The following is a 60,948-nucleotide window of genomic DNA, read 5'->3' on the forward strand; positions in this document are numbered from 1 at the left end:
GGGGACAGAATAGTGAAAGGGATCCCAAGACAACAAAACTTTATTGATACATAATTGATGTAGAATAGCTTGTGTGTAGTTAAAGGATACAACTTGAAAAGTTTTTACACACACATGCACATCATCAATTGTGAATCTGTCAACATAATTGAGATAGTAAACATTTTTTTTTTACACCTTCTCAGGTTCCTTATGCCTCTTTGTAATCTTTCCCTGTGGTGATTCCCCAAGATCTCTCCTCCACCTCTCTTGTGCCTGTCTTCAGGCAACCACTATCTGCACACTATCATTATAAATTAGCTTACATTTTCCAAAGGTTTATATAAATGGAATAATTGTATACTCCTTTTAATGTCTGATTTCTTTCACTCAGCATAATTATTTTGAGAGTCATCTATGTAGTTGTGTGTATCGATGGTTCATCCCTTTTTTTTATTGATGAGTAGTATTCCATTGTATGGATGTAACAAAATTTGTTTGTCTTGTTGCCTGCTGATGAACACTTGTGTTGTTTCCAGTTTTGGGCTATTACAAATAAAGCTGGTAAGGACAGTTGTGTACATGCCTTGGTGGGGATGTATACTTTTCTTTTTCTTGGGTAAGTCCTGGAGTGGAATTACTGGATTCTATGTTAATTGTTATGTTTAACTTGTTAAGAAACTGCCAAACTCTATTCCAAGGTAGTTGTAGCATTTTACATTCCCATAAGTAGTATACGAGAGTTCTATTTCCTCCATATCCTTGCCAGCATTGGATATGTTCAGTTTTTAAAGTTTTAGCCATTCTAATATCTAATATCTAATATCTAATTGAGATTTTATTTTCAATTTTATAATTGAAAACATAATGATGTTGAGCACCTTCTCACGTGCTTATTTGACATCCCTATGTCTTCCTTGGTGAATTGTATAATCTTTTGCCATTTTTTAAAAGTTGTTTTTTCTTGCTATTTATTTTTTATAGTTTAAAAAGTATATTTGGATTCAAGTTCTTTATCAGATATGTACTTTGCAAATATTTCTCCCAGTCTGTGTCTTGTCTTTTCAATCTCTTAACAGTGGCTTTTAAAGAGTGAACATTTTTAATTTTAGTAAAATCTAATTTATCAATGTTTCTTTTATGGACCATTCTCCAGAGAATTACTTTTAGGCATTTTATAATGATTCTCGAAGAGTCAAGAAGGTGATGGCGTCTGACCTGGACTTTGAAGAATAAATAGTTTTGGGAAAGGCAGCCTCCTGTCAGCAGTCTTTCAGCATCCACTTAGCTCCATAAGATTGGCCCTCAGGCCTCACCAAGAGATAAAGAGCTCACACAGCCTTTGCTGGGCTTATTACCTTGGCTGGGAATATCTTTCCCTGTTTCAAGCGCAATATTCTCTCTGGTCAAGGTATGTGCATTACATGACACCTGGCCAACCCCATTGTTACGTCTGTCCTCTGAAAAGGAGGTAGGTTTCCTTCCACTGGAGCACAGAAGGGGTTTACATAGGCAAATTGTCCTGTGTGAGTTGCTGGGAGAAACCCACCGACCATGGGGACTGATGCCCACTATTGAGTCTGATCTTGTGCTGTCTCTTCTTTGTGTACACAAAGTGCTGTTCTGTCCAGTGCTTGACTGTGTTGTGTTTTCCTTGGCAACTCTGATACCAAGATGCATTAGGCAGAGGTGTTTAGAGTCCTCCCTTGAGACTGGTGACCAAAGCATGCTGTTCTGCTCCCTTGGGATTGACAACTGGTACGGGGTCCTCTGCTTGTCAGCTAGAACTACAAAGGTGAAAGGAAAGTCAGTGGTCAGGAGGTTAGACAGTGTAGGGCTCTTGGGGCAACAGCAGCACAGAGGTCTGTACGTGAGATGCTTAAAGTCAAAACTGGTACTAAAGATCTTTCTACAGTGCATCTTTTTTTTTTTTTTTTTAATCACACTCTATTTAAAACCTTCCATTGTCTTCCCATTTCCTGCAGGGTACATACCAGCACCCTCACTTATATTGGTCTTATATTGTTCAGAGTCATCTCTTGCCAATTTCCCCCAACCCACTGTTCTAACTCAAGATCCAGATGAACCAAATGCTATCTAATTTTCTGTGGGAGCCACACTTTCTCTAGACTATAAGACTTAGTACATACTGTTCCCTCTGCCTGGAACCCCCTCCTCCATTTCCCTCAACTCACCTTTCCTAGCTATTTCCAACAGCCTCTTAGGACTCAGTTCATTTTGAGTTTTCCTCAAACCAATTCTACGTATCCATAAAACATGTTGCTAAGTGGCCAGAGGGGAGGTGAGGAGGGTTTACAGAATTTTCAGAGCCTAGTGGAAAATAAAACATGGGGCCCTTTGTTCAAAAAGCAGGAGAAAAAGTGCCATTAAAGGTACTATAATATGTAGCTTTTTCTTTTCTTCCAAAGTCTCTTTCTTAACTTGTCTGTTTGCTATTTGTTATTTATATGCTATTTAATGTCATTCTAAGTAAAGAAAATTAAAATTTTAAATTAATAATTGACATAAATTTTGCCATTCGTTTCCATATTGAGCAAGGCCAGTTTTATCTAAGAACATTTACCTCACATGTAGGGTCACCAAAATCACAGAATTCATGATTCAGATATTGTACATGCAGATATATTTTGTACTTACCAGACAGTAGAAAATATGCACAAAACTAACTTAACACTTTGGGTTTTACTTCCTGATAAGCACTCATTCTACCAACAGTCCTACCTTCAGCTTACTGATAAATAAAGACTGGAATAAATAATAAGTAAGGCAAAGGACCTATGGGTTTCTGGGTATTTTCTCTACTTGTCTATTAGAATTTTCAGCATAAGTGGTTGACTAATACAGGGAAGTAACATGAACAAAAAAGTATAAGTGTTTTTTGGCCATACATGTGTTAGAATTCCATTATTTTCTTTCTGTGTTTGATGCATATTTTGTTTAGAATTTGCAAAAGTGTGGCCTCTTGGTGTTGTCAGCTCACCCTTTTCCTCTACTCACTCAGTTGTACAAATAACAATCTTGTCATGTACTCTTTTCGAGTCTCAATGAGCTCCCATGCATTGGCAGTCTGCTGGAATTACTATGTCACAGAGCATCACAAATGCTGTCCAGGAATGGGGTGGCAAGGAACAGTGAATATGCCTATTACATGTAGCTCCTTCTGCTCACACATGCTCTACTGTTCCATAGGCCTTCACTTATAAAACACAAGTTGAAGATAAAATTACCAAGACTTTAAAGTGGTGACAGTAGAGCATATAACCCTGTCCTTCTGAATTTGGGGCCCTGGGTGACTGCACAGGTTGCATGCCCATGAAGCTAGCCCTATTGCTAACACAGGTTATTAATCACTGTACCATAAATGCCTGCTATTGTAGTTGAGTTCTGGGAAATTGTATTAGGGTTCTGAAGAGAAACAGAATCAGTGTCTGTCAATGTATGTATGTATGTATGTATCTGTCATCTATCATCTGCTAGGGACCCAAGGAAGAGTTGATGTAACTTGGGTTTGAAGGCAGTCTGTAGGCAAAACTCCCTTTTTAGTCTTAAAGTCTTCAACTGATTGGATGAAGCCTTCCTGCATTATGGAGATAATCTACTTTACTCAACATGTACTGATTTAAATGGTAAACATATCCAAAAAATACCTTCATAGCAATATCTAGGCTGGTGTTTGACCAAAAACTGGGTACCGTAGCTTAGCCAAATTGACACATACAATTAATCACCACAGAAGTGGACTCTGGGAAGGATATCAGTGTGCAGGAGGTTTATTAAGGAGCTCGCTGGGATCAATACTTGTGGAAAGGAAGGGAAGGAAGCAGGATCAGTAAGAGGAAGAAGGTAAGCTGCAATGCAGTGTCAATGTCAGCCAGCCCTATGGGATGCTCTTCACAAGTGCCCTGTTTTGGAGCAAGGGGACTGTGCCTTTGTATACTAAGTTGATCAGTAATTGGGTGCAAACTCCTCAGGAAGTGGGCATGACCTTGGGCAAGGTGATTCTCTTCATCCAGGCATTCCCTCTAAGGGGCTAATGCTATTTCCTGCATCAGAGGGAATAAATCCTTTGACATGAAAGGGGGATCACAGTGTCACATCATAGCATCTACTACACTTAACTTCCCTTCCTATTTGTTGCCCTTGCAACAGACTAGATAGTCTTTGAGGATCAGGATTTCATTATATTTCCTCTCTATTTCTAACACATAGTCTATTGTCTGACACATAACAGGCACTCAACCACCTTTATTAAATGAACCAACAAAGATCTTGAGCAAAAAAATAATATCCTCTAACAAAAAGTAGATTCTAATAAAGAATAGGATGACTGTGAATGCTTTTACTGCTTTTCACAATTCCCACAGCTTTTTCGCATTTGGCTCATTTAAGCCTCACAACAACTTGGTGAGGTAGGAAATGACTGTTCTCATTTCTGGATGAAGAAGCCGAGGCTCAGAGAAACAAAATAGTTTGCCTAGAATCAGAGACTTGAATGACTTTTGCAAGATTTCCTTTGCTCCAGCGTAGAGTGATTGTATTATGCAGACTAGACACGTCCTTTCCTTCTTATCTCTGGAGACTGGGTCCTCATAGTCATGCTCTAAGGATAAGTGAATAATCAAATACCCCACCTCCCATTAGCTGCCCAAAGGATGTTACTGACTTGTGTTTCTAGTAACAGCATGAGTTAAGGAAGATTCACTCACAGTTTCTGGACCCCACTGTTAACTGCTGGGGTCAGTGGTGGTTTTAGGTGGCACCCGAGCATATCAAAGCTACTCCAGTGACCTCCGCAGGGATAGAACCAGTCATTTGTCCTTATTATATAATCATGCTCTAACTACCCAAGGTAACTGTCTATTGATAACACAGGGTCAAGCTTGAGACTATTAAGAGGAGAGGGATTTGTGGGAGCACTTCTTAAACAGTTTCTCCTTTCACTTTCATGGGGGCTGACCTTTAAAAAATCCTGCAGATCATGAGATGAAAATAAAAATAGCCCTCCTTGGCATTGAATTATTTTACTTCCCTTGACAAAGAGGTCATAGATTCCCCTTTTTGGATGGTTTCTTCTTTTTGATTAACTAGCCAAATCTGTTGAGGAAAGAGCATTCTACTCTTTGGAAGAAGAAAAATGGAAATGTTTAGGTAAAGGAAATGTTTGTTCTTTTTTTAAAGCTGCATTTTTAGGTGACTTCCATTTGATCTTACAGAACCCGTAAAGTATAGATCTGTGGGTTGGAATGATAGCAATAGAACTAAACCCTATTTTTTGAAAGCAAATAAGATGTACCAAATATGTCTTCTGGTGCTTGGGTGTCCTAATAACAAGGAAATTAAAACCAAAAGTCAAGGGCCCATGACTCAGTGCTCTTCAAGCCATCTGTGATGTAATGGGAAAACAGTAGACTCAAATGCAAGTGGATTTGGGTCCATCCTGTATTTACTAGCTCTGTAACTCTAAACGTCAGATCCTCAGCTCTAAAAGAGGAGTAAAAATACGTGCCTTACTGGACTGTTGCTCAGGGCAGATAAAATGCAAGTGACAGTTCTTTGCAAACAGTAAACTGATTTTTACTAAAGCACTTTACTAGTCATAATCTAAATAAAGGTGAAAGCAGACCTGTGAAGGCCTATGCTAATTGGAGTTATTGGGTATCAGGTTTAATAGTCACAGTGTGTTTAATCTAATCATGAGCAACATGACAGCCTAGTAGATTCTTATACCAATCATTTTGATTCTAGAAAGCTCTTTGATATTATTTGCATCCAAATAATTTTAGTGATAAAATTGTGTTTTTCAAATGGTAAGTCATATCCTATTAGTAGAGCCAAAATTAATTCACTCATTTTAAATGTATAGTTCTATGAATTTTGACAAATATAGACACTCATGTAACCGCCATTATAATCCTGATATAGAATATTTCCATTACCCCCCAAGATTCCCTTGTGCCTGTTTGTAGTAAGTGTTCCCCTTCATATGTATATATTTGTCATTAAGGACAAATTTTGGAGGATGCCTGGGTAGCTCAGCAGCTGAGCGTCTGCCTTCAGCTCAGGGCACGATCCCAGAGTTCCTGGTTGGAGTCCCACATCGGGCTCCCTGCAGGGAGTGTGCTTCTCCCTCTGCTTCTCCCTCTGCCTATGACTCTGCCTTCTCTCTGTGTCTCTCATGAATAAATAAATAAAATCTTAAAAAAAAACAAATTTCTCTTATATAGGATTCTATACAAATGGAATTATAAAAAGGTACTATTTGCATCTACTTTTGCTCAGTATAATCTGTGAGATTCATTGATATTGTGTGTATCAGTTGTTCCTTTTTATTGCTCAGTGGCTTTCCTTTCTTGAGATACATCATAATCTGTTTATCCATTCATTTGTTGAGAACTGGTGATGGTTATTTCCATTTTTGGGGTATTAGGAATAAAGTTGCTATGAATATACATGTACAAGTCTTTGTGACAAAATGTGTTTTTATTTCTCTTGGGTATATGCTATGAATTGCCCAATCTTTTGGTAAGTGTGTATTTAACTTCATAAAAATCTGCAAAACTGTTTTCCAAAGTATCTATACCATTTTCATCTTCATTAGCAACCTCATCATGAGTCCCAATAGTTCCACCTTCTCTGCAACATTTAGCACTGTCAGTCTTTTAAATTTTAGCCATGTTAGTGTTGTGTTAGTGCTATCTTATTGTGGATTTTATTTGCATTTCCCTTATACTATACAGTATCTTTTTTCTCAGATGAGCATCTTTTTATGAGTATCTTTTCATGTGCTTATTGGCCATTTGTATATCTTCTTTTTTTTTTTTCACTTGTATATCTTCTGTTGTACAATGTCTGTTCAAAAAATTTGCCCACTTTTTAATTAGGTTATTTGTCACTGATAGCTTTCAAAAATGAAACAATAAACATAATAGGAAATATCAAAGTACATTACATATAGTATGTTTTGTTTCATTAAACTTGTATTTCAGTATTTATACACACAACCACATGCATGTATGTATATGCAGATAATGCACATTATACATATATGCTGTATTGCAGTATTAAATACACCTATGATCACTTAATACCAGATTTCTTATTAAGTGATAGAAATATCCTCCTCTGTATCTTTGACGCATTGAAAGTTGCATTTTCTGTTACATGTAGCTGAAGGCATGTCTGTTCTGATTTATGTTTTTATAGTTCTTACCTGGAGCAAACTTTTTATGCTTCACTCCTTATATTATGCATAGATTTGGAGTTGTGTATTTGAAAAATATGCAGAAACTTGTAAATTTTGCTTGATTGCTACATGTGTGATTGCTAAAAAGTAGAAGTTGTCTCTAGCTATTGACATTGGGTTTTGTAAGCTTAGATGGAAAAGTCTAGCAGGAAAAAAGTGAATGTGCATGACATAAAAGACCTTTAGGGTAGAAATATAGTTAATTTTATGTACCTTTTCAAATTATATTTTGTGCTATTTAATTGATTTGTAATTAATTAATTTTCACTTTGGCAGTAGTCGTGATAATTTTCCAGAAGACTTTAGAGTTTATTAGCTATACCATGTTTGGTTTCAGAACTTTTTATCATTCAGGGATTTTCTCCTTTGACTGGTTACAGTGTTAAAATATTTGCAATATTTGCAAAAAAAAATTCTCCAACTGTTATTTTGAAAAGGAGTGAAGACCTTTCTGCTCGTTTTCAGTATATTCTTCATATCCAAAGTCCAAGGCTAAAACTATCCCATTCATGATTCTGAGTTGTCTGGGAGTGTACTGTTGCCTGAATGTTCCATAGCTGCTTAATAAGGCTGGGGGATGTTTTACTTTCCTGCACTAAGTGGTCAGCCAAAGGATTGTGTATACTTTATCCAGAGAGAGCAATTTCCTGACATGTTGCTTATATTTGCTGGGATAATGTAAATTTCAGTAACAGACTTGCAAATTTTAGACCTTTACCCAATAGAAGTTTACCTCTGTCTTACATAACAATTCAACCTGGCTACTTCAGGAAGTGGATGAATGGGAGCTGGCTCTGGGAGTCAGTCTATGCAGTCAGTGAAGGACCCAGACTAACAGAGGAGCCAGTCATCTTCAATACATTCCTTTCATGGTTGCCCTTGACATTTACATGCAGCCAGAGGAGAGTTAAGAGCAAGCATGGTACTATCTCGGAGGCTGGGTTTGGAAGTTGTACACATCACTTCTGCTCACACTCCATTGGCCAGAACTCGGTTGTATGGGCTTCCCTAATGCAGGGGAGGCCAGTGGCTACAGTCTGAATGTTGCATATGTTGAAATCCTAATCCCCAAGGTAATTGTATTAGGAGGCAGGTCTTTGGGACGTGATCAGTTAGGGCCCTCACAAATGAATTAGTGCCCTTCTGAAAGAGGCCCCAGGGAGTGCCCTTGCCCCTTCCACCACGTGAGGGCACAGCAAGAAAGCATAGATTTTGAACCAGGAACAGGGCTCTCACCAGACACCAACCCTGCTGGCACCTTGATCTTGGACTTTCCAGCCATTAGAATCCTGAGAAATAAATCTCTGTTGCTTATACACCTTCTAGTTTATGGTATTTTGTCATGGCGGCCTGAGTGGACCCTGGAACACTTAGTTTGGCTGTGTGCTCAGGGAAGAGAGGAAAATTTGAATTTGGATGCACACTTTCCAGTCTTGGTCTCTCTGTTCCTTTAGTTTCATCTTCCATGACTCCTCGCCGTGGAGATGGTGAAACACAGATGATAAAGATGAGCAAGGATATTTGCACATGGTGACTGGGTGGAGCCACAGCAGGACCCAGGGATCCTAATCATCCTCCTATTTTACAAACTATGTGAATGGCCTTTCTTCTCCCATCTCATCTCCCACTGGAGCCCAGCCACACTGGACTTTTAATTCCTCGGAGCTGCAAGCTCAGGCCTTCACACAAACATTTAGACCCAGGCCTGGATACTCCTCCTTCTCTATTACTAAGCTATATCCTGCTTACCTGTGGGGTGTCAGCCTTGGGATTCTCTCCTCACACAGACTCTCTTGTAACTCATAACCTAAATTTGGTACCTTTATTCAGCTGTTTCAGGGAATCCTCTTCTTTTTTCCCTTTATGGCAGTGCTTCTGAATGTGGAGTGGGAAGTGGGGGGGGGGTTACCCCTCCTCCTAGAGGACATTTGACAACTGTAGAGACATTTTTGGCTGTCACAACCTGAAGGGAGGGGTTGCTACTGGCATGTAGTGGGTGGAGGCCAGGGATGCTACCAAACATCCTGCAATGCACAGGATGGCTCACCAAACAAAGAATTATACATTTCTAAATGTCAGTAGTGCCAAGGTTGGGAAACTCTGCTCTACCATCCATCTATCACAACTTGTAAATATAATTCATTTGTGTGTTTGTTTAATGTCTATCTCCCTCACTAGATTGAAAGAGATGGTAACTTATTTATCACTGTACCCACAGGTTATAATACATAGCATGTTATGTAGAAAGTACTTATCATTTTTCATTCAGTGAATTAAATAATTCTAAATGTAATTCACTCACATATACCAAATTAGAATTTTTTTTTTTGATGTCTACTAAGACACTGCGAGGCAGTGGAAAACCAAGATGAATAAACTTAAGACCCAGATTCTCTCTCTAGGTAGCCATATTTATTGCATTTACTATGTCCCAGATATTGAACTCTATTTCTTATACAATTCTCTCATTTAGTCTTCACAAAAACCCTATGAGGTGGGTGTAATATTATTATTATTATTTTCCTATAAATAAAATTTAGAGAGGTTAATTGAGTAGCCTTTCATCATACAGCTATCAAGTGGAGGAGCCAGGATGCCTAGCTCTTTCCAAACTATATCACAGCGTTCATTGCTTTTGAGTTTGCTTTTGGCCAAGACTTGGCATTTTTTAAAAATTCAATAGCTGTTATTGGCACCAAAATGCAAAAATCTCTGACAGGTAAGATTTTTATTTAGGGATAGAATTTATTGTAACCATTTAAGAATGAGGAAAAAGAAGTTCAATAAAGACAATCGACTTGCTCAAGAACATATATAGTGAGTAGCTGAACAAAGAGAAGAGATAAGATGTTCACGTTTACCAGCCAAAGACCAGTAGCAACACACTATGGTTGGGTTCATTGGTATTTGTTTCAACAAGGGAGGGCACACATCATGGGGAACCACGGGGGCATTTCTGTAGGAGAAGTTTGTTATAAGATTGAGCTGGGAGATTTGGGTGCATGGCTTTATTCTGGATTAAGTGCTATTAGGAAATAGGACAATTCTATAATTGGGTATCTTAGCAACTTTTATTTAGGATGGCTGAGAAATGGAGCCAAGATAAAGCTGTAGTTGATAAGGAAGCAGCAGCTGCCCTTTTAAGCCACTAAGGAAGATATTTTTGTGGTTTGCACACTATTCTTCAGAGGTCTTTTTGTCCTTGACAAGAGTGATTTTTTTTTTAAAGTAGGCTCTATGCTCAGTATGGAGCTCAACATGGGGCTTGAACTCATGACCCTGAGATCAAGAACTGAGCTGAGATCTAGAGTTGGATGCCTAACCAAGTGAGCCACTCAGGTTCCCCAAGAGAGATCTTATCTGATATTAATGTTCTTTGAACTTGGTAGCTAGAGAATTCTAAGGTCTACCTCAGTGCCAGTCAGCTAACCTGTGACAACTGTTGGGGGCTGCTTTTTTTCTTTTTAAAATATCTTGATACATCTAATCCAGTATTGTCACTATAGTACACTACCCACCTATATGTATGCAGTTTTCTCAGTAGTCTGTCAGGGTTTCAGGTTTCAGGAAAGAAGGCAATACGATCAGGGTGGTGGTGCTATATTATGAGTTTGCCTCCAGTCTCGCTCCCAGGCTACCAATACCACATGTCCCCTCTTTCCCCTCAACACTCAATACTAAGTGCTGACTCTTTCCTATCAGAACCTACTCCCGTAGAAGATCAGAAACTGACATGCCTTGCATATAAATGATGGGTAACATTCCTAGGTACCCTTTGCTAGAACAAGATAACAAATTCCATCATTTCTAGAGGACTGTAGAATTTTCATTAGTTTATTTTTTGAAATCCTTTATTTTCATTAGTAAAGTAACATATTTGGTAAATGAGAATTAAACAGCATAGTAGACTTTTTTTCTTTTAAAAGCCACTCTTGGTCCCACTACCTAAAAAAAAATCCATTTTCAATATTTTTGAACATTTCTACCAGAATTTTCTCTATGCATAATCTTATGCGGGGTGTGTATGCGCGTGCATGTGTGTACGCGTTGTTTTGATTAGCCTCACTATATAATTTTTGTCCTATTCTTTTTATTAACATGTGAGTATTAGCATGTGAGTTGCAAACATGAGTTTTAATATTTAAAATGTCATGCCAAATTTATTTCATACTTTTATTTTGGGGCATTGGTTCTATTTTTTTAATTTTTTTTGTATTTTTTTAATATAATAAGTAATTCTGTGATAAACATCCTGGTGCAGAAGTCTTCTTGCATATCTATGTTTTTTCAGACTAAATTCCTATACTAGGTTTGGTAAATTGAAGGATATAAACATTGTAAAGACTATTAACATATACTATTAAATTTGGACAGTTATATTTTGAGAATAAAGGCCTCAGGCTAAAGAAGTGAAGATCTTCTAGTGGAATTCCAGGTATTGGCCAACCGGTTGGTGATATGAAACATTAGTTTTTCTGGAAAGCATGTCATTCTTTCTCTTCCATGTCCTAGGTTTTCTGAAAGTCTCTGAAAGGAACTTAGCAGACCCAGAGGGCAAGGGGACTTGCAGACCGAGGGTATTAGAGGAGAAACCAAACATTCATCCTTAACACAGTGGTCTTGCTTTAATTTAATCCCCTCAGAAGGATTGCTTTGAGCCACTTGCATGGTTGAGGGCTGCAGTATGATCCCAGTCTCGCGCCCGAGGCTGTTGAGGTGGAGACAATGACTGGTACTGGTTAGCATTTGCCCAAGATGAGTCATGGGAGAAGGAAGAGCACATTGGCATGGCAGGTCTAAGCTGCAATTGGCGTCAGGATCAAGGCTCCCCCTTCTCAGCTGCTTTTCATTCAAGACATCTTAATTCCCCCTTGTTCTCTGGGTGAGGCATTAACTACACAGCCTGAGGGAGCTGGTGAACTCTGGGTGCCACCAGGGCAGCATGCTAGCTGATTCTTTCTTTTCTGGGTGGCAATTCTCTCTCTTCCCTGACCTCGACTATTAAGAATCCTGAAGCACTTTCAAAAACCTGTTGTCGCTCAGAACAAGCTTTTGCATCTTAAATGAAAGGTACAAAGCAAAATGGGATGTGTCAGAAGGCCACTGGCAAGGGAGAAAGCTGGGAGGACCTGGCACTTCCTGGGGAGCTGGGACCACCAGGAGCCACAGGCTAGGTAGGTTATCAAGCAGAGAGGTGGAAGGATGCCTTCTGCCAAGACAGTAGGGAGTAAGTAACTGCTGTAGAATACTAATAGCTTCTTCTTCTTCTTTTTTTAAAAAGATTTATTTATTTATTCATGATAAACATGAGAGAGAGAGAGAGAGAGAGAGAGAGAGAGAGGCAGAAAGAGAAGCAGACTCCATGGTGGGAGCCTAACGCGGGACTCGATCCCGGGACTCCAGAATCGCGCTCTGGGCCGAAGGCAGGCGCTAAACCACTGAGCCACCCAGGGATCCCCCTAATAGCTTCTTAAACAGGATAAAATTCCCTTGGTAGAAGGAGTGCTATTGCTGTAATGTGCAAATTGGTTCTCGAATGTTATACTTCAAGTAAGAGAAGGAAGGAAGAAAACTAACATCTATTAAGCTTTTCTTAATTATCAGGACCCCACTTGACACTGATGTTGCACTTTCTCATTAGCCCCTGACCTGCCCTAGGACTTTGATGTGTAAATAATAATATTAAAGCCCATTTTATTGGGGTGCCTGAGTGTCTCAGTTGGTTAAGTGTCCAACTCTTGATTTCTACTCAGGTCATGATCTCAGGGTCATGAAATCGAGCCCTGTGTCAGACTCTCTGCTGGGTATGGAGCCTGCTTGGGATTCTCTCTCCCCTCCTACCTCCATCCCATTCCTGCGCATGTTCTCTCTCTCTCTAAAAAAAAAAAAAAGAAAAAAGAAAAGCTCACTTTTCACATCAGCAAATTGATGTCAAAGAAGTGGCTGCTTGCTGAGGTCATAGAGTTGGTAGGGATGGGAACTAGGATGCAGAGGCACAGCTGATGCCCCTGTAAAAGGAATAATTTACATAGAAATGCATGAAAAATGCCTTGAAAGAAACATTTAAGAAGTTCAATAATTAAGTTTGTTTTATTGAGTTGTAATTTACATACCTTAAAAATTCACTCATTGTATGGTGAATGCAACAGTGTTAGTAAATTTATGGAATTGTGCAACTAGCACCACAACCCAGTTGTTAAGTATTTTCATCTGAGTGTACTTTTCATGTGATGAAGTTCTGTCTGAAAATATGGGGAGAGAAAATACTGTAATTTCCATTGGTTGCCTAGGATATCTCTTTTAGATTCTAGAGGAGGGAAGAGGATGTTGATCCAGGGTGCAGGGGTCCATTACTGCTTCTTAGAGCAAACCAAAGAGGGTGTGAGATTTCCAGAAATGTGATTCTAAAACTCAGTGATGGCCCATATGACATTCCTTGATGGGCTATGAAATAAACTACATAGAGTCCCCCTGGCATTAGTCAGTAAACATGCAACATCAGCACTTTCAAGTTATTGGTCTGTTGTTTTAACATTCTACTTATATTCCATGTTGATCTTAAACACCGTAGGTTATTGAAACATTTGGCTATAGAAAGTTGAGATGATGGCTCAGTGTATATTGTCCTTTCTTTGCCTGTATCTGGTTTTGGCTTAGTCACCATGTCCTCCAGGCAGCTGTCTCTGACATTCCTTCTACCCTCCCCAAGTGGTTCCTATTCCCCCATAAAATCCTATAATTACTGCTACTACATTTTTTATCTCTCTCTGTGGTATTGTGCTTCCATCTCAATGTCTTCCTCATTAGATTCTAAGCTACCTGAGGTACAGGAATTTTTTCCTCTCCTTTTCAGTACTAAAGAATTCATGTGGATTCCATTTCCATTCTTGTTCACTTAGAGGATCGAAAAGATAAAATGGTACATCTTAGTTGAAATTTTTTTATAGGGGACTAGAGAAGATTGATTGCAAAGCATTAGGAATCATTACTGTCTAAAGGATAAAAATCGGTCAGAAAAGAATATAAACATCTGAGTTTTTAGTGTAGTTAATAGGACAGATGAAGTGGTGTGTTTCTGGGGTTTGAGGATGAGAATTGTTCAGAAAGACAGTTTTTAGTTATAAAAAAGTACTTAAGGGATGCCTGGGTGGCTTGTAGTTGCACGTCTGCCTTCGGCTCAGGGTGTGATCCTGGGATCGAGTCCTGCATCAGGCTCCCTGAATGGAGCCTGCTTCCCCCTCTGCCTTTGCCTCTGCCTCTCTCTGTGTGTGTTTCTCATGAATAAATAAATAAAATCTTTTTAAAAAGTACTTTAGAAAGCCATATGTATAGTATAGGGTTCCCTAAACTTCAGGAATATTTAAAAATTAATTATCTTTCCCAGCCTAGAAATCTTGAAATTTTCCTAGAAATGCTTAAAATGTGATAAGAGCTTTAAGCATGGGCCCTGAATTTTCATTTGATCTAATCTTGTGTAACTCCAGTTCTCACTTTTAAAAAATATTTAAAAATGCACAATATGTTTTTCTGAAAAATGACTTTCTTATGTGACATTTGTTGTATCCGTAGCAATCTGATTTTCTTTTGGTCACCATAGGACTGTATGTATTAACTAAATGAATGTCTGGAGCTTTATTTTAAATATGAACTTGGGTACTAAAAATTATTTAAGCTTTGATGTTCTTATTGTGATGTACTTCTTAATCTCCTTATACCCTTTATATGATATCCTCTTCAGCTGATTCATATTTAAACAACTGTTTGCACACCTCTACAAAATTCCTCACATTGTTGTTTTGTCTTCTGTTCTAGAACATATAGGTCACTTTTTGCTCCCCGGCAGCAAATGTAACTGCTTCTGATTTCTTTATTTGCTTGCTTATGTGCTTGTTTATTGGAGCAAGGGGGAGTCTGCAGTCTGATTGGTAATTAAGGAAGTTAATTAGCCACAATTATCTTTCCAAGGAACTGTGTCTCTTCCTGACTTGATATTTCCTGGAATTTCTTAACCTACTCTAGGGATAACTGGGAGGCCATAACAGAGCCACTGCTAGACAAGTTTCAACTATGATGGCAAAAGTAGAACACTGAGTCAGCATGGTGGCCAACGAGAGATGCTGTATTTTCCTTCTTCCACAGGACATGCCACTGTTCCCTTTTTCCTTTCTGTCTATGGCAAAGCAATTTATTTTATACTAAACTGGGGTGCAAGTTCAGATGTAACTGTAATAATTATTTGTACTGGCGATTTTTATCTCTTGGAAGCTGGGGATGGGACTAGGCTCCCACTGGATACCTGGTGTATCTTGGAACTCTTCAGGAGAGTCACAGAGGAGGAGTTGGGACTGAATGACACAATCCTGTGAGCCTCAGGGTTTCATCCAATTGATAATGGTGAATTCTTGACTGAAAGAGACAAACCATCACTATTAATCTCAGTGATTGTTGTCTCTTATCCCTTTTATAATGTTTCTCCTCACTTTACTTATTTGGATCTCAGGTACATAGAGTTAAGATTGACATTCTCAGTTTATGGCACACTATTGACACAGCGCCCTCTCTTGTTTTATTTTAATTTTCTCTTTTATGCCTTTTTAAAATGTTTTTTCAAAGATTTTATTATTTATTTATTTATTTATTTATTTATTTATTTATTTATTTATTTATGAGAGAGTGAGAAAGAGAGAGAGAGAACACAAGTAAGGGAGGGAGGAACATGGAAGGAGAGGGAGAAGCAGACTCCCCACTGAGTAGGGAGCCTGACGTGAGGATCCATCCCAGGACTCGGGAACATGACCTGAGCTGAAGGCAGATACTTAACCAATTGAGCCACCCCAGCACCCCATTTTCTCTTTCATGCCTTAGCCTCACTCCCACTCTTTATCTGTAGCTGGATACCTCCCTAGGTGCCCTCTCTCATGTATCAGATACATATCCTTGACTATGCATGGATTCTTAGAAAATATAGTTTGTGTATATGTTTTTTAAGTTGGCATATAGGGTTTTACACTACACCCTTTATTATGATTTTTTTTTTACTTAACACTAACTTTTGAGATTTAGTCCTGTTGTTTTGTCATGTTAGACATCTAGTTCATTACTTCTAACTCCCAGCAGTGTATTCCACACTTAGAGTCTACATTTTATGTCTCTGTTTCTCTAATGAATAAACCAAATTATCCAAATTTCTGCTTCCACAAACAGAATTCTGATGAACATCTTTTACTACTTTTTAACATCTTTAGGGAATACACCTCTCCTAAAGGAGGGGTATGTTGGGATTTCAAGGACACACACATTTATCTTCATTATCTACAACCAGACTTATTTCCAAAATGGCTGAACAGGCTCGGAATTCCAGTAGCACTACATGAAGCTTCCCTTTTCTGTACATTCTTGCCAATACTTGGTATCATTTGATTTTCTCATTAATGTACTGAGCAAAAAGTAGCATGTTATTTTTACTTGAATCTCTCTAATTATTAGTAATGGTGGCTTTTTGGATTTCTCTTTTTCTGATTTGTCTATTCATAAGTTCTTCTCCATATTTGTTTTTTATCAGTATTTTTATCTTTTCTATCAAACTTTTTGTATTTTGTGGAGAAAATGTATAATTGATGAGTCATGATAACTTATCCTATTTTAGTGTGCCCATATCTCTGCCTATCTTTTCATCTGCTGACCATGGCTTCCTACCAGCCCTTCTAATCAATGAGTTGATATAATGTCAGCTAAAATGGCCTCATATATCTGTTCATCTATATGGTCATATCCTAGTAAGCATAGCATTCCCATTATTCTTCCTATATGAGGTTAGAACACTGATGACACATCTCTGAGAACTGGGAATCTATCTCATAGGAATCCATCTGGTAATCATTGATCTAATTCCCTAAAAGGAATTAAAACAAAATCTTCCTAAAGCCTACAGTATTTTTTTCCTGGATTTAGGGATCCTTAGGGCTGACCATTTGACTAATTGATGAAGTGGTACTGTTATATAAAGGAAGGACCTTATAAATTCACACAGGATGTCTAGAAAGTAAGTGACACTGTTAGAATTAAAAGTATACAGCCTGCTTTGTTTTTCTTTTAAAAAGAATTTAAGAATATTTATTAAGAAGAGTCAGATGTGAATTCTGTTCTCATGTAAAGTCTAAATACCATTCCAATTCCCACCTTTGGAGGTAGCATCTTTCTTCCAATAATGCTGTACTTGTTAAAAAAAATACTTCCTATTTTATGGCTATAAAAATTACAAGTGATCATAACCTAGGTTAACCTTAGTTTAGAGCTAGGAATTCTGAACTATTCTTCAAGAGAGCTGAGTTGAGTTACAGCTTTAACATTCTTACCTATGTGCCATAATGTAAGATATTTAACATCTCTGAATCTCAGTTTTCTCAGGCAATAATGATTCTTTACTCACAGGATTGTCAAGGAAGGTAACTACACAAGACAACATAGGTGAAAGTCATAGCCCGGTGGCAGGCACACAATTAATACTTTCAAATATCACTTCCACTGGAATCTAAATTTGTTTAAAAATCATAATGAGCTCCATAGAGAGACCTTTTCTAGATTCTAAACTGTAGAGAGGCAGGATGCACATGAGTATCACAAAGTTTTGTTCTTGATGTTTACCTGTGTCTTGGTGAGACTCCCCAGTTGTCAACCTTTTTCTGTGATGGAGGCAAATCCATCCTGTTTCTCCTCAAAATATCTGGCAATAACATCTATCTGTGGAGGTACAACAGTACTAACTTTGGGTATTCATAGAGTGACCTGAGGGTTTCCAGAAAGCTCTCTGTTTCTGCCTGAAATAAGTCCATCCAGTGCAACATTCTCTGATGATGGCACCTATGCCTAATGGAAACTGAGAGGCCCAGCAAGGTTCCTAGGGACATATTTGTACCTTGCCTTTATTATCCTGATAAAGCAGTTGTGAGCTTTTGAAAAATACCTGTCAGTGATAGTTCTCTTACATCTAACTTCTTCTGTAGTCACATTCATCTTTTGGGTTCCAAGAACACAATGGAGTAGATCCAGATTCAAATTTGCATTCTCATTTTTGCTAGCCACATGACCTTGAGCAAGTCATTTCATCTCTTTGAGCCTACAAAAATGACTTTGCAGGGCTGTTATAAGGATTAAATGAGATAATGCATGGAATCTTAAGTACTTTGCCAGGCATATTGTAGGTTTTTAGTAAATTTTATTTCCTTTCTGATTTACTTATCCACAAGAAAAAATAGATTGCTCTGGAGTTGAAAACCATGTGTGCCAGTGTCTGATTCCAAATCAGGCATTCTTCTCAGGTTCCTATCAGGTACTCTAAAGTACATTCTTATTTTGACAGATGCTAGACTCTGGATTTGCAAAGATCATCCTGTGATGGTGTTGTGTATGCAAATCCAGCCTTTCCACAAGCCACAGAATATCAGGAAGATAGCATTTCTTCCAAAGACTATTGAAGCATTCTCTTTTGCCACCGTTGCTCAAGCTTTCAGGAGCACCTTTTAAAATTTTCAAATGAAAATACTTCAAGGGCTTGCTAAGACAGGACCTACTCTTTCTCACTGTAGCTTGAGAAAAATAACTGGAGGAGTGGACTGGTGAGAGGTTGAGTGACTCACTCACAGCCTTTGAGATGCTGACCTAAACTAGGGTTCTAATACCATGGGATCAAAGCACATAATTTTGAGGGAGGAGAATAAATAGTAATTGGGGGAGAGGAAAGTGCTAACCCTGTCATTAAGCATGATGTGAAAAAGTGGCCTACTTTGTCAGTAGTGAGGGGCCTCTTCTGCTCAATTTGCCTGCAGTCCACCTGTCAGGTCAGAGCATCTACAGCAAGAGCACAACTCAACAGTGAGGAGAAAGATGAGGCCTGTTTTAAGGAATATGGTATGCAAGATTTTGCTGGACAGCAGGTCTGTACTCACTCAGGACTGCAGAGGGCAGAAATTTGTAAATAGACCACAAAACCAGAAGCTTGGACACTCAGGAACTCTGAGGTCTCCTCTCAAATTTCCTTTGTATCTCTTACCAGACATCCTGCTTTCTTCTCCAGCTTTGACTGGGTGTTGCCCTTAGCCTACTCTAAAACTGTGAATTAGGTATGAATATCAGAAGCCAATAATAATAGTAGTAGTACTATTACTATTAATAAAAAATCTAGCACAAGCTATATTGTGTATGAGTAGGGCTTATGGTTTAAAGGAATCAGGAAGAATTGAACAAGTTACTTAAATCATGCTCTGACTGATGTAGTGGTTAGCTATTGCTGCATAACAAACAACTACAAACATCTCAGTTGTTTACAGTTAGCATTTACTTAGCTCATATGTCTGCTGGTTCATTGGGTATCTCTGTTTCAAGTTGTGGGTCTAGCTGGCTCAGATATGCTTCATGTGTTTTATTCTGTTCAGGATAAAGAGACAGAAACTACTGGAGAAAATTCTTCTTAAGGCAGAGAGACAAAGAGTACATGGAAATATATAAGGCCTTTAAATGCCTAGATGGAACTGGCACTCCTGCCCATTTGTGATTGGTTAAAGAAAGTCACATGATCAAGCCTAAAGGCAAGGGTTAGGGAAATGTACCTCATCAACAGAGGCAGGAGGAAATTTATTTTTTCAAAGGCTCCTAGCATGGTACTTAGATACAGGGAAGGGTGAAGGACTGAGGCCAGTAACCCCAGCCAGGAATTAACAGGGAGATCTGAACTTAGGAAAATTCTATTTTATTAAATGTAATTCCTACTTGTTTACTTTTCAAGTCACTTTGTTATTTGTGGTACTGGATTAATGAATAATGTTTCCCTCAAATGTACACATGCTAAGCACAATGGGATAAGAAATATCTTTGCATGTGTTATTTCTCTGTTCCAGTTAACAATCATGAAGATAAGCCAGGAACTGAAATTAAAGTGTGAAGTTCACAGAGGTTGTCTTTTTAAAATGTTTTGCTGAAGAATAAGCTATCTCCAAGAAGTGCATAAATCATGAGGATATAGCTTAAGAAGATTTTACAAACTGAACCCAGCGGTGTAATCAGTACCTAGATCAATTGACAAAATATAACCAGTGTCCTTGGAGTCCACATTATGCCATCTTCCAGTCATTATCTCTCAAGAGTAGCCACTGTCTTGACTTGTAATGCTATTGATGAAATTTAGAACTTTATATAAATGGATTGAGTCATGGACGAGATTCTGTCTTTTGAGTCTCCAGCCTCTCCTTTATGTGTCTCTTCATATGCCTTTCCAAGTCTTAAGAGCTTTTATTTATTTGTCTGTTTATATATTATCGAATTATAATTGGCATATAATATTATATTAGTTTCAGGTATACAACATGGTTATTCAAAATTTTTAATACATTGTGGAGTGATTAATTTGATAGGCATAGTTATCCTTGTCACAAGGGCCTCTAATTTCAGTTTCTTTTTTTTTATTTTATTTATTTATTCACAAGAGACACAGAGAGAGGCAGAGACACAGGCAGAGAGAGAAGCAAGCTCCATGCAGGGAGCCCAACGTGGGACTCGATCCCAGAACTACAGGATCACGCTCTGGGCAGAAGGCAGGTGCTAAACGATCTACCCAGGTGTCCTGGGCCTCTACTTTTCAAATCTTCCTGGTTAAGGGATTTTATAGTTCATTGGCATTTTAATTGAGAGACAGTAACACTGTGTGCTGGCATTGAAAGTTATTTTATCTCTGAATACTAGTGGAAGATTTATCTCCTGGTATAGATTTTGTGAGCAGTGGTGTGAAGGTGGATGCAGTGGTTCAGATTTTCTACGTTTTGACTCATTTTTCTACCTGCTTATTCTATTGTTGTCAAGAGAGGTGTGTTAAAAAATCTCCAGCTAGAATGGTGGATTTGTCTATCTCTCTTTAGTTCTGCCAATTTTTGTTTCACATACTTCGAACTTTTATTATTACATCTATATACATTTATAATTGTTGTGTCTTGGCTCCCTCGTCCCTAGGCCTGGCCATGGCGCTGCAGCTCTCCCGGGAGCAAGGCATCACCCTGCGCGGGAGCGCCGAAATCGTGGCCGAGTTTTTCTCATTTGGCATCAACAGCATTTTATATCAGCGTGGCATATATCCATCTGAAACCTTTACCAGAGTGCAGAAATACGGACTCACCTTGCTTGTAACAACTGATCCTGAGCTCATGAAATACCTAAATAATGTAGTGGAACAACTGAAAGATTGGTTATACAAGTGTTCAGTTCAGAAACTGGTGGTAGTCATCTCAAATATTGAAAGCGGTGAAGTCCTTGAAAGGTGGCAGTTTGATATTGAGTGCGACAAGACTGCAAAAGATGACAACACACCCAGAGAAAAGTCTCAGAAGGCTATCCAGGATGAGATCCGCTCCGTAATCCGACAGATCACAGCTACCGTGACGTTTCTGCCACTGTTGGAAGTCTCTTGTTCATTTGACCTACTGATTTATACAGACAAAGATTTGGTTGTACCTGAAAAATGGGAAGAGTCGGGACCACAGTTTATTACCAATTCTGAGGAAGTCCGTCTTCGTTCATTTACTACTACTATCCACAAAGTAAATAGCATGGTGGCCTATAAAATTCCCACGAATGACTGAGGATGAGATAAGGACAGTGATGTACTTGTAGTTCTCAGATGCGGTTTTCCTGAAACCAAGTCAACTATAGTTGATAAATTTTGTTTCACTGGTTAATTTTTAGACTGGGAAAACTTAACATTATACATCTATTGAACTGTGCATAATTGTTCCATTTTTTTGTTACCTGTATGACTTTATACAGGGTTGGCATAAATTATTGCATGTTGTTCAAAAGGGAACTAGCAGATCACATCAGCATTGTTGTCAATTCCTTGAAAGTGGTAACTGTAGATGGATAACTTTTGCCATAAAGCTAAATGCCTTCTTAAATCAGACCTTTTGGTCAAGTACTTTGACTCTGGAATATAGGCAGGGAGATATTAAATGTAAAATACAGTAAAAGAAGTCTGAATATTGAGAGTCTTTGTTTAGATTCTGAAATTATCTAATGATAATCTGCAAGTAATGAAAAATTGCTCATAATAGGTCTCTGCCATTTATTTTATTTGTATATTTTCCATATTGAAAACATTTCCAATTATTTGATTTTAATTTGTTGTAGAACTCGAACCTACAAAGCTATGTATATTGCCACTGTTTAAATTCCTGTGATACAGAACTCTTAAATTTTTTTTATGTTTTATAAAATCAAGCTTTAAATCATGGTGAAATAAAGTTAAATATGTATGTTTAAAAAAAAAATTGTTGTGTCTTCCAGATATTTTGATCCCTTTAGTACTCTTATTAAAGGATCTCTCTTTTTCTTCAACCCATTAAGCTATTTGAAAGAACTGAGATGCTTCAAAAGATATGGAGCTTATTGTCACAGTGGTGTATCCTTTCTGTGAGGCCACCACCCCTGACCAGAGAGGGAGTTTCTGTCATATGAACCTTTGTATAGGTCCAGATCCTGGAAGAAAAGAAATGACATACTTGTTTTTAAGTTTTTTTTTTTTAAAGATTTTATTTATTTATTCATGAGAGACACAGAAAGAGAGAGAGAGAGAGGCCGAGACACAGGCAGAGGGATAAGCAGGCTCCATGCAGGGAGCCCGATGTGGGACTCGACTCCAGGACTCCAGGATCATGCCTTGGGCCAAAGGCAGGCGCTAAACCTCTGAGCCACCCAGGGATCCCTTGTTTTTAAGTTTTAAGTGAAGAGAGTTTAAGTGACAAAGTAGGAACAGAGTTAAGGCCAGCAACAAAGGATAGGAAAACACCCTGAGATTGGCAACAGAGGGGAGCTGTCAACTCACCTTCGCTGACAGAGGGTAGCAGGGATGGTGTCCAGAGTCCATGAAAAATGGGAGGGATGGGAGAGGGACCACCTAGCAGGAGTGGTAGCCATGGTTAATGCTGTTGTGAGGTAGTAAGGGGCAGGGAAAGATCGCAGTGGGGAATAAATGTCCTCTGCCCACCCTCTTATGTCCTGCCAGCCCTTTACATTGGCCAAGTCCAACTGGAAGCCACAGAGAAAGGGAGTCTGGGTGCTGCAGATGGGGTTCAGCCTGCTGGGACTCAAGGAGGACAGAATAGGGTGAGAGGTGGAGACAGAGAGAACAAACAACAGGGTTCCTACAATGCTCCAGGATGGAGAGTGTAGAACATAGCATTTAGGAGCCTAGATTCTGGAGCCAAATTGCCTAGGTTCAGACCATGCCTCTGCCACTAAGCAGCTGTGTTACTACCGACGAGTATTCAATGCGTCTATTCCTCTTCTACAAAATGAGCATGAAAATAATATCTGCCTCATGGAGTTGTTTTGTGAGGATTAAATGACTGTATGTAAGTCACACAGACAAGTGCTGGCACATAGTGTTATGGAGGTGATGCTTTTATTTCTGTAGTCCAGTGGCCTAGAAATCTTGCTTTTTAAGCTCCTTGGTGTCTGTCTTTGTGGTGTTTCAATAACTTTGAAGTAAATAGAGGATAGGACAATTTGAGAGGATCCTGGTGTGTGGGTGGAAGAGAGACAACCTCAGCTCTGGAGGTCAGTGATTGGCAGGGCTATGGGGGTCCAGCCCGAAACAAGAGACAAGAGGCACTCTCCTTTGCTGAGAGAGGGTTCAAGTATGTGTTCTGTATTTTTCTGAGAGCATATGTAGATACAAATATGATGATGATACAAATATGGAACAGTTCCACAGGCTTTGCTGCTAAGTGTTAGAAAACCAACAAAATGAGGAGAAAGACTGAAAAAGTGGCTTGTTTGTAAACAAGTAGTGACCATCATTCATATATGTTAGTTATCATTTCAGTGTAGTTATCAAGCAGCATAAAATGAATACGATTAGCATTCCATGGGTTATTTTATAAGGGCTGGAAACAGCTCATCTTTGCATGACTTCTGAAGTCTGTTGTCCACATAGGATGACAATCAGTAGAAGCTTCAGTACAACAGCAATAGGTGTGTGTATCTATTATTACCTCCATTGCTAAGTGAGTGGGTCACTCACTAGAGTTCTGCTTCAGATTTCTCACTAAGTCAGTGTATGACGTTTCTCTCCACCCATATAGCTGAAGCATTTGAAGATCCTCGCAGGTTAGAGCCTTCTTCTCCTTACCGACGAATAAGCTTGGAGTTCCAAAGAATGATTATTGACAAAAGAAGGAGGGAGAGGACACTGGGTGCAGCACAGGGCTCAATAAATATTCATAGGGTGATAGATGGAGCAGCCCTGCAAGAGCCATGTCCACGATTTGCTGCCTTTAAAATGCCATTAGCCTTTTCTACTTATGTCAGAATGATGATGTATCGGTAAACATCTCTCCAGAATTTCCTTATCATTTTTACGTGCCTTCATCATCTTCCCAGTAAAGGGCTCACATGAACTGATATGGCTCATAAGTCCCAATATCCCTTAGAAAATTTCTTCTGTCAATTAGGAATACATTTAGTTGAAAATAAAAGAAAGGCCAACCGAGAGAAGTTTAAACAAGGGGTTTACTTTTCTTACTTGATAAAAAGCATAGAGGCTGGTGCAGCTTCTCAGTGATGCCCCTGGGGACTCGGGCTGTTTTCCAATTCTCCCTCTTTATTGGGTCAGGCTTTATCCTCGTATTTGCCAACTCATGGTCAGAGATGGCTCAGCAGCTTAGATCTCTAGGCCTCATGACTGCAGGAAGGGAAGTAAATGGTGGAGGAATATCTTTTTTTAACAAGGCTTAACTTTTTTATCCAGGGACTTTTCACATTGCCTTAGGGTCTTTTGCCCATATTTCATTGGTCAGACATATGCTATAGGACCACCCTTGTGTATAAAGGAGGTCAAGAAGTTATATATTCTTAAATGGCTATATTGCTACCCTGAACAAATCAGGCTAGTAAGGAAGAAGTATGTATGTGAGTGGGGTGCAGGGTGGAGGGGTGGGAGGTAGGAGGTAGGATGTGGGAGGAGGAGAAGTGGCCCTTGGGTAGACAATTTACAGTGTCTATGTCAGGAATTCATTTGTCATGTAGTTTTTCTAATAGGTTCTCCATTCTCATGCTTGACATATCTGGGAGGCCGCCTTGCTTTATACTCATACACACGTGAATAAGGCGGAGTTGATAACCCAGTGGTAGTTTTAGCAAGGAGTCCTGGAGGTAAGCTACACTCTCTGCTTCTCTTTTATCTATCTTAAGGAATAATAATCCCTAAGAACAAGATATTCATCCATTTTACAGTAAGTGTCTGACAGTAATTGAGCCGCATGTTGCATCTTCTTACAAGTGAAAATCACCCCTCCTGTTGTCGCTGTAGGAAACAATAAAGAGGATCACTGTACTGTGGCTGGGACTTACCCTGTGCCCTTAGAGTATCATTCCCGAGTTCTTTCCCCTTGTGGCCTAATAGCATACCACCCTTCTCACTGATCCACTAACCAGAGTGAGGCGACTGAAATGATGACATCGTAATATCATCCCCTTGCATTTGAAGAGCCTCTGCGTTCCAAAGCCTTTTCTGTGTACATCACTTTAGTTGGATTTTCACAATTACCTGGTCAGGTGTAGCAGTAGGAGGACAATTTTCAATTATTTTCTTTGTAGATAAGGAGACTCAATGAAAGGTGAAGATTTAGGTAGGGTCATCTAACCAAAATTCGCCCAACTTCTGACCCTAACCCACTAAATGAGAAAAGCCTCTTATAGAACCAGCTCCCACTTAATTTAAAAAGCCACAAATGCTTGCTGACATTTTTGGTGATTTGATGCTCATCTCCTACTTTATTATCTTCCCTATTTTTTTGATTCTGCACATCTTCTTAATTTGACCATATCCAGGACCGTTTTTATTTCTCTCCTTGATCTTGTGCCTGGGTTCTAACACAGTTGCCAGTTTGATGTGCCCTGACTCCTTGCCATAAACGAGCCCCACCCACCCATGGTGACTTACCCCAGGCCACTTTGGGTCACCTTTATGGGGAGCAAGTTATTCTGTCTCCTTTGTACCAACTTGCCCTCTTATCTTTGTGTCATCTTACAAACCACAATGTAATCCTGTTTGGAATAAAACCATACCCAGAATACTACTTCCCTCCTGACTTTTAATTATCTATAACAAAGACAAAACTTAGCAGGCTGTAATCCCCTCTTATGTTCAGCTCATTGCTGGTCCCAGGCAGCACTTCTCTAAAACTGTGTCAGCAAATCAGATTCGTTCTCCTGCTTTTGCTCGGCGGTCCCACCAATAGCTTTCTCCCCTTTCAGATCCACCTAGCAGTTCCTAAGATTTGCATGCTTTGGGTTCTTTATTCTCCATTCCTTTCTCATCTAGAAAACCTAGGTAGCCACTTGAATTCTGTTCTCCCACCCTTCACTGCCAGGGCCCTGGCTAATCAGAGATTTAGTTAATTTTTTCTGGCTACTTATTTTCTATCCCTGTCCTCTCTGCTCTTGTCACTGGCAACAACATTCCCAGTCCCTCATATCTAATTTTTAGTATCTCTTTTTTGCCTCTTTCAACAAAACTGCATTCTGATGAGGTGGGGAAACCCAGGAAGGGAACAATTCTAGATGACAGCAGGCACTCACTGTATTTGCATTCTTGATTCCATCTCTGGCTGCCAGCTGTCCCCATGATTTCCCTGTTGACTACAGCTTCCTTAACAGGAGACCCTATCCCCTATTTCTGGAAGAGGTGACTACTGGCATATCTCAGTTATTCTCCAGCTGATAAAAATGAATTATGAACAGGTGGCCAGCTTCCATGGCCCAAAGCCAGGAAGTAGAAAGGTTGAATTAAAAAAATTGGAATGCTTTTTCAGAATCTCAAAGTTAAAATCATCTCAGATTGCACATTGTGACTTGGAAGAGAAAAATGCAGTGCTATATCTAGTGGTTAATGTGAAGTAGAGCAAAAGAATCGGAGGTCCAATAAAATATGCACAAACGAAATTTGGGTAACCTCTGTGTAATTTGGAACAAATCATTTCACCTTTGTGAATCTTGCAATTGGGCTAGTTCTCAGTCTCTTCCCAGCTTTAAAATCCTACAAAAGGAGCAACTAAATGTTTCCATCTTTCTTTAGGGCATCAGCTGCACCTGCATATTATCCTTTAAGTTTTATTCTCAAAATGTATTTGTAAGTAGGAATCATGTTCCCAGGCCGGGCCCAGGGTCCCAGCTAGAGGCTATCCAGCGTGTGCCCTCTCTTTATGAAGAGTCTGCCTGTTTAGCGCCTTCCTCTTTTAAACACTAGGCCCATGTCCTCCCTTTCTGGGACTTGGGCTGGCACAGAGTGCTGGTTCTCAAATTTGAGTGTGCAATAGAATCACCTGGGAACCTGTGAAAGCAATAGATTATTGGACTCAGGTTTTGTTTGTTTGGTCAGAAGGTCTGGGGCGAGGACCGAGGATTTGCATTTGTAATGAGTCTGTAATGCTGATGATGAACCTTGGAGAATGAGCAGAGATTTGGCACACAGGCATGAGTTCAAATTCTGACCCTTGTCTTTTACTGTTCATGTGACGTTGGGCAAGTTAATTCATTAGTGGAAGCCTTGGTTTCCTCAGCTATAGCCAGGACAAAAATACTTGTATGTCCTATGGTTGCTGTGAGATTTAACTACTGCTGTCTACCAGTGTCTAACCAGTATGTTGCCAAAATTCATTTCCTATTCCTTGTTCTTTTCCACCTCCATTTGATATATTCCAGGAAAATAATTAAATCATGAGTTATCTTATAGATAGTGACCATAATCTCACAGCAGAATCGAAGGAAATTAACTCCTAACAGCCTCCTGGAAGGACATAATTTTAGTGAGTTTAATAAAAACCTTTCTGGACACTCAAGAAAGTATTTCATAGGAAACTTCCTATCTAAAACTCTCAAATACTTTTTAAAAAAGAATTTATTTATTTATTCATGAGAGACACACAGAGAGAGGCAGAGACATAGACAGAGGGGGAAGCAGGCTCCCTGTGGGGAACCCGATGTGGGGCTTGATCCCAGGATTCTGGGATCACGACCTGAGCCAAACGCTCAACCTCTGAGCCACCCAGACGTTCCCTCACTTTTAACTTTTAAATAAAAATGGCAGCACACGTGTGATGATAAAAGGAAACTGTTGCTCAGTCTCAGGATAAAGGCGACAAAAAGGAGAATAAGAACTGTGAAAAAAACAACCCAACAACCCTCGTGTCCTGTTTGCAGAGCAGCTGCTACAATGCCCTGAGCAGATTTCCACCAAGTGAGAATGTAGGCTCTTTGTTCCTGTATTTTGAAATTTTTAAAGTGGAAAATGAAGGTTTTTTAAAATCATTTTTTTTTAAGATTTTATTTATTTATTCATGAGAGAGACAGAGAGAGAGGCAGAGACACAGGCAGAGGGAGAAGCAGGCTCCATGCAGGGAGCCTGATGTGGGACTTGATCCCAGGACTCCAGGATCACACCCCGGGCTGAAGGCGGCGCTAAACCGCTGAGCCACCAGGGCTCCCCGGAAAATGAAGGCTTTTATGTGAAAATAATTTTTAATGTTAAATTAAAAAGTCAAATACCGTGCAAGGTATCACTGCGTATGTGAGGTATAATCTATTGGCTGGTCTGCCGCAGGCTGCCAGGCTTCTTTCTCCCTCTGCTTCAGGGCATCCTGGAAGTCCTCTGAAAAGGCAAGGCGGTTATAATCACTGTGGTTCAGGAGGTTGAGAAGCAAGCCCAGACTCAGAAGATGTGCATTTCAGACTTGGCTTTAATGGTTAGATCGCCTACAGTTACTCCTCAGGCTGGAAAGCAATGTTAAAAGTCTCCAATAAAAGGAAAACCATCTGGGTGAAATAAATTGATGCATCTTTTAGTATCTTGAGCTTGTATGGCTTTGCAATCTCTTGTGACAGGTATTGACATGGTATTCCTTCCCTTTTTAAAAAAATTATAAATAGAAAATATTTACAAATTACGAAGAATATCTTTCCATTGATTTGTGTCTTCTTCAGTTTCTTACAATGATGTATTATAATTTTTAGTGCATAGAACTTTCACTTCCTTGGTTAAATTTATTCTGGGAATTTTATTCTTTCAGGTGCAATTATAAATGGAATTATATATCAGTTTGTTTTTCTGATAGTTCATTGTTAGTGTATAGAAACACAACTGATTTTGTATATTGATTTTTGTATCCTGCAACTTTACCGAATTTGTTTATACTAACAGTTTTTAGTGATGTGTTTAGAATTTTCTATATAATATTATATCATCTGCAAATAGAGATCATATTACTTCCTTTCTGATTTGGAAGATTGTATGTTTTTCTTGTCTAATTGCTCTGGCTAGGAATTCCAGTACTATGTTGAATAATTGTGGCAAGAGTAGGCATCTTTGTCTCATTCCTGATCTTAGAGGAAAAGCTTTCAGCTTTTCACCATTGAATATGATGTTGACTGTGGGGTTGTCATTTATGGGCTGTATTATGTTGCTATATGTTCCCTGTATTCCCAGTTTGTTGAGAGTTTTTAACATGAAAGAACATCAAATGTTATCAAGAGTTTTTTTTTTTTTTTTTTGCATTTATTGAGATAAACACATGATATTTATCCTTTGTTTTGTTGATGTTGTTTATCACATTGACTTACAGCTGTTGAATTGTCCCTTGCATCACTGGAATAAATCTCATTTGATCATAATGTACAATCATTTTAGTGTACTATTGAATTTGGTTTGCTAATGTTTTGCTAAGGATTTTTGCATCTGTGTTCACCAAGAATATTGGCCTGTAATTTTCTTTTCTTGTAGTGTCATCTGGTTTTGATATTAAGGTAGTACTGGCCTCGTAAAATGAGTTTGGAAGTTTCCCTTCTCTTCTATTTTTGGAAGAGTTTGTGAAGGATTGGTATTAATTCTTTTTTAAATGTTTGGTGGAATTCACCATGAAGCCATCTGGTCCTGAACTTTTCTTTGTTGGGAGGTTTTCGATTACTTATTCAATCTACTTGCTAGTTATTCGTTTGCTCAGTTTTTCTATTTTTTCCTGATTCGGTCTTGGTAGGTTATATGTTTCCAGGATTTATCCATTTCCTCTAGGTTTCTGAATTGTTAATGTATTATTATTCATGGTCATCTCTTATGATCTTTTGCATTTGTATCAGTTGTAATGTCTTTTATTTCTAATTGTATTTGAGTCTTTTCCATTTTGTCTTGGTTAATCTAGCTATTTTGTTTATCTTTTATTTTTTAATTTTAATTTTTTTATTCTTTAAAGATTTCATTTATTTATTTGACATAGAGAATAAGAGAGAGCATAAACAGGGGGAGTGGCAGGCAGAGGGAGAGGGAGAAGCAGAGATCCTGGTGCAGGGCTCTGCCTTAGGACCCTGAGATCATGATCTGAGCCTAAGGCAGATGCTTAACTAGCTGAGCCACTTAGGTGCCCCTATTTTATTTATTTTTTTAAAAAGCTCTTATTTGGGGACACCGAGGTGGCTCAGTTGGTTAAGTATCTAACTCGGTTTCAACTCAAGTCGTGATCTTATGGGTCATGGGATGGAGCCAGGTGTGGGGCTCCACACTTTGCAGGAGTCTGCTTGAAGATTCGCTTCCTTTGCCACTCCCCCTACTGGTGTACACACACACACTCTCTTTCTCTAGCTAGAATGAATAGATAAATCTTTAAAAAAACTTTTTTAAAGCTCTTATTTTCTTTCTTTTTTTTTTTTTTAAATTTTTATTTATTTATGATAGTCACACAGAGAGAGAGAGAGGCAGAGACATAGGCAGAGGGAGAAGCAGGCTCCATGCACCGGGAGCCCGACGTGGGATTCGATCCCGGGTCTCCAGGATCGCGCCCTGGGCCAAAGGCAGGCGCCAAACCGCTGCGCCACCCAGGGATCCCTAAAGCTCTTATTTTCATTGATCTTTCCTATTGTCATTTTAGTCTCTATTTCATTTGTTTCACTTGGATCTTTGTTATTTATTTCCTTCTACTAACTTTGGGTTTAATTTGTTTTTGTTTTTCTAGTTCCTTGAAGAATAAAGTTAGGTTGATTATTTGAGATCTTTCTTTTTTTCTTAATGTAGGCATTTATTGCTATTGTCTCTTAGAACTGTTTTTATTGTATCTCATAAGTTTTGGTAAGTTGGGTTTCCATTTTATTTGTCTCAAAAATTTTTTTGATTTCTCGTTTGATTTCTTCTTTGACCCATTAGTTGTTGCTTAATCATCACCTATTTGTGAATTTTCAGGTTTTCTTCTTGTAATTGACTTCTAGTTTCATATCATTGTGGTCACAAAAGAAGCCTGATATGATTCTAATCTTCCTAAATTTATTAAAGCTGCTTTGCAGCCTAACGTATGATCCTCCCCAGAGAACATTGCATGTGTGCTTGCAAAGAATGTGTATTCTGTTATTTTTGGATGGAATGCTCTGTACGTGTCTGTTAGGTCCATTGTTCTAACATGTATGGCTTTTCTCTCTGGATGATTGGCCAACTTATCTTTGAAAAAGGTGCAAAATAAATTCAGTGGAGAAAGGTTGGTCATTTGAACAAATGGTGCCTAAGGCATTTGGAATTCATCCATGCTGTTGCATATTTCGGTAGTTATTTCTTTTGTATTACTGAGAATTATTTCATAGGGTGGATATGCCACATTTTATTTATCGATTTATCAGTTAAAGGAGATTTGGTTGTATTTGGTAATTATAATTGTTATATAAATAATCATGGGTAGGTTTGTGTGTGAACATAAGTTTTCGTTTCTCTTAGGTTAATACCTAGGAGTGGGATTGTTAGGTCATTTGGTAAGTGTATGCTTAACTTTGTAAGACACTGATAAACAGTTTTCCAAATGGTTGTAACTTACTGAGTTTCCATAAGCAATGTATGTGTCTTCCCATTGCTCAGTGTTGTCACTTACACTTGGTATTGCCATTATTTTTTATTTGCCCATTTTATTGTGTGTGAAGCAGTATTTCATTGTAGTTTTAATTTTCTACTTTCTAATGGTTAATAATTTTGACTTTTGATGTCTAATGATTTATTTGATATATGTTTATTTTCTTCAGTAAAGCCTGTCTGTTTTGGGGGGTGATTGTTTGCTTACTGAGTTTTGAGAATGGTTATTATATATTTGGAATACAAATCCTATATCAGACACCTAAGTTGCAAATATAGTTTTTGTAAGTGTGTGGCTTATCTTTTCATTTTCTTGATGTGTCTTTCAAAAGGCAGAACAGCATTATCTACAAAAGCCAAATTATGGAAATAGATCTAATATCCATTGATGAATGGATAAGGAAGATATGGTATATATTTACAATGGAATATTACTCAACCACAAAAAGAATGAAATCTTGTCATTTGCAACAACATGAATAGAGCTAGAGAGTGTTATGCTAAGTGAAATAAGTCAGTCAGAGGAAGACAAATACCATATGATTTCATTCATATATGTACTTTAAGAAACAAAACAAATGAGCAAATGAAAAAAAAAAAGAGAGGCAAACCAAGAAATAGACTCTTTTTTCTTTTCTTTTTTAAGAAATAGACTCTTGACTATAGAGAATAAATTAATGGTTAAGACTCTTGACTATAGAGAACAAATTAATGGTTACCAGAGGGGAAGGGGATAGAGGAGGGATGGGTGAAAAAGGTGATGGAGATTAAGGAGTGCACTTGTCCTATCATTACATATTGTATGTAAGTATTAAATCATTAAATTCTACACCTGAAACTAATGTTACGCTATATGTTAACTGATTGGAATTTGAATAAAAACTTTTAAAAAAGAGCAGACGTTATGAATTTTGATAAAGAGCAATTTATCATTTTTTTCCCTTACCAAATCTGCCTTTGGTGTTGTGTTCAAGAAATCTTCATGTTAATTCAATGTCACAAAATTTTTTCTTTAAAATTTTCTTCTAGATGTTTTGTAAGGTTAGGTTTTTACCTTTAGGTGTATTATCCATTTTGATTAATATTTGTATTATGTGTGAGCTATGGGTTAAGATCCTTTTTTTAGTTGAATGTCTAGTTGTTCCAATATCATTTACTGTTCAGTTCACTGATACCTTGTTTTATATATATATATATATATAGAGAGAGAGAGAGAGAGAGAGAGCCAGGGGTGGGGAGATGGGAGAGGGGCAGAGGAAGAAGGAGAGAAAGAATCCTAAGCAAGCTCCAAACCCAGTATGGAGCCTGACTTGGGGCTTGATCTCACAACACAGGTTAGATCTGAGTCAAAATCAATAGTCAGATGTTTAAACAACCGAGCCACCCAGGCACTCCTCTCTTCAGCTATACTAAACCAGTTTATTTTTAACACCCCAACTGAATTTTCATTTTTATTTATATTTTTTATTTCTAAAACTTCAATTTGTTAACTTTTAAATTCCAGTAGTTCTTTTTGATATAAAGGTCTTTTTTTGTCTTTAGTTTTATCTTTTATTTCTTTATTATTTTTTAAAGATTTTACTCATTTATTCATGAGATACAGAGAGAGAGGGAGAGAGAGGCAGAGACACGGGCAGAGGGAAAAGCAGGCTCCATGCAAGGAGCCCAACATGGGACTGGATCCTGGGACTCCAGGACAAGCCCCTGGCCGAAGGCAGGCACTAAACCACTGAGCAACCCAGGGATCCCCTCTTTTATTTCTTTAAACATTTCATTTGTGTTTTTATATTTTGTATCTGACAGTACAGTATATTTTCATGGTGATTCGTTTCCCTGTGTACTGGTGGTTCTGTACTGTGTGATCATATCTAACTGGCCTCCTTCTGTGAGATTGCTCAGAGATTCAAATGGAGTTGCTGTCATCAGATAGGACTTGTATGTGTTTCTACTGGGAGCATGTGGGGGTCCTGGTCTAGAGCACTTTTATTTCTTTTGAGAATGTAAGTTTAATTCAGAGGACTTAAGTTAGGTTCCCACCTTGCTCTCAGTTTAGTCCTCCTTTTCTAATGCTGACTTTGACATTTTCCCTCAAGGAAATACTGGTTTTGATCTTCCTCATTGCTCATCTTTCTGGTTATAGTTTTTTCACTTCTTCTCCCCCTCCTTCCACTGAACATGAGCTATTTGATGCTACTTTCTTGTGAGCTCAGCAATGTTTTGTAAAGATTGATTTTTGTTATTTATTCAGGATCTAGTTATATTTTAATGAATGTACTTTACAGAATATGTATTAGCCATATTACAGGAAGCAAAGATCTGTTTTATTCTTTTTTTAAAAAATACTGTGCCTGGCAATGGTCACATGAGTCACATCTGAATATTTTTGTTATAGTTAAGACAAATAATGTACTAATTCCAGTTCAAGAGCAGTTTTTCCTCCTGTTTTATATAGCCATCTTGTATTGACAGAGTGGGTGAGACACACCATCAGCCATTCATCTTCAGAAAGTCTGTAAGAAGAAACATCCTAGAAAACAAGCCAGTTGTAGAGTATTATTTGTTCTTTATGCTCTCTTAGGGTGGAGAACATTGACTTCTTTTTACTCAGTCATTTTAGGAAAAAGGAAAACATACTGTTAAGCGACCAACCTCATCAGCACATGCTGTCCCATAGCTAGAAACAATAATGACTTCCATGGTCATAGCTTCTATGAGAGGTGAATATGGATGTTGTCCGGAAAGCCTGGGCTCTGTTCTTTACTCTGGGAAAAATGGGTGGAGGGTTTCATATGTCTCCTGAACTTTGATCTTCTCCCTCTTTAACTATTATAGGTCTGCCCTATGTTAAGTAAGCCACAGAGGGCTATCAAGAACTGGATTCTGATGTGGATTCAGTGCAAAATTGTGAGGAAGTTGTAGTCAGGAGATATAGCTATATGACCTTTTCAGAGACTACTTTTCTCATAAGCATGGCTTCCCCCCCCCACCCCCCCAGTTTGCTTGCTTTTTTTCAAACCTGTTTTGTTTAACACAAACTTGATCTTTCCTTCCCCTTTCTCTATAAATCTAATTTCTGGGCAAAGAGAAAAGATAATTTGTTACATGCTTGTTGCAAGACTGGTTCAGGTTTTTCCTGGAACTAACACCATGAACAGACAGAAAGGTCCTGTGTTTTTAAGAAAGATAATAATTTTTAAAATGTATTCTAAGGGTACACTGTGACAGATTAAAATTGCTAGATAAATACAGATTGCCTCTATTTTTCTTTGCTAAATGTAGCAGCCCTCATCAGAAACCATGTTAGAGACTTTACAGAATTTTCCTTGACTAGTTATCACAATTCTACAAAGCAGGACAAACAATGGCCAAACTGGAGTTTGAATACAGTTGTATCTTGTTCTTGAGTCTAAACTGCTCTGCTTATTCAGATCACTGACTGTAGAAGTTCAAATCGTAAAGGCCAATGAGAATACATAGTGAAATTGATACTCACTTGTGCTGGGTTGACCTTTCCTTTTAGAAAGTAGGCAACTTGTCTCACCTAGGAATGAAGTCACTACCCAGAAATCAAAGGGGGACCTTAAGAGTGAGGGTGGGGGTGACTGGGTGATGGGCACTGAGGTGGGCACTTGACGGGATGAGCACTGGGTGTTATTCTATATGTTGGCAAATTGAACACCAATAAAAAATAAATTTATTAAAAAAAGAGTGAATTGTCAAAAGGCTTAACTCTCTAGAAAAGAGGTAAGAGTGAGAAAGATATTACTTTCTTTGATCTTTTTATTTTTATTCTCTGTTGTTTGAGCTAAACTGGGTTCTAAAACATAATTTTCATAAATGGCATAGTGGTAAACAGAAAGCTATTCCCTTCCACCCCCACAGCAAGCAAACCCTTCAACACCTATTTATGTAATGATCTCTGATTTTACTTTCAACAAAGGTTCTGTGATTTAATGGAATTACCTTTTTCTTTTTAAATACAAAAAAAGGAACTTTCTATTTTTCTTTAACTTTAAAAAAATATCAAAAGCTTATCCCAAATAAAATCATAGATATGGTCATATGATCATTGAAAGACTTCAGACAAGCCGTAGTTCACATTTGTGAACCAATCTGTGAGCAGTAGACATTTCCAAGAGGGAAAATCCAGTCCATAGGTCTGAAATGGTCTCTTAGTGGCCTTTCTGTTGGGCCCAGTATAGTGATAATACTGACTGTAAAGATGAAGTGAGGTCATACCATCATGCTCGTGACAAAGATATAAATGCAAATTAGAGCAGTGTTTCTAGGCTTTGGCTACTCATATCACCTATGAGTCTTTTGCAATATCAATTTTCTTCTGTTATTTACTTATTCCTTTTCTTTACATCAACTTGCTTTTAAAAATAAATTTAGCTTTATCCTAAGCAATAATATCCATGACATTGAGTTTGATAAGGCAATTATATATTTGTATCTGATAAACATTAAATCATAAACATAACTTAAAATTTGAAATATTTCTTTGTGAGCTACTTAAAGTCACCCAGTATACCCATGTACCTGTGGTGGTATGTTTACAATGCTTTGGGAAATACTGAGCAAAGGTCAACAAACTTCGGCCAGTTGTCTGTTGGTGAAAATAAGGTTTTATTAGAACATCGGTCCATTCAGTTTTGTATTGTCTATGGCTGCTTCTGTGCTACAATGACAGAGTTGAGTAGTTGCTACAGAGGCCGTATGTGTTGCAAAATGGAAAATACTTTGTATGTGTCCATTATAGAAAAGTTTGCCAAGCCCTGGCTTGAAGGAACACTTTCTATGGACTGCTCTCTAGTTTCCATCTATGGTCTAAGTCCCCTTCTCCCTAGAAGTATCTTTCATGAGAAGAGACTGTTCCACCTTCTGTGAGGACCAGACTAGAAAAAATTCACTTCTGCGTAGGCTGAACCCGAAGTGTCTAATGAAGGTCTATTGATAGATCTCCACCAAATGTCAATTTACTGCAGGAACTAGCTGTCTCATTATCTCCCAGCCAGCTGGACTGAACATTCCTGCACTTTTCTTCTCTCCAGTCTTCAAAATGGCAGTGACATAAGATGAGATTTAAAGCTTGAAAACTGACTTTGAATAAGAATTCAACGTTGATGTGGTTGTCACTTTTAGCTCTGATATCTATATTCCTGGCAAGTGTGGGCAGCTTCTGTTTGAGGTAAAGTTGAAAATTGTTAAGCAGAAAGTAATTTTCATCAGGTAAAGTAGGAAGAACAACTGTGAAGTTGTGTCTCCTTATATTACACTGCTTGATATATTTTTTTAAGATTTTATTTATTTGAGAGAGAGAGAGCATGAGTAGGGCGGGGGAGCAGAGGGAGAGGGAGAAGCGGATGACTCTCCACTGAACAGGGAACCCCCCCAAAAAAGGTGCTTGATCTGAGGACTCCCAAGATTACGACCTGAGCCCAAAGCAGATCCTTAACTAACTGAGCCACCCAGACCCCCCTACACTGTTTGGCAATTGTTTTTTCTTAGATGTTTCTTATGGAAGGGACTAAAAATCCTTACATAAAAGCAAATGAGAATTGCTAATTTTGAGGACCAAAGAGAAATAGCCATGTATATGTGTATTAGCTATTGTTTTCTCTGAAAGTGTTTTTTTATTGTTCTTTTTAAAAATATTTTATTTATTTATTTATGAGAGACACACAGAGAGAGGCAGAGGCATAGGCAGAGAGAGAAGTGATGTGGGACTCGATTTCAGGACACTGGGATTACGACCTGAGCCAAAGGCAGATGCTCAACCACTGAGCCACCCAAGTGCCTTATTGTTCTTATTATTATAGTTCATCATTGGATAATAGCAGTTAATGTATCTTCTTATAAAGTCTGACCACTGACTCCTTTAAGAGATAGAATCGGCCCTTCTGCCTGAAATATCTTCCACCTACTTCTCCATCGAGAAAACTCCTACTTACCCTTCCAGACCCAAATAAAATGTCCTCTATGAAAACTTACCCAGTCCTTCCCCAGCCTAAATATACCCACACACCCACACACCCTACCCCAAATAAATCACCATCTTTTCTTAAGAGTACACTTATCTTGATGAGCACTGAGAAATATATAGAATTGCTGAATCATTATATGGTACACCTGAAACATAATAGAACACTTCTAATTATACTTGAATAAAAATAAAACTGTATATTCTCTATAACATCTCCTTTGTTCATAATTTCATTAGTCCACAAATACCTTCAAGAAATAAGCCTATATTAAAAACACTTAATTGTGATACATTCTTATCTCATCAATTGGAGTTATATTACATGCTTTAATGCTACTATCCAATGATGAGCTATAATAATAAGAACAATAGGGCACTTGGGTGGCTCAGTGGTTGAGCATCTGCCTTTGGCTCAGGTTGTAATCCCAGTGTCCTGAGATCGAGTCCCACATCACTTCTCCCTCTGCCTATGTCTCTGCCTCTCTGTGTGTCTCTCATAAATAAATAAATAACATCTTTAAAAAAAGGAAGAACAATAAAAAAAACACTTTCAGAGAAAACAATAGCTAATACACATATACGTGGCCATTTCTCTGGAAGAAGAAATATGGCCTTTTCTGAGTCTGCTTAGTGGGTCTTTTGTGAATGAGCTGCTTGTTTCCAGGAAAAAGATGTGTTCCTTGTCTTTGGGTAGAGAATATACATCCCCTAATTCTGATGGTTTGGCCTGGCTCACCAAACCACACAGTTTCTGTAATGTGATTCATGTTGGAGCAGTGAGGGTTCAGATTTGAGAATGGAGGTGAGACCTGGCCCCAGCCTAACTCTTGCTGAAAGACTCCCTTCCCTGGGTGACTGTGGGGTGATACTAAAAAGCCTCCCTGATGCATCTGCACCTCACACCATGATACTATTTTGTTGACTTCACCGTGGTCTGGATCCTTACTGCCAATTCTTGATTGGCCCCTGTATTGAGGATGGAATCAACCAACAAGATGTTGATCTTGTCTTTCTGCATCAGTGAGTGTCCCACAGGGCCAGGATCCCATGTTTCCTATAGTTCAGCCTTTATCCTTCTCTTGAGAAATAGCATTAATCCTGTGGGGGAAAAGCAGGTGTGGAAGCTTCTATTCCGGGGATTCTTTGCCCAAGAGCAGGGACATTCACAGGGCAATTTACTGCTATAGGCATGGAGCAGTTTGTGAGCAGCCTACTGAGAGCAGGGGCTTTGTTCACAGTGGCTCTGACACGATGTTGCAAACAGATGGGTAATGGGGAATAGGGTCAAAGGCAGAGCTATAGCTTTCACAGTCTAACTAGGGCACATCAAGTGATAATTGCTGGTGACTTAAATTTGGCAGAGATATGTGTTGGGATCTCATGAAGACTGTGGGAGTGTAGCCTGTATATCAGGGGGGTGGTGTAGGATAGATAGTCCAGCTTCTCTAGGATCAGTATTATCTGGAGGATGGCTGAAGTGACTAAGCCAGAAAGCCTCATGGCAGGCTGGGAATAGGAAGGAGGCTCAGGCATAGTCTACCAGGCTTCCCACTTGTTTCAAGACTCTGCATGCTCTTTACCTCTTTTGTGAATCCCCTTAGATTAACACAATTCATAGAATCATTGCATGTAGAATTGGAAGGTATCTTATAGTTCATCTCCTTCAACTCTGGGCCTGTTTCAAGATGAAAACTGAGGTCCAGAGAGGGCAAGTAAATGAAATTGTCCAAGAATGGTTAAAATGTTATACTCTCTCCTTTCTCTTCTCCTCCCTTCCTTCTCTCCTCCCTTTCTCCCCTCACCTCCTGCATTCCCTTCCCTCCTCTCTTCTCTCCCCTCCCTCCTTCCCTTCTTTCCTTCCTTCTGCAAATATATATTAAAGCACTTACTATGTTCCAGGTAGTCTTCTAGGCGATTGAGACACATTAGTGGACCAAACAGTTAAAAATCCCTGTCTTCATGGATCCTATTGAAGAGACAGACATATTAAACAATGTGCATAATAAATAAGTTATACAACTTGATAAGAACTATGGAAAAATCCAGGGCAGGATTTCAGGGGGTGGGAGAAGGGAAGAATGCAATTTTAAACAGAATGGCCAGGGCAGAATTTGTTGAGAAAGTGACATGTGAACAAAGGCTTGAAGGCACTGAGAATCCACTGTGTGGATCTCTGATAGGATATTCTCTCAAACCAACAGCAGATGGTTTGAATTGTGATATAAGAGAAAGAAGAGTTATGGATGACTCCGGAGCTTTTGGCCTAAATGATGGGAAAGATAGACATGCCATTAATTGAGATGATTGTCTTAGAGCAGGCTTTAAGAGGGGAAATCAGGAGTTTAGGTTTGGACATGTTGAATTTGGTATGCCTGGTAGACGTCCAAGTGGAGTTATTAGGAGAGTGGCTAGATGTTGGAGTCTGGGATTTAGGAGAAAGCTCTGGACTGAAGATGTAAATTTGGAAGTAGTCTTGAATATATAGTATTTAAATCTATGAGACTAGAATGACTTGTCAGGATAGTATGTATAAATAGAGAAGAAGAGATAACCCTGGGGCACCTCAACATCAAGAGAATTATAGACAGTGTGAGTGAACAATACTTTCAAAGTATTTTGCTAGAAGGAAAGAAACAAAATGGCAGCTAGAGGGAAAGTGGGAACTTCTAGAGAGGATTTTTCTAAGATGGGAGAAATAATGTTTGTAACCTGATAGAGATGGTTTGAAAGAGGGTGGCAATTTGATGATATAGGAGAGAGAGGGAGAGTTGCTATAACAATATCCTTCAGTAGTCCAGAAGGGATGGATACAAAGATGCAAGTGTGAAGAGGAGTGACTTTTTTTTTTTTTTTTGGATAGGAGTGTGGTTACTTGGTACGTTAGCAGGTGAGAGGATGGAAATGAGGCATTGGAGATGGTAGATAGAAGGAGTGGCAGAGTTTGCCAGATTTCTACTCTATTGTTTCAGATTTCTCCACTAAGAAGAAGGTGAGAATTAGCTGGAGTAAGAATGTGGGAGGATCCTTGAAATTTTGAGAAGAGAAGGTGAGAAAAACCCCTTTTAATAAGGAAAATGAATGGGCTAAGAAAAGATAATACTTTCCCTCCCTCCCTCCTTCTCTTCCATCCTTCTTTCCTTTCCTCTTTACTTTAACTTTCTCTTGCATATCTGTAACACACCAAGCACTGGGTATCTGAAAGCGGAGGGACAAACATTTTTCTTTGGGCAGTCATTCCTGTTCCATGTTGGTATCATGAATGAATTATCCAGGCATCAGGCCCATCACACAATCTTCAGAACTGTTCCTGGCAGGTGATGATGGATGGCTGGAAATGGGCAGTCAGAATGCTGGCTGAGAGCTTCTGCAGGAAAGGACAAATCTAAAATCCAACAGTGAAACTGAGTTTGCTTCACTCCCACACATAGGCTCTCAGATTTTATTATTTCAGGAGGCTGCTCTCATAAGTCAGGTGACTAGAAATTTGATTGGGGTTGTTTCTTAGAACTAGATTAAAAACATTTTGTTATAATGTAGTGTTTTCAGAATATATCCAGCCAAGGAAGTTCATCATTTGAATCAGCTAAGAAATATTGGTCAATATTTCTTTTTCAAGGATCAACAGGACTCCCAATATCTGATAGGTGCTTGGAGCATATAATATGGATTGGCTTTATTCATAGGGACCTAAGACAGAGCAATATAGAATTACAGATTGGTTTAATTACAAGTGGGAAATTTAAACCTTCATAGGAAATGCAATGGTAGGTATTCCATTCTAAATAGCTTTTTTCCTTTCTCAAAATTCTGAGGGTTATTTAAAAAAATATATGAGCTTTGCTGGTTTTTAGTCTCCTAGTACATCCCTTTGATTCGTATTTTCATTATTTTGGCCTCTCCCTTGTCCCTTCCCTTACTATGTTAACCTATTTCCAATGATTAAGGGGCCTTAAGTTGATCAAGATACTTACAGTTGACTGAAGCTAGATACTTAGTTCTAATAAGAAATGCATTGTAGAGATTCCACTAGTAAGTGGCTATATTTTTTTGGGGGGGGCGTCATTTTTTTAAATGAACTAAAGTCCTATCTATAATAGAGATGATGCCATAGTGTCATCATTCCATTTGCCAACAAATCATGAAGTGCCTTGTGGTTGTATTCATGTTCAGTCTGTACTGTATTCAAGTATGAATTCCTCCACATGACTCCATCCAACACTCTATTCAGTGTGGGTCCTCTCTTGCTTTAATGATGGTCACTTGTGGAACTCCCTGGGACAGTCCCCTTGAAGGGACAAGTATCTTTCACTATGGGTCCATCAAAAGGGTGACGTGGAATAAATAGCATATCCCTTATTTCCCCATCTCCCTGCTGATGGCACCATCCCCAACCTGCATCACTCAAGGCTGTGTGGGGATGCTATACTTTACTAAAGAGTTGAGAGAGGACGTGTTAAACTATAGGCTAAATCTGACTTTTTGCAATTCCCAGTTCCCCACTGCCCAGATGATTTTTCCTAAAATACTTTATTACAAATCCTCATCTCAGAATCTTCTTCTTGGAAAACCTTAGGAAAAGCCTACCTAAGACATACACTATCTCATCTTAAGATATACTTGTGGTTTGTCAAAAGAAGCCTTTAAGAAAATTTCACACTCCACCCTAGAAATAGTGGTCATATTTTCTTCAAATGCCAAGAAAACTTATACATACAGATGTTAACAGAAATATACTTGGCAAAATGATTGGGATGCTAGTTTTATTTTGGTTTCTGTGTTTTTCCTTCTCTCCCATTTCCATTTCAAGGAAGTAACCAGGCTATTTATAATTCTTTGTAACTGGGGGTTTTGCAGGGCAGAAAGCTGAAGTTTCTGGTGACCTATATGATGACCCATATTCCTATCTCTGTGAAAGCCCAAACTTTTTGAAGTTATGATGTTTGATGTCTCAGAGAAGGAAGAAAGAAGAGAGAGAATTTCCATGAGGCTCTGAAAGGATTGTCTTAACTGGGAATGGGATGGAGGTCAACAGGACCCCAAAATATAAGACCAAGGAGTATTCTTGAGGAAGGCCTTGAAGGGAGATGGTTTCATGGTGGACATAGAGCTGGCTCCATGCCTAGGCCAACCTAGATCTCACCTACAAAGCGTGGGGTTTCCCACAAGTTGGATGGAAAATTACAAAACTGAAATTAAAAATAAGGGGGAAAATGGATCAGCTGTGACAGGGAGTGGCAAGCATCTGAAAGGAGACAATTAGGATTAGGAATAAGAGGATGCTATGCCAGAGAACCTTTTTGAATGGTCTAATTCTCCTGTTGGATTCATAATAGTTGTTCAATGAATGTTTATTTGTATAAGTGAATGGTGTCATTTAAATTCCATCTCACCCAATCTTCAGGAATGGTTGTTCCCAGTTCATTAAGAGAGGGCACTAAGACAACTAAAAACACATTATCTTATAGGAAGGGATGCTGGTGGCAGTGGTGAGACCAACCCTAACCCCAATTGGCAGAAATGGCATAGATAATACCAGTTCCCTCATCAAGGTCAGAGTCCTTGGAGAAGGAGACCAAAGCATCAACAGCTGCTATGTAAAGTCACTGTGCAGGGGGTTGGATATAACATCATTGGCAACAGCAGTTATAATAATAGTTATTACTATAACAAGGATAATATTTAGAACATTAGCTAAACTTGCTAGAGAACCAGTTATGTGCTATGTGCTTTACAAAAAAGAGCTCTGTGATATTGAGAACCATTGAGCAAAGTAGGGGTTATTATCCTCATATTTTTAGATATTGAAACTGCGGTTAAGAAAGATTAATGTACCTTTCCCTAAATTAGGCCTGAAATTTTAATCAGCTGTCTAGTTCACCTCTCAATGTATTCAGATACATAAGACATTATATTGATTTCAGTTTCTTGACAGATCTGTCCTGACACTGCCTTACTTGTTCTAAGATGAACTGATTGCTTTCTATCTTGAGTACTAGTTGGTATTCTGGGATGACCCTTCCCCATCATCTTAGAGAGTCTGGTGTTGCTTCCCCTGTTTCCTGAACCCAAATATTTTTCTTTTTGGTCTACTCTTTTTTTTTTTTTTTTATTTCACACATTCACCAATAAATGTCTGAGAAAGGTAAGCTATTTAGCTTTAGAGGTACATGTTTAGGTATTAGAGCTATACAATAAAATAAGGAAGTTTAGGGTAATGATTACCTTAGGGGGCAAGCAGTGGGTAGAGACTAGAAGGGAGTCCAATGCAAGCTTCTAAAGATGGCAATGTTTTTTAATTTTTTTTCCAATTTGCTGATTACATGGATATTCCCTATTTAATAAATTATTAAGTTATACATTTTTGTCCACTGAGTATGGATAATATATTTGACTATAAAAAGCATAAAAATGACTTAAATCAATAGTAAATATGCAGTACACCCTTAGTAAATGTTAGGTATTATTATTGTTAAAACTGATTTTCAAACAGTGGCAATTTCCTTACTTGGGACATTTCGCAATGTCTAGAGACATTTTGGCTGTTTCAATGGGGAAAGGGGAGCAGTGCTACTGGTATCCATTGGTTTGGGGTGAGGAGTCCTGTTAAAAACATGGTATAGTATATGGGATATTTCCCTATAACAAAGAATTATCTGGCCCCAAATATCAATAAATAGTTCCGAAGTTAAGAAACTCTGTTGTAAAGCCTCTGATATGGTATGTAATACCCAGAAGACCTCAATAAATGGGCATTCCCCACCCACTATCACAAACTATATTCTTTATTTAGGTCTGCTATGGCTTTCCTATCAATCATTCACTGCTTCAATATGATAACAATGCATGCCTTCTGATTCCTTCAAGATTAAATATTAAATAAACTGTAAATAGATAAAATTAATAATGGCCAGGATTTTCTTTTAAATCACTTGGCTAGGGTAATGTTCTGTTTACTAGCAATGAACTCAACTCTCCAGAGATTCACCAGATATACTGGACATAGTCTATATCTGTTTTATCTTCTGATTGACAAGAGTCATCTATTGTCTTCTTGAATTTCCTCTAAATTCAGTCTGTGTCACAGAAGGTCTGGCCCCTCAGGCAGCAGTAGCAGTGTCCCCGTGGCTGTCGTTTGCATCATCTTTGCTGAAGCTCCAGAGACTCGAACCAATGGATACAACTCAGAGACCATTGGCACGCTGAGCATTTCTTCCTGTGGACATATCTAAATGTCTACTGGAACACAGGGGCTGATTTTTTTCCACAGCCACAGTGATCAGCTTACTTCTCACTTAGAGTAGATTACAGATAGTCTAAAATTAGTGTGTCAGTTTTTCCTGATTGAGGAAACAACCTCAAAAAGAAAGAAATTGAATTGATACTTATCCGTGGCATATTGATTTGATGGAACAAGTGGGAGGCAATGATTAATTTCACTGTTTATAAAGCCTCATGTGAATTCATAATATAATAAGTAGAATAGTACATTTGAACCCTGATAAATCAAATAATGTTCTTTTATTTCATGCCTTCTCTAAACTGCTCTGCCTTGAAAAAAAACAAAACAAAACAAACCCAATAGTGTTTTATAAACTTTAGAATTCCAGAAGCTGAACTAGGTGTGATTTAACAACTTGCCATGGATTTGGAACTCTGATATCACACTTTGTGATTGTATTTTTTCTTTGTGTGCTTCAGGCAACGACTTTCTCCTGGAGACTCTTCCTTGATCAGCAGTCATCCTGTCAGAAGCTATCCCTCGAAACAAATTTTAACGTCTATTAACTAGGGGTTCTGATTATTTTGGTGTGGCTCTTTTGTGCTAGGATAGATGACATTTCTCTCTCTGTAGTATTAGTATTTTACCACCATTCAAAACATTTTTTTCATGGTGCAGGTAAAATAGAAAAGGTCTTGCTTGGTTGGATCCCAGCTCTGCCACTTACTGACTGCATGGGAAAGTTCATTTAACCTCTCTGTGCCTAAATTTCCTTACCCATAAAAGGAACAGGTACTGATTGTGCTCTGAACACCTATGAAAACAGGGAGGGCAGGTGTCATGGGATTTTAGATGAGCAATTTCACCCAGAAAGGGATACAGGAGAGAAAGGCAGTTATTAACATCACTAAATATCCAGAAACTAGAAATTATGTACTGAGGAAAATTCAAAGACTTAAAATTTAATTTGGCTGACTATTGAAGGAAGATAAGGGGTATCAAAAGAACATTTTAAGTGTCTGTATGCCCAATGTATGCTAGGTACATTTACACAGTTTGCTTTGTTTAAATCCCTAAAATAGTTCTATAAGGTGAATATTAGTTTATTACTTTTTCAGTGGATCCATAGACTTACCCGACTTGTAACATGGCCTGGGCTCCAAAGATGAGCTGGACACAATCACTTCTTGGTCTTGGGAATCAGGGAGCAGAGGGTGATGTTTGGTGGAGGGGGAGCTAGAAAGAATACAGTTCATAAGAGAATTGGGGACAGTGTACCTCATCTCCATGGCTGCCTGAAGTGCTAGTAATTCTGTAGCTCCAAGTCCAGTGTATCTTGGCTAATCCTTATCCCGTGTACACTTGTTCAAAGATGAAATCATGTGGGGGGTTCTTCTGAGGTCCCAGTTAGCATCATAATATCACAAACACCACACACACACACACACACACACACACACACACACACACACATGGTCCCCAGCAAGCAACTCCTGAGTACTGACTGAGAGCCAGACACTGCATATAGATAAGGGAAGCCACCAAGGCCACATGGGCATAAGAAATAAAATTTCCTTACCCCTGGATTTCTCCCAGAGTTTCCATCTCCATATTTGCTCACTTTTCCATAGCCGGCTCCTAAAGTCCAGGCTTTGCCTGGCCAGCGAGAATAATCAATGGTGAGCTTCCTAATCCCGTGGAGCTATATAAAGGACCAAAATAATGAGTTATTAGTGTCTGATCAGCTCTTCGTCCCCTGTTTATTGTCTACTTTGCTTCTTATACTTTATACCAGGGCAACTTAGCTAAATAATTAAACAAAACAAAACAACTGTGTGTGGCCGTGAAGCTTCTCTCCACCTCTGCCTCTTACCATTTGCCTGTTCCTGATCTTCTTTAGTTTCTGATCTTTATCCTCTGATCACTTGATTCCATAACCATGAACTTGACCTCACCCCTGATTTATGTAAACCTTGTCTTTTACCTTCCAAATTTTCTGTAATACCCCTGGTGTTTATCATGATGCCTGAAGGTCTCTTAGCAGCAGCTGGGCCACTTGTTGTCCCTTGCAACAGCAAGGAGGGCATTTATGCATCCTTCCAAAGTACATTTTTCAACACCTGCACTAGTGGAATTTGGCTACTAAATAGAGTAGCCAGTATGTGAGTCCATGTCTGAAACAGACTGGGATAGAAGGCAGAGGGCAGAATTGAAATAAGTCAAGATCCTGAGATTCTTGATGGCTAGTGAATTCCTGCCTGTTGCTGGAGACCTCAATGAAATACAGGAGAGTAGTCTGGCAGGTGAGAGGTTTATCCTGGTGCTCTGAATAACTTAGGTGTATGGCAAGAATCCACTATCACTGATAAATTGATTGCTTGGTTTAGTCATTCATTCTCTGGTTTATCATACATTACATACCTGCCTGAACTGGGTCTAACAACAAATCTTTTCTGCTTCCATAAACTTCTTTAGCCATTGTATTTTCAAAAATAAGCATTGTAAACTGGCCAGATGTGAGGCCAAGGATGTGAATAGGAAGGCCCCATTTTTCAAGTTGTGCTACTGGCTGAGAAATTACCAGAACAATTAGATTTGCTCTTTTTCCGCCAAGAGCCAGCTGCATGGTGCAACCTGAGATCTTGTGGTGGAAGTCAAAGTCCTTTAGAGTCCAAGTAGAAGGATGTCCAAGGTAGTTACAAAGAGATAGTTATAAGGTCTTGCTCCTTGCTCCTTGGCTTGGCCAGTATCTGAGTCACTCTCTGTATTCAGAGCATGCAGAAAAGTCTACTGAAGAATTTTTAATGTCTGTGATCTAGCCTTCTAGACACAATCTTGTATACTTACTTGTATAAGTAAGATTATAATATATATTACTATTTGTGTCTGGATTTTCCCACATCATTAAATATTTTTAGAGTAGAATTGTAATGGCTACATATATTTCATCACTTGGGTGCGTTTTAATTTATTTAGCCATTTTTATTTTTCTTTATTATAAATAGTGCTTTTATGAACATTTCTTGTCTACATCTTTGATTATGCTTTTATTTTTTATTTTATTTTAAAAAGATTTTATTTATTCATTTGAGAGAGAGAGACAGAGGATGAGCAGGGCCAGGGGAGAAGGGAGAGGGAGAAGCAGACTCCCTGCTGAGCAGGGAGCCTGATGTGGGCTTGATTCCAGGACCTCGAGATCATGATTGGAGCCGAAGGCAGACACTTAACCAACTGAGCCACCAGGGAGCCCCTGATTATTCTCTTAGATAGATTCTTAGAAGTACCAATTTAGGGATTTTTAACTTCTGAAGGCTCTTGATCCATACTACAGAAAGTGAGGTTTTTTTCCACACTGAAAGTTCCAAAATGTACCCCATCAGCAATGTATGCAAGTAATTGAAAAACTACTGTCTCTACAAAATTGTGTATTACTTCTATTCTTCTAATTCTTCTATTATTGAGTTAGCTGTTGAATTATCTCTTGAAGTCTAAAAAGAATCTCTTGTTATATCTGAATGTTTACTACTCTTTTCTATTTCCCTGAGGAGGATGAAGAGAGTGAATCAGGGGTCTAGAAAGCCCTTGTTACTTTCTGTCTCCTCTGATGTGTCTTCATCAAATGATTCACATTCTTCCCCTCATCCCCTCAGAACACTTGTCCTGGTGATATGATTTCTCTCTTCTCCTTCTGGTTGATAAAGAAGTCAGAGTGTACTTGGGGGTATGATATGTCTTGGAGCTGCTGATTAGGATCTGGGAAAGAAAGATTATTAGAGCTTTCTTGCCCACTCAGCATTTTGACCCTGACTTGAAATTAACTTCAAGGAGAGAGTCCTTTCCTACTTTCCTTTCCTACTCTTTCCTACTTTGTCATACCACCAGATGTCTTCTTTTTTTTTTTTTAACCTGGGGTTGCTACAGAATTCTTTTTATATGTAACTAAATATACTTTAATTAGAAAATTAATTTGAAAAGCCTTTTTAGAAGGGAGTATCAAAAAAATCAAACCAATAAAACAGAGTCTCTCAGCTCCCTGAAGATTGACAAATATTACTTTAATGGCAAAGGACCTTCTTCTGTGCTAGCTATTTTTTGTTTGTTTGTTTGTTTTTAAGATTTTATTTATTTATTCCTGAGAGACATAGAGAGAAACAGAGACATAGGCAGAGGGAGAAGCAGGCTCCGCACAGGGAGCCCAATGTGGGACTCAATCCCCGGACCAGGATCACGCCCTGAGCCAAAGGCAGATGCTCAACCACTGAGCCACCCAGGCGTCCCATATGCTAGGTGTTTTTAAACAACTGAGAACAGTGTTGTAGGGTTAACTGGGATGAGACCAGCTCTGGCATTACCTGCTTACTGGGATGAACTCACGGGGAGCTGAACTAACTGTGGGAGCTGGAAGCATAGTGCAACCTACTTGTATAACATGCTATCTAAATAATATGGCAGCAAATAGTAGATAATATGATGATAATGGATACAAGAAGTCAGTTTCACAGGAAATAATGGGGATGTCTCAACAAATAGATGCAACAGAGTGTAAGAATAGATGGCTGTGTGTTGCTGCCAATGTGGTCAACCCTTCAGTGAATCCTATGTGTTCATATGTTGTGAACATAGGAACTGGCCTCTAGTTCCTGTCTATCTGGAAGGGGTAAGATGGTTGAGGCCCCCCTTCAGAGACTGGGATCCTAGGCAGGCAAAGGGCAGAAATCCAGTTAATGAGATTAGGGCATGCGGTGTCACTTGATTTAGAGAAGAGGAGTTCTATAACCTAAACAGAGTTTAAGGCCAAAGCTACCTTACAATCCACAGTGACAATGCTGGGTCATGGAGTGTTAAGCAAGAGCTTTAAATAACCTCTGGGCTCAGAACTGTCTTGGTCCTAGGACAGGATGGCAATTGAGGGGTCAAAGGGATGTTGCTGTAGGTTGAAGCAGTTGTGCTTGGTGGGAGACAGGTGGGCCTGACTTTAGACCAGGAACACAGCAGGGGTAATATGGTTCATGCTTTTGTTTTCTGTTTGGTATCATCATGGTATCCTGTCTTTTGAATGTATGGACTGATTAGGGAGAAATTTTTCATCCATCCCTCTTATTTTCCCTTTGCCCATTTATCTGCCAGAAGCTAATCATCAATGCCCTGTTGGATGGAGGATGGGGAGGGGTACCTAAGAAGGGAAGTGCATCTAACCCCCTGTCCAATGTCCTACCTGTCATGAGGTAGAGGACTCCAAGGCTAGCCCATTCATCTGTCTCCATATGAGTGTGTTATTTAAAAAGTGATTCATGGTGCCAGCGTTGTCCTCCATCACAGCACTCTTAGTCCTTACTACAACCATGGCAAAGCTAGGAAGGTTTTGTGCAAGGAGAGTTTGGGGTAAAATGCTCTGAAGATAAGAGATGAAGAAGAAAATAACAGTCTACCTGCTCTGAGGTTAAGAGCATGGAAACTTAATTTTCCCTGCATCTTGGTCAAGCCATCAGTCTCCTCTTCCAAGTACTTGTCATGTTGTGCCGCAGACAGAGCGTGGACTTGGAGGCCAAATACACCTAGGATTGAGTCCCAGTCCCCCACTTATTAATTGAAACTGATCCTTAGTTTCCTTATTTCTAAACCAAGATCTTTCTTGTCTGCCTTCTAGGATTGTTTTACATATCATTGGAACAATGCAAGTGGAAATGCTCTGTATAGTGAAAAGCATATAAAAGCAAATAAGAATTACAGTTACTGAGTAAAAAAGAACAATTTAAATAATGAATCATCTGTCTTCTAAGCTGATCATCTACCTCCAGCTATAACAGTGGCCAGAATCTGGAGACAAACGGGACAATGCTTTAACATACCAAATCATTATAACTAAGTCAAGGCCAACATGCAGCACCATTCACATTATCTAATGTGTCATCATACACTGGGAAGGAAAGGGTTAGTAGAAGAAAGCCTACAATTCAAACTCTTTATTGGAGCTCTACTCCTGTAAAAGAAAGAAGGCACAAGACCTGGTCATATCTCCTAGTAAATATGCTAATGGCAGACTCCTTGGAAAATAAGCTTAGTTTTTATCTCTAGAATGCTATTAGGATTCTAGGACTCTTACCCTAAACAAATCTGAATCCATGAATTTATAGGATTACCTATTATGTAAGTGATATGAATTGTACACATTGCTTAGAGAGTCCTGGGTTATTGTGAACATGGAGCATGATATGATGTGACAAGAAAAGACTTGGGAGTTCAATCTCAGAAGACTCCAAGCCTCTCTCCTTGCTTTTCTGTGCCTTGTGATTATCTGTATCTTTGAAATTATTAGAAAATCTTGGTAACTGTATAAGGCCTCTGATTTCATATTAGACTGATTGGACAATCTGATCTTTTGTGTTATCTTCTATACCTTCCTTTAAAAAAAAAGAATTACTGGCTCATTATTCTCTCTAGAGAGTATATGTTCTCGTGGGTACTAATATAGCTGTACTGCATGACTCAGCTACACAGTAGGAACTCTTGTGGATGTCCAATTCTATCTTGGATCATATAGATCATCCAGTCATATTGATTCCTACTTCCCTCAGCCCTTTCTCCACCTTTGAAGACTCCTCAACATCTCCCTCCCAGTACCGTATCTATTAAGTCCTGATAACCAGATGTTCTGCTTCAATATACTATTACTTCATTAGACCTCATTAGCATTGAGATTTGTTGGGTCTCCCAGAGTTTTCAAAGCCAGCCCTTCCCTTCAGGTTGCTACCATCTTGTAGGATCCTGGTAAGTCTGATTCCCATCTGGGTCTATGGAGTGTATGATTCTTTTATAGATTCTCCTTTCTCAGAATGGTTACTACATTTCCTGGGCCCTCTGATTCAGAGGTTCCTGTCTTCTCCCTCCTTTCATTACATGGATTGAGAAGAATTATACAGCTATAGTTCACAGACAGCTATAAACTTAATAAAACACCCTACATACTACGTCTCCTTGTTACCACTCACATGCACAGTGTCAGGTAAAGTTTCACATGTTGGCAGAAGAGTTGTCTTAGAGTTTCTCATCCACAAATAGTTAACTTCCTGCTGTACCCTGGTGGAGGAGAGATGGCCTTCCCAAAATGTTTGACAAATGAGCCTGTTCTCATGTACTGTTCTGCCTCTATGGATTTGTTCTATGATAGGTGTCCTTGGTATTTAAAAATCAGTTTAGGAGGGTAAAAAATATTGTTATATGGGAAGAACACCATCTAATTCTAATTTTTTTAAAGTGGGTATTGAAAGCTTTGGAGGATAATGAGTCCTATATAAGATGATTGTGTGTCCATTTCATTATTCTCATTGTGCCTCTTGGGAAGACAAGAATAGGCAGTGTGGTAGATGGAAAAGGACATGAAATTTGAAGTTGAGGGTCATGAAATGGGGAGACCTTCTCTTTCCCACTTAGTAACTGTGGCCTTGGACCCATCCTTCCTCCTGAGTCTCATTTGCTTTATGTATGGAATTGAAATAAATATATACACTGAAGGGTGGTTGAGAAGATCAAATGCCATGGTGGGTATGAAGGCATTTCATAAGCTATAAAGTGCTACAAATAAATGTTCCAATTGATATTCTAAATAAAAAGGGCTTGATTGTTTCCTGGGATTTTCTGAGTTCTCCCCATTACTCCACTGCCACCTCTGATCAGCAGTTCCATAAACATTTAACGTGGGAGGTTAGGTTCTATCAGGCTCTTGGCGGACCATCTGCTAAATGAATCCTGAGATCTGTTAGAACAGAAATTTAAGGCACCAGAGGACACATACACATGCATACATGCAAATAGATACATACAATCACGCATACAGACATTCCTTCCCCCCCCCCAAAATCTCAGAGTTATGATTTCTTTAAATCATATGTTGAAAAAAATATTTTTCCCCACTGCTTTTTAGAATACCGCCTGAGGAGGCAGCATTGGTACCTCATGTGCTGGTGCCTGCATACTGATTTGGGAGTTCATGGTGATTGCGAAGTCAGAAGGGAGGTGGGAGAAGAGGACAGCACATGGAAAGGGTCATCTTGGGACCAGAAGTTAAGGTTAGGGGTCAAAATGTAAAGGCTGTGTTGCCATCTGGCTGGGGGACTGGGCCCTTAGCTGTGTTCCCACCTCAGTGACTTTATGCTGTTATCATGGGGATGACTGAGAAGAAAGGTCCCATCCATTGAATCCTTGGAATGTTCCATTTAGTTGAATAGAAGCAGAATAGATTCAGTATGCTCTCTGAAAAAGAAATTGCAAGAAGCTGGAATCAGATTACTCTAAGTTACAAGGTCATTACTGGGATATATAATAGTTATTCTAGATCTATATGTTTTAAACCAGGTATCTATATCTAAGAATGGCTCCATAGAGATGCCTGGATTGCTCAGTGGTTGAGCATCTGCCTTTGGTTCAGGTCATGATCCTGGGCTCCTAGGATCGAGTCCCCCACCAGGCTCCCTGTCGGGGAAAAGCCTGCCTTTCTCTCTTCCTATATCTCGTCACTCTCTGTGTCTCTCATGAATAAATAAATAAAATCTTTAAAAAAAAAAGAATAGCTCCATAATTCTCTGGCTTCATCAGGCAAATCTTGGGTCTTTGAAATAAGACTTAGAAAAACTAGCTGTTGAATTAGGACTGCCCTTCAGCTGTGTTCCTAAATATTTAGTACAATGGAATTAGACAGATGTTGGTTCAAATCCTACCAACTAGTTTTGAGGTCATAGATAAGATGGTTGATCTCTCTGCGGTCAGTTTCTTTACTTGTAAGATGTAGATAATAATAACCCTTTGGGTTCTTGTAGAGCAAATAAAGAAAATGTGCACTGTTGCCCAACGTGTAGTAGGTACTCACAAATGTTGGTTCCTGTTGCAGTTCCTTCTCTACTTCAGGTTCCCTTTGTTGGGTTTTCCCTGGACTACTCCTTCCATCCATAATTGCTGTTTAGATTTAGATTGTTTAAAACTCACTGGATTATTTGTCCAGTTGTTTTCAATCTAATGGAGATAATAATAAGACCGAATAATACTTATCTCATGAGTTCATTGTAGAGGGTAAATGATATATTACAAATAAAACAGCACACAGCTTGACAAATAGTAGGTAGATACAGGTTAGCTAAATGTATTATCCCTTTATTGAGTGAGGAAGAAAGGAAAAGACAGTCTTTAAGCCTCAAATCTACCCCATCCTTAGTGTCATCTTCATAACTTAGTAATCCTGAGTTTGAATCAAAAAGTCCTCAAAATATTGTCCCTGTTCCTAGTGACCTGACACTACAGAAAATTTCAAGTCAACTAGAATCTTGTCTTTGTTCTATGTTTCCTGCATACCTTCACTGTTTGGCTTGGTGCAATGGGATTCTTTAAGACCATTCCCAAAGGGTAGACTGTGAAATGTTCCTGAAAATTCTGTGTAAGGCTTTCTCTGTTTTCTGGGCTTAGGCAGTGAGGGTGAGGTGGCAGGGTCTGGAAATCCTCTATTTTACAAAGAAGGAAACACTTCCTAATTTTATTCTATTCTGATTCTAGCTTCAGATCACAATGCAAAGACAAATATACCTCCCCCAACACACCTACGGCAATCTAAGGACAGCACCCAATTGCAAATTATAACTTCTTGGTGCCAATTCCTCCTACTATGCTGTCTTTAGATACTGATATTATTGGGACTCAGTTTTTCTAATCTAAGAAAACAATATGTAATGACACTGATAAAGCTAGAAAAAAATCCCTATCCAGAAATGCATATTTGTGTCATCAGAAACATTCATCTATGTTCAGGTATATCTAGAACTGGTCCATTGGACTATAGAATTTTTTTCAATGCTTCTCTCTCAGGGCATTCTACTATTTCTTTTTTCTTTTCTTTCTTTCTTTCTTTGCATGGCAGGAAGAAAAATTTCCATTTTAAATAGCAGAAAAATTGAGTGTAGTCACTTTTCCAGTCTGGGAGGGTTTTATTTTACATCAAAGGAGGTGAAGCATTAGTAATCTACTTTGATAACTTCTTTTGAGAGTGAAACTGGAGTGCCCACCCTCCCAGAGCATCATCTCAAAGGAGTGGAGGGTATTACCAGAAACAGTAGGATTGCTCTGCATAATAAACCTAGTAAAAGGAGGGAAATTTTGAATTTCTAGGGGGCACTCAGGAATGGATAGGGTATGTGAGAGGCATGGGAACTAGGAGAAAGGAGACAGCTACAGAGAACCAGAGTCTCCTCAGTTGGCAGGAAGCCAGTGCCCAAAGGAAGAAACACAGCTAGAGAAAAATGTCTTACTTTTCAATTTTAAGATGTCTTAAATTATTGTAGTCCCCATTCCATTGCTTCAAACTTTGAGTGATGTTTGGTTATACAAGCCTGCCTAAGTCATTGGTGCTTTGTGTGGAATGAAGGACCAGGATGGATTCCCAAGGGACTGCCTATGTGCAGAAAAGACAGAGCAGTTGTAGGAGGGGTGCAAAGTAGAGATGGAAAACTCCAGAAAAGCAGGAAACTGGATCATAAGATGAGATGACCAAGGGACAGATTAAGACCTATGGGAATCCTCAGAAACACTGTAGGGGGCAAGGATAAGAGGAAGAGTGTGGGTGGTAGATTTACCATGGAAAGTAGAGTCAGGGCTCTGTTGGTTCTGTTTGAAAATTAAAGGATAGGAAAAAAAAAAAAAGAAAATTAAAGGATAGGGAAGATGTGGGTTCCCCAGAGGCAGCTGTTTTGTGTGTATGTGTTTTGTGTGTGTGTGTGTGTGTGTGTGTGTGTGTGTGTGTACATGGCAGGAGGAGACAATCCTTGAGTGAGGCAATTAACAATGTTGATACCTTTTACATACACACCACTTTTTAGTTGAGAGAGCTATATTGTATGAGTCCAGGGCTGAAAGGGGAGGCTTAATGTGTGGTTCTGGTACTTGACAGTAAACTATTCCACGTTGGCACATTGGAGGCAGTCTGGTAAACAATACAGATGATGTTAGGTGAGAGGTAAATTTTGTAGACGAACTTACCTTTTGTAAAAAAGGGTCAATTACATTCTTCTTTTCATCCTATAGCTGTGCTATAGATTCCTTTGCAGGGCTGCCATATAAACTCAAGGTTCTATGTACTACAATAAGGCACCTGGTTAAGGTAGGGAGTTGCTCATCATTCTTTTTATTTTACTTCTTTTGTATCTTTTTGTAATTCTTAGTTCAGTGTTCTTTGCACAAGTGCCTTCAGAATATTTTTATTGACTGGTCAAACCTTGAAACTCAGATGTATCTAGAACTGGTCAGTTAGACTATAGAATTTTTTCAATGCTTCTCTTTGAGGACATTCCCTAAATCTTAATGTGAAGAGAATGAAAGGATACCATATTAATCGTGAAACAAATTCCTCTACTTCTTCTTTTTTTTTTTTTTTTTGCATGGCAGGAAGAAAAATTACCATTTTAAACAGCAGAAAAATTGAATGGAGCTGCTTTTATCCTCTCTGAGGTAACATTTTTCAATCTCCTAAACTTCTAAAAAAGAGACCATGAAATACTACATAATGTTGGGAAGTTCTTGTGCTTTCCTTAAGGGAAATAAAACTATTATTTCATAGGAGGCTCAGAAAATGAGAATTTCCACTAAGAATGCTTATCATATTTATTGTTCGTACTACTTATCATAGTCAGACTTACTTTAGAATTATATATATATAATATATATATAATTCTAAATATTGCACTTACTTTAGAATTATATATATTGCACTTCTTAGCTAGAGTGTGAGTATTGTTGAAAAGGAGCCATGCTTTATGCTTTAAGGCCAAGATGACCGAGATTTCATCTTGGTACTATTGGTCGTGGCTGCCAGGAGCAGTGTGTTTAAAAAAAATGGTGGGGCTGTATTTGAGTTGGCTTAGGAATGGACTGTCACAATCAATTAGTAAAGCCTGCTATGGGTATGGAAGAGAGGGGTATGACATGTATTATGCGGTCTTCCTCTAGGTCCTTTTTAGAGCATTGAGCAAAATAGGCACTCAGTAAAACTTGGCTTTATTTCATAAGTTAAAAACAATGCATAACTACCAACAGAGCTCTGGAATTTCCACACTACCCATTTTTGTCTCTATGTAGGACAAGGAGGTGTACATCCGCAGCCATATAGTTTATTGTTCAAATTGGGACACTCTTGACAGTGAAAAGAGGCTGTATCAATAATCATGCTGGAGCTGTGGATGTATACTAGAACTGCTGCTGATAACTGAGACATATGGGCCACCCTATATGTCTCTCTAAAGTGGCCCTTTAGAGTAAATGAATATTTCTTCCAAACCAAGGGTTAGCAAACTATGGCTCAAAGGCCAATACAGCCATCCATCTGTTCTAATAAAGTTTTATTATAGCCATGCCTATTTATTTATGTTTTGTGTTTCTGGCTGCTTTTGTTTCAATAGAGTCTAATAGTTGTGGCATAGACTGTATGGTGTGCAAAGCCAAAAATATTTGCTATCAGGTTCTTTATAGGAAAAGTGCTGACCCTTGCTAGTCAATAGAATTCTTGTTGAAGGGTCTCTGGCTTCCTGGAGAAGAAAACTAACATGTTAGGACCTACTGTGTGCTAAGCTTCATGCTAGACACTTTGCATATATGATCTCATTTAATCTCAAATGACCTTGCAACATAGGCATAATCTCAATTTATTCTAAAAATTTCTAGGCTACCAATGACAGAAGAAATGAGGCTTCCAAACCTGTAGTTCTCAGAATCTTTTCCTCTCAGTGCTCTGTGGAATGCTCTGACAACAACCTATGAACTTCTCTGACTCTCACATCCCACATCCAATCTGGCAGCAAATCCTTTGGGCTTTATCTTTAAATTATATTCAGAATTCAACCATTGCCACCACAGCCCCCCACCCCATCTGAGTTATCATTCAGCATGTACTATCATATCCTACCTGGATTAAGTCAGGCTTCCCTGAGTCTGCTCTTGACCCTACAGTCTGTTTTCATTGGAGCATAGTGATCCTTTTAAAATCCAAGTCAGATGATGTTACTCTTCTGCTCTCCTACGGTTTCTTCCCATCTTATTCAGAGTAAAACCCAAAATCTTGACAATGACCTACAAGGCTCTTCACTATCCACTATGAAAGCCATATTTAAATTTAAATTTAGGTATATTAAAATTAAATACAATTAAGAATTCACACTAGTCCCATTTAAAGTGCTCAGTAGCCCCACTGTGGCTAGTGCCTACCATATTGGAGAGCATAGATACAGAACATTTCTATCATTACAGAAAGTTCTATTGAATGGCACTGGGATCTGCTTTCTCATTATCTCTCTGGCCCTGTTTCTCACTTCTTTCTCCCTTGCTTACTCCATTCCAGCTACAAGAAGCTCCTAACAGCTTCTTAAACCTTTGTGCCTTAGAACTTTTGAACATGTTTTATCCTCTGCCTGAAACATTCTATCTCTAGATAACAACATGCCTTGATTTTTTAGAAACTTTAGGTCTTTGCTCAAGTGACACCTTCTGTGACAACCTGTTTAATCTGCAGCTCCCTGGTACTCTTCCCATTCCTCTCCTCTGCTTTATTTCCCTATATCATTTACTGTCACCTGACATTTGTATGCACAAATATGTGTATATGCTCTCCCCCATTTCCAATCATAAGACCTCCATGAGTCTAGTGTTTAGCTTTTGTTTCTGTTTTTTTTTCTACTTCATAATTTTTCCCAGCACCATAGTAATGACTGACTTAGTAATCATTCCATTTGATGAATAAATGGGAATATCGACAGGCATTTGTTTGATCCTTTAGAAGCTTATCTAATTTCATCTAGGCTGTACACATTGTGTTTTTTTAATCCACTAATCTATTGCTTTGTTGTTGTTTTTTTAATTATATATTTTACTTATTTATTGGAGAGAGAGAGAGATAGTGAGAGAGAACAGGAGCAGGGAGGAGAGGGAGAAGCAGACTCTCTGCTGAGCAGGGAGCCAACAAGGGGCTCGATCCCAGGCCTCCTCTGCCAGTGCAGAATTGACCTCAGTTCAAGGCATATTGACTCACTATATCCACTAACCTAAGAACCCTATTCCTCAACTAGCCCAAAGTAGTAGAAGATTATTAAAGAATTGCCAATATTCCTTCTTCATTGGTACTTCTAACAGTTTTTCCCCATTGTCTTGAGAAACTGATGTGAACTAGTGAGGCTTTGCAGAAGATGGACTGTTTTTATTATTTTAATTAATCCAATATCTATATGTACAGAAAAGAAAGAATCCAATGAAAGACAATTTACATGATATTGTGTAATTACAGTATGCTGGTAAAAGAACGTTTGTCCAAAGTTATATCTTTATGTCCTCGTCACAAAAGCAGCTTGAATTTGCGTCAAACAAAGCCTTATCTCAGCTACTGTTACTCTGGAATACGGTGAGGAGCTTTTAATGCTGGCCTCCTGGCACACATACTTTAGAGAATAGTGTCTGACTCAGGCTAGAGTAGCTCAGAAGGGCTAAAAAATAAGCCTATGCAAGTAAATTCAGAGTACTGAAAAGGCATTGGTTTTGGTTCAAATCCTGAGGTGGACATTTTGGGGCTGTGTGAATCTCTGCATTTCTCTAGCCCTTGGGAGAGACCTAAAACAGCACAATGTAGCAAAATGAACTCAGATTTTCTTAGGAGCCAGACCAATATCAAAATCTCTGACCCATGATTTGCTTGTCCTGTGAGCTAAGAGAAGTTGTCTAATTCCTCCAACTTGGAGATCCAGGATGAGGTATCTGACACAGAGTGGAGACTCAGTGAAAATGGTGGCTTTATTTGTAGATTGTCCCAATTCTGCTTAATAACGAAATGTGAGACTTTAGGCAAGTCACTTCAAGTATGGATTTTGCTTTCTCATCTATAAAATAAAGAGTTGGACTAGATTAATACATTTTTTAGGTTCCTCTTATGTCTAACATTTGATGATTCGACTATATTTATACTCTGTAACTCTATATCTTCAACTTAACTCACATGAATTTCATTCATCTTCCTCTGAATGTTAATGTTGTTATCCATGAAAATAAGACACTGCAAAGGTGCCCCCTTTGTTCCGCTGGGGTCTGCTTCTTGATCCTTCAGGCATGGCCCCGAGCCATAGTGAGCTCATTTCTAGCCTGACAGTGAATGCCTCATTCTTGCTTCTCATTCCCCATGTCATAATACCCTGCAGGTAGGCTCACATCCTTCAGAACCTACAACATGACTGCCTGTCACCCTTGCTAACTTTCTGCTCTACATGAGCTGGAAGACCAAACAAGAATATGAACTTCAACATTCAAATTTTGGTTCTTCAAGACTTGGCTGAGGATTAACACCTCTGAGAAGTCTTCTTTAGCTTATCTCTTAGGTCAGTTCCAAAGGCCCACTCTGTGCTTTCGATAATGATGCATGCATGTTTTAATCATGGCACTTATCACACTGTATTAAAATTGTCTATTTTCTCATCTGTGCCCCTAATTAAATTTTCAGATTTTGAGTGAGGATCAAAATCTCAATCAAATATGAGTCTACTGTACTTAGCAATACATATGATAGATATATTGTAAGCATA

The 60,948-nt window shown here is 38.7% G+C and overlaps 1 protein-coding gene and 1 long non-coding RNA gene across 3 annotated transcripts; one reads left to right on the forward strand and one right to left on the reverse strand.

The window, feature by feature from the left end:
• The first annotated feature begins 21,231 nt into the window (after positions 1-21,231).
• LOC144293894 (mitotic spindle assembly checkpoint protein MAD2A) lies at positions 21,232-22,551 on the forward strand. The gene has a single exon (XM_077865179.1). It carries the CDS (start codon positions 21,250-21,252, stop codon positions 21,865-21,867), a length of 618 nt encoding a protein of 205 aa, XP_077721305.1. The 5' UTR covers positions 21,232-21,249; the 3' UTR covers positions 21,868-22,551.
• A 13,694-nt stretch (positions 22,552-36,245) lies between these two features.
• Positions 36,246-60,503, reverse strand: LOC144294330 (uncharacterized). Of its 2 annotated transcripts, XR_013361738.1 has the most exons (8): positions 60,369-60,503; positions 54,225-54,367; positions 53,498-53,611; positions 50,791-50,916; positions 46,941-47,063; positions 46,472-46,597; positions 40,032-40,108; positions 36,246-37,338 (listed from the first exon to the last, which is right to left on the reverse strand). It is a non-coding gene; the product is annotated as an uncharacterized LOC144294330 (long non-coding RNA). The 2 variants fall into 2 exon arrangements; XR_013361737.1 differs by lacking the exon at positions 50,791-50,916 and having other exon boundaries at positions 36,595-37,338.
• Between the last annotated feature and the right edge of the window lie 445 nt (positions 60,504-60,948).

Source organism: Canis aureus, chromosome 22, assembly GCF_053574225.1.
Source record: "Canis aureus isolate CA01 chromosome 22, VMU_Caureus_v.1.0, whole genome shotgun sequence".
NCBI classification, from domain to species: Eukaryota; Metazoa; Chordata; class Mammalia; order Carnivora; family Canidae; genus Canis; species Canis aureus.

Excerpts from the sequence above, each read along its gene's own strand:
- LOC144293894 (XM_077865179.1), top strand. The coding sequence starts at position 21,250 with ATGGCGCTGCAGCTCTCCCGGGAGCAAGGCATCACCCTGCGCGGGAGC.